At 34.0% G+C, this 71280-nt stretch overlaps 8 protein-coding genes across 12 annotated transcripts; 5 read left to right on the top strand and 3 right to left on the bottom strand.

The window, feature by feature from the left end:
• The first annotated feature begins 20647 nt into the window (after positions 1-20647).
• Positions 20648-26424, top strand: LOC107944557 (sialyltransferase-like protein 2). Its single transcript, XM_041107219.1, has 12 exons — positions 20648-20890; positions 21005-21078; positions 21270-21359; positions 21458-21535; positions 21648-21748; positions 21971-22163; positions 22248-22338; positions 22416-22480; positions 22863-23017; positions 23104-23185; positions 23393-23502; positions 24090-26424. The coding sequence occupies exons 1-12, from the start codon at positions 20803-20805 to the stop codon at positions 24283-24285; spliced, it is 1323 nt and encodes a 440-aa protein (XP_040963153.1). The 5' UTR covers positions 20648-20802; the 3' UTR covers positions 24286-26424.
• On the top strand, positions 25212-26424 carry LOC107944556 (kinase and exchange factor for Rac B). The gene has a single exon (XM_016878372.2). The coding sequence runs from the start codon at positions 25212-25214 to the stop codon at positions 26148-26150; it is 939 nt and encodes a 312-aa protein (XP_016733861.1). The 3' UTR covers positions 26151-26424.
• Positions 26425-28248: 1824 nt separating this feature from the next.
• Positions 28249-32097, bottom strand: LOC107944555 (long chain base biosynthesis protein 2a). 2 transcript variants are annotated; one of them, XM_041107217.1, is made up of 12 exons: positions 31613-32097; positions 31403-31468; positions 31083-31171; positions 30711-30856; positions 30502-30626; positions 30294-30387; positions 30046-30209; positions 29574-29735; positions 29286-29412; positions 29005-29171; positions 28761-28868; positions 28249-28639 (listed from the first exon to the last, which is right to left on the bottom strand). In XM_041107217.1, exons 1-12 carry the CDS (start codon positions 31736-31738, stop codon positions 28523-28525), a joined length of 1491 nt encoding a protein of 496 aa, XP_040963151.1. In that variant the 5' UTR covers positions 31739-32097; the 3' UTR covers positions 28249-28522. The 2 variants fall into 2 exon arrangements, with proteins under 2 accessions (XP_040963151.1, XP_040963152.1); XM_041107218.1 differs by lacking the exon at positions 29005-29171 and having other exon boundaries at positions 28609-28639.
• Positions 32098-40743: 8646 nt separating this feature from the next.
• On the top strand, positions 40744-43410 carry LOC121224279 (ubiquitin-conjugating enzyme E2 27). The gene is made up of 5 exons (XM_041107216.1): positions 40744-41153; positions 41537-41585; positions 42506-42665; positions 42879-42968; positions 43185-43410. The coding sequence occupies exons 1-5, from the start codon at positions 40976-40978 to the stop codon at positions 43290-43292; spliced, it is 585 nt and encodes a 194-aa protein (XP_040963150.1). The 5' UTR covers positions 40744-40975; the 3' UTR covers positions 43293-43410.
• Positions 43411-43725: 315 nt separating this feature from the next.
• On the bottom strand, positions 43726-45098 carry LOC107946873 (uncharacterized). The gene is made up of 3 exons (XM_016881367.2): positions 44334-45098; positions 44152-44240; positions 43726-44079 (listed from the first exon to the last, which is right to left on the bottom strand). The coding sequence occupies exons 1-3, from the start codon at positions 44836-44838 to the stop codon at positions 43903-43905; spliced, it is 771 nt and encodes a 256-aa protein (XP_016736856.2). The 5' UTR covers positions 44839-45098; the 3' UTR covers positions 43726-43902.
• Positions 45099-46511: 1413 nt separating this feature from the next.
• On the top strand, positions 46512-48555 carry LOC107946872 (mitochondrial import inner membrane translocase subunit TIM8). Its single transcript, XM_016881365.2, has 2 exons — positions 46512-46638; positions 48219-48555. Exons 1-2 carry the CDS (start codon positions 46591-46593, stop codon positions 48405-48407), a joined length of 237 nt encoding a protein of 78 aa, XP_016736854.1. The 5' UTR covers positions 46512-46590; the 3' UTR covers positions 48408-48555.
• A 1246-nt stretch (positions 48556-49801) lies between these two features.
• On the bottom strand, positions 49802-52924 carry LOC121224278 (probable protein S-acyltransferase 7). Of its 4 annotated transcripts, none has more exons than XM_041107212.1 (5): positions 52652-52924; positions 51963-52145; positions 51124-51420; positions 50686-50919; positions 49802-50454 (listed from the first exon to the last, which is right to left on the bottom strand). In XM_041107212.1, exons 1-5 carry the CDS (start codon positions 52745-52747, stop codon positions 49906-49908), a joined length of 1359 nt encoding a protein of 452 aa, XP_040963146.1. In that variant the 5' UTR covers positions 52748-52924; the 3' UTR covers positions 49802-49905. The 4 variants fall into 4 exon arrangements, with proteins under 4 accessions (XP_040963146.1, XP_040963147.1, XP_040963149.1 ...); XM_041107213.1 differs by having other exon boundaries at positions 52107-52145; XM_041107215.1 differs by having other exon boundaries at positions 51963-52039; positions 52652-52810.
• Positions 52925-61788: 8864 nt separating this feature from the next.
• On the top strand, positions 61789-69265 carry LOC121224277 (bidirectional sugar transporter SWEET12). Its single transcript, XM_041107211.1, has 6 exons — positions 61789-61936; positions 62082-62118; positions 62219-62429; positions 62530-62691; positions 62925-63044; positions 68669-69265. The coding sequence occupies exons 1-6, from the start codon at positions 61885-61887 to the stop codon at positions 68972-68974; spliced, it is 888 nt and encodes a 295-aa protein (XP_040963145.1). The 5' UTR covers positions 61789-61884; the 3' UTR covers positions 68975-69265.
• Positions 69266-71280: the final 2015 nt, after the last annotated feature.

Raw genomic sequence — 71280 nt, 5'->3', positions numbered from 1 at the left:
AAATCGAGTTGAGTTACAACACTACATGGATGTTGAAGAGATGCTTCAAACCGCACTCACCATTGAAAAGCAATTACGAAATAAAGGGACACCGAGGGGTGCTAGTTCAGTTTCTAATCCTGCTTGAAGAGGAAATTGGCAAAAACAAGATGATAGATTGTGGAATGGGAGAGATGCACGGTTCAAGCCAAATGAGCCTAAAACTTACTCCAAAGATAGAGGTATGCCTAATTCATTTAAAGGTTCTACTTCTACTAATCAAGCTCCATCTTCTTCTTCTACTTCTCCTAGTACCATTAAGCAGCCAAAAGATATTACCTGCTTCAAATGCCAAGGAAGGGGTCACTATGCTCGAAAATGCCCTAATAAAAAGTTATTGGTGATTCGAGAAGATGGCAGGGTTGATTTTGAGTCTGATAACGAAGATGAGATGCCTCCTTTGGAAGATGCTGATGATGTGCATACTCATGATGAGTATGAAGAATACTTGGAGTATGGTGAGAAAGCACTTGTTGCTCGAAGGGCTTTAAATGTCCAGTTTAAAGAGGAAGGGCGCGAACAAAGAGATAACATTTTCCACACGAGATGTTTGATTGGTGGACAACCTAGTTCATTGATCATCGATAGTGGAAGTTGCACCAATGTGGTAAGTTCTTCCCTTGTTGAGAAACTTGGCCTACCTTGTGTGAAGCATCCAAGGCCATACCGCTTGCAATGGCTGAATGATAGTAGGGAGGTAAAAGTATCTAAACAATGCTTAGTTTCATTTTCCATTGGTAGATACTCTGATAAAGTTTTGTGTGATGTTGTTCCAATGCAAGCTGGGCACATATTACTTGGACGACCATGGCAGTTTGATCGACGAGTAAATCATGATGGTTTCCTTAACCAATATACCTTTGTGTTCCTTGGAAAGAAGTTTACTTTGGCTCCACTTCCTCCTCAAGAAGTCTACAATGTTCAACTCAAACTTGCTAGTGAGATGGGTAAGGGAAGTGAGGTAAAATCATTGAAAAAGGCTGAGAGTAAAGAGGCCCTTAGTGTTAAAAGCCAACTTAAAGGCCCAACATTGGTGAGTGATTGCACACACAAGTCACGAGATGAGAAAGTGAGTTTATTCGCTAGGTTTCGAGATATCAAATTTTCTCCTTGTACAAAACAAACATTTGTAATTATTAGGTTTAGGGAAAACTTTGTTTTGACTAACCCTAATACACATTTGCCTAGTTGTTTTGTTGATATTTTGCAGGATTTTGAGGATGTATTTCCTTCTAAGAGAAAGAATAAACTTGATGCACGAGGAGATGGACCATTCCAAGTACTTGAAAAAATAAATGACAATGCTTATCGCATTGATCTTCTTGGTTCAGATTCGAGGACGAATCTTCTTGAAGAGGGGGAGAATGATACGAGCCAAGGAGGTGACACTCAAAGGGTTGTCTTTCCTAGTGGTCCAATCACTCGAAGCAAGGCACGACAATTAAAATCAAAGATGAATGCTTTTGTCCAAGACTTTGTTGCTACAAATTTAATTCATCATGTTCGTGACATTAACAAATACGAGAATGCAATTCACTGGACCAATCTTGGAATAGTGAAAGCCCATAAATTGGTGGATTAATCTTTTATGTATATTATTATTTACTTAATTCTCATTGGTTGGGACACATCATTTATGAGTTAAGTAATTTTATTGGTTAGGTTATTATTTATTTATTTTCTTAGATAATTTTAAAGAGTTTTATTAGGATTCAATTACTCTTTAAAGAGTTTTTATTAGGATTCAATTACTCTTGTAATTTGCCTATAAATAGGCTTGTTTTCTACACATTGGAGAGAGAATGAAAAAAGAGATTATTTATTTTCTTCCAAATTTGTGTGAGGCAAATTTTTGAGAGTAGAGTGATTCTTCTCTTGCTATTTAGTTTGGAGTTTGTTACTTTCGAGGGTATTTCGGAGTTGCAAATATTCAAATTTCATTCCCGTTCATCGGTGTTTCTAGAGGTTCTTCTTCTAGGGGTTTCGTAGGGAGCCGCTCAATCATTGGCGTTTTTGGTTACAAGTTAACCAAGGGTTCCATAGGGCAAATCTATCTTTTTTATTATTTATTTATTTATTATTATTTTAACTAATTTTATTTATTCTCGTTTTATTTCTAATTTGTGTTTCTCTTGTGTCTAGATCCGGGATTCCGCATCACTTGGTATAAGCTGCAGTTAACCAGGCAAGGCTCTAAAAAGCTTCGAGAATAGAAACAGGTTCGGTTTCTGTTAGAATTGTGGCTAACACCTTAGGTTTGAAGATCCCATTCTTGGACCGAGTCTGCATTGAATGAACGTTCATAAGCATAATAGGTTGACTAGGAACAATAGCTGAAGTACCATTTAATGACGCACACCGTGTTTCATTAGATGACATGGACTGCTGAGCAAAAGAAGATGGATGACAAACGACAAATGAAGAACCTGACATTGGAGAACGCCTAGTCTCATGAGATGACGCCGACTGTCTATTAGATGATACCAAAGGAGGAGAAGCACCATGTTCTACAATCGGCGGAATGGATGAAGTGGATCTTGTACCCATCACCATTGGAAGAACAGACTTGTGATATAGAGAAGTAGTCTGCACAGACTTAGAATGAAAGAAATCTCTCTTTTCAAAAGGAAACAATTCTTCATTAAAAACATGTCTGGAGATAAAAATACACCCATCCAGATCTATACACTTGTAAACTTTGTGACTATTGTCAACTCCAAGAAAAACACACTGTCGAGACCGAAAGTTAAGCTTGTGATTCTGATAAAGTCTTAAATTTAGAAAACAGGAACATCCAAAAACTTTAAGATGAGCATACATAGGTTGATTCTTGTACAATACCTCATATGGGCTTTTCTGCTGAAGAACAGGAGTGGGAAGCCTATTTATTAAATGCACTACATGAGCAAACACATAAGTCCAGAAGGTTAACAGTAATGAAGCTTGCGCAACCAAAGTCAGACCCATGTCAACAATGTGTCTGTGCTTCCTTTCGACTACCCCATTCTGCTCAGAGGTATGCAGGCAAGTAACCCGATGTCGGATACTAAGACGAGATAACTCTTTGGAGACCGATCGATACTCACCTCCCCAATTAGTTTGTAGTTGTTTAATAGAGCAACCAAATTGCACTTGAATCATTGAGTGAAACATAAGAAAACACTTGAAAACATCGGATTTGGACTGGACAAAATACACCCAGGTGTATCGACTATGCATATCCACAAAAGAGACATAGTAAGCACAACCATTAGACTTCAAATGAGAAGGACCCCAAACATCTGATTCCACTAACTCAAAAGGGAATGAATACATGGTTGTCGAGGAGGGAAAAGGCAATTTATGATTTTTGCCTAGCTGACAAGCTGAACAACAAGACAACATATCAGTTCTTGGAAAAGAGATATTACAAGTACGTAAGGCATTCACTAGGATAGAATTACAAGGGTGTCCGAGTCGATTGTGCCATATTGTAAACGGAGACACACTTTGAGCAGCATATATCGTCGGCCCACAAGACTGACTATCATTATTTGAGAGCAGCCAAGAAGTATCAAATTTGTAGAGACCATCATGCATGCGGCCCACTAGAAGTGCCCTCCTGGTTCAAATATCCTTCACAAAACAAAACAACGGATGAAACTCAAAATACACAGAATTATCCCGGGCAAACTGACCAATAGACAGTAAGTTTTTGCAAACATTAGGAACATGAAAAACATTCTTTAGGTGCAACAGCCTAGGACCAGCCTTCATACTGGGGGATCCAACATTAGCAATCGAAACAGCCTTATCATCTCCCATAGAGACTCGCCGTGTACCTGTATATGAAGTTACTGTTGAGAGATTACGCACATCAGGAGTGATGTGATTAGTGGCTCTGGAGTCTGGATACCACGAATGGTCGGGAGCAGGAGATGAACACTGATGAGGGCCAGGATGAGAAGAAACAGTAGTTTGACACAAAGAGCTGAAAGGAGAAGACAAATGAGAACAAGGATTAACATGATGAGAATTTCCTTGATCTTGAACCTGATGATAATTCACTGCCATCGACTGACTAGAATTGCCCCCTGAAAAAGTCTCATCAAACCGATGATAACACGTTTGAACCAAGTGACCAATCTTGCCACACAATTGACACTGTGGTCTGGATCGAGACCACTGACGTCCTGCACCACGAGGTTTACCACGCGACCAACCTCGTCCTTGTCCCCGTTGTTCATATCTACATTCTTGATGGCTACATTTAGGAGGATTAGATTGTCTAGACCGTGCACTATTATCCCCATTCTGATGATTTGCCAAATTTGCTTGCAAAGGCACATCAATCAAAGAAGCCAACTGTCGTGCTTCACAATCTAAATGTAACACCCCTTACCCGAGACCGTCTCCGGAATCGAGTACGAGATGTCATCCAATTTAACTTACCGATTCGGAGCATAAAAATTTGCTTTTAAAATTAAATTCATTGTTCATAACAACACTATCCACCTGCGCAACTGTCACTAATTTAATTATAACTTGAGTTACGAAAATCAAAATTTAAATCCGTAAATTTTCCGTGAAACTAGACTCATATTCCTACTTACCATAAAATTTTCAGAATTTTTGACTTAGCACATTAGTACAGTTTATTCATTAAAGTATCCCCTGTTTCACAGCTCGACAGATCTGACCTCTTGGCGCTAAAAATCAAATATCTAATTGTACAGAATTCATATAAGGTTACCATTAATTTATTTTGAAAATAGACTCATTAAGGAATCTAAACATATAAATTATGACCTATAATTATTTCTGTACAATTTATAATGATTTTCTAAAGTTAGAACAGGGGACTTCAAAAACTATTCTGACCCTGTCTCACTAAAATTTAAATATCTCAAAATATAAAATTTCTTTGCCTACACCGTTTCTTTCATGTAAAAATAGACTTGATAAGATTTAATTCTATATATCATTCACCCTCTAATTCCATTTCTACTATTTATGGTGATTTTTCACATTCACGTCACTGCTGCTGTCAAAGAAACTGCTTCTTTGAATTAGTTACCATTTAAACATACATAACTCCAAAACATATTCTTTAATAACTACTTCAATAGCTAACATTAGCCATATCATTTGGACATGCTCAAAATGATTAAGACTCTATACATGCCATAGTTTAAACATTTTGAAAAGCACATAATACCGAGATGGTTATGATAGTGTGATACGAGCTCCGACGGTCCACTATTCGATCAAGTTCAAATCACTATAAAACAAAGGAAAGAAAGAGATGTGTAAGCTATAAATAGCTTAGTAAGTTACATGTAAACAATAATTACTCAATTAATAATTAACACTTTTAACATATAACTAATCAAAACATTTCTTAGCAATTTCAATCACTTACACATACACAATCTTACCAATTCACTTGCATATACATTTTCACACTTAACATTTCATATTCACTTTAATTCATTATTAATCCCGTTGAACACTTGGAATATACACGGATACGTAGAGATTTAGCACATAAGTGCCACACTGATATGTAGCCGAAGCTACCACTGATATGTAGCCGAAGCTACCACTGGATGTAGCCAAAGCTACCACTGAAATGTAGCCGAAGCTACCACTGATCAATAACACTGGAAATGTCCACGGGTCTGCTCACACAAGCTGTCAGGTGTCTGCAACACATGCTAGATCACCCAGCACCCGGGACTCACTGTAACACTGTAACACTGGTCTCTAGTGACATGTCACTTGTATCCAATTCTATTCCTAAGTTCAACCGGGAATTTACACTTAACACTTTATTTTCAACACTTTATCACTTGAATAATTCATGAACAACTTTCCTTCCACATTCAATATTAATTCACATATCAAATATAATTCACAATTTATACAAATATAACTATTATTTACATATAACTTACCTCGGATGCAAAACGACTATTTTTGTAATTTAGTCGATAACTTTCTCTTTTCCCCGATCACTTGCTCTATTTCTTCTTTCTTGATCTATATTAACACAATTTAATACATTTTATCAATATTCCATTCAAATACAATTCATACACAACATTTTGACACATTTACATTTTTCCCCATAACTTTTCAAAAATTCCACTTTTGTCCCTAAGCTCGTAAAAATAAAATTCTCTAAATTCTTAAATTTCAAACTTCACTAAATCATATTTCATGCTCATAACGGGCCTCAATTTCACAAAATCACAACTTTATGCACACTTTACCATCTTTCACAATTTAGCCCTTTTTCAACATTTTTCATTGAAATTCATCTAGTAAAACTTGTAATTAACACTTCAAACATTCATTATCTAACATCACTAATCAATTTACAATTATATCATGAATGGGTCAATTTTTAAACTTTAATTTCATTTCAATTAAATGGTAGAAACATGAAATTCAAGCTTCAATAAGCATAAAAATACGAAAATAATTAAAAACGGGGCAAGAAATCACTTACAATTGAGCTTAGGAAAATCAAAACCCTTAACTATGGTAACCTGAAACTTTCGACAGCAAGCTTCTGATTTTTTTGAAGAAGATGGACACTTATTTTCTCTTTATTTTGTCTTTTACCCAATTTGGACAAAAATGCCCTTGACCCATTACTTAGATATTTTTCTAGAAATACCCTTTTGTGTCCATAACACTAATTTATGGTCTAATTGCCACATAAACACTTCCAATTTCATGCAATAATTCAATTAAGTCATTTAATCACTAATTAGACACACTTTGCATTTTTCTCAATTTAGTCCTAAAAATTCAATTAAGCACTAAAGCATTAAAATTTCCTATCCATATTTTAACACAATATTTCAATCAATCAGTAACTAATAAAAATTTATAAAATTAAACTATTTCACTTCGGATTTGTGGTTACGAAACCACTATTCCGATTAGACCCTATTTCGGGCTATCACAATTCTCCCCCTTAGGGATTTTCGTCCCCGAAAATCTTACCAGTGAATAAGTTGGGATACTGTTTCCTCATAGCCTCCTCGGTTTCCCATGTTGCCTCTTCCACCCCATGTCGTTGCCATAACACTTTCACTAAAGCAATTTCTTTGTTTCTCAACTGTTTCACTTCTCGTGCCAAGATTCGAATCGGTTCTTCTTCGTATGTCATATCCGATCGAATTTCCACTCGGGCACCATAATAGGTTGAAGTAATCCTGAAGGTACTTGGTGTTCAGCTTTTACTTGTTGGCACACTAAACACTTTGTCACATACTCGGAGATATCCTGTTTCATACCCGACCACCAATATAATTTCTTCAAATCATTGTACATTTTTACACTACCGGGGTGAACTGCCAAATGACTATCATGTGCTTCTTGCAAAATTTTCTGAATTAAATCAACATTTTTCGGAACACATATTCTATCACGAAACATTAAACATCCATTTGAATCAATCTGAAAATCAGAATTATTGTCCATTGCACACTGAGTCTTTCTTCTTTGCAATTCATTATCCACTTTCTGAGCCTCACAAATTTCTTGAAGAAACAATGGTCTAGCTTTTAACTCTGCAAACAATGATCCATCTTCAGTCAATGTTAATCTCGTATTCAAAGCTCTCAAAGCAAAGAGAGACTTTCTGCTCAAAGCATCAGCAACTATATTAGCTTTTCCCGGATGATAATCTATCACAAGTTCATAATCTTTCAACAATTCCAACCATCTTCTTTGCCGCAAATTCAGATCTTTTTGTGTCATAACATATTTCAAACTTTTATGATCTGTAAAAACACGACATTTCTCACCATATAAATAATGACGCCAAATCTTCAAAGCAAAGACAATAGCAGCCAACTCTAAATCATGGGTAGGATAATTTCGTTCATGCGGTTTCAATTGTCGAGAAGCATACGCTATCACTTTTCCTTCTTGCATCAATACACATCCAAGCCCATTTAGTGACGCGTCACTATAAACAACAAATTCCTTTCCTGACTCAGGTTGCACTAACACTGGTGCCTCAGTTAAACACTTCTTTAATTTCTCAAAACTTTGTTGACACTCCTCGGTCCATTCGAACTTAACATCTTTTTGCAACAATTTTGTCATCGGTGAAGCTATCATCGAAAAACCTTCTACAAATCGACGATAATATCCGGCTAAGCCCAGAAAACTCCTAACTTCAGATACATTTCTTGGAGGCTTCCACTCAACTATTGCCGATATCTTATTCGGATCCACTCGAATGCCATCTCCCGAGACAATATGCCCCAAAAATCCAACTTCACTAAGCCAAAATTCACTTTTGCTAAATTTAGCAAACAATTTCTTTTCTCGCAGCATTTGTAGCACAATTCTTAAATGTTCAGCATTCTCGGCTTCACTTCGGGAATAAATAAGAATATCATCTATAAACACCACAACAAATTTATCCAAATAGGGCCGAAAAATTCGATTCATCAAATCCATAAAAATAGCTGGAGCATTAGTCAGACCAAAAGGCATTACAAGAAATTCATAGTGGCCATATCGGGTTCTGAAAGCAGTCTTTGGCACATCTGACTCTTTACCCTCAATTGATAATATCCGGATCTCAAATCAATTTTGGAAAACACTGTGGCATCCTTTAACTGATCAAACAAGTCATCTATTCGGGGTAATGGATACTTATTCTTCACTGTCACTTTGTTAAGTTGACGATAATCAATACACAATCTCAATGTCCCATCCTTTTTCTTCACAAATAGCACGGGAGCACCCCACGGAGAGTAACTTGGTCTAACAAATCCTTTATCTGTCAGCTCTTGTAATTGCACTTTTAATTCTTTTAATTCAGTTGGTGCCATTCTGTAGGGAGCAATCGATATTGGAGCAGTACCTGGCATTACTTCAATACCAAACTCTACTTCTCTAATCGGAGGCAAACCTGGCAACTCTTCTGGGAACACATCTACATATTCACATACCACTAGCACTGATTCGATCTTTATTTCAGACACTTTTGTGTTCAACACATAAGCAAGATATGCTTCACAACCATTTTTCAAACATTTCTGAGCAGACATGGCAGAAATCACAATTGGCATCACCTTTGACTTATTTGTTTCAACCCGAAGAACTGTACCACTACCACACTTCAACTCAAGAATTTTCTGACTGCAATCTATCTTGGCCTTATGTAATGTCAACCAATCCATTCCCAAAATAACATCAAATTCATCAAATGGCAACAACATTAAGTTGGCAGGGAAACACTGACCTTGTATAATCAAAGGACAATTTTTGCATATTTTATCAACTATCACATGCTTGCCTAAAAGATTCGACACTTTAACCACATACTCAGTCAATTCAACACACAAATTCTTATCAGACACTAAATTCATGCATACATACGAGTGAGTAGAACCAGGATCAATCAATGCAAGAACATTAGTGTCATAAAGAGAAAATATACCAGTGATCACATCAGGAGAAGATGCTTCCTCTCTAGCTCGGATGGCATAAGCTCTTGCTGGAGCTCCCACTTCAGATCTTACAGTCGTGTCTTTTGTTACGCCTCTACCACTAGTTCCAATCCCCACATTTCTCTGTGGTCTTCCTCTAGTAGTCACACTGCTCGATCTCACATTCTGAAACTTTTCTATCTCTTCTCTTTCCGGACAATCTTTCACAAAATGATCTTGAGATCCACATTTAAAACAAGCTCGGCTGATTAAATAACATTCCCCCAAATGTCGTTTTCCACAATGTTGACATTCCGGTCTAGTAGGTTTAACACTACCTGTACTTGCCATAGAAGTTGCCTGAGCTTTAGAACCTGAATATTGTCTTCCTCGATCTCTTTGAAAATTCACACTAGAAACATTTGATCGAGTATTCATTTCTTTAAACTTCTTCGCTTGAGACTGAAATGGCTTGCCCATTGATCTTTTTTTTTCATCTCTTGCTTCACTTTCCACCTTTCTTTTCTCTTTGCTCAATTCTTCAGCCTTGATAGCTCTTTCAACTAGTACCACTAACTCTTTAATTTCAAGAATTCCCACTAGCAATCGGATATCCTCGTTTAATCCATCTTCAAACCTTTTACACAATGTAGCTTCATTAGATACACACTCTTGGGCATACTTGCTTAATTTGACAAATTCTCGCTCATATTCGGCTACCGTCTGCGCCCTTGTTTCAATTCAAGAAACTCTTTTCTCTTTTGATCAATGAAACGCTGACTCACATACTTCTTCCGGAATTCTTCTTGAAAGAAGTCCCATGTAACTTTCTCTTTAGGCACCACTGACACTAAAGTTTTCCACCAATTATAAGCCGAATCCCTCAGCAATGAGATTGCACATTTGAGACTTTCTTCTGGAGTACAAGATAATTCATCCAACACTCTGATAGTATTATCAAGCCAGAACTCTGCTCTTTCAGGATCATCATTTACATTAGCTCGGAACTCTTCGGCTCCATACTTTCGAATTTTGTCCACTGGAGGCTTTGACAATCTTAACACTTCAGTTTGTTGAGGAGCTATGGGAACAGCTTGAGGAATAGGAGGGGGCGGAGGAGGTTGAGCATTAGGATTAGTTCTAACAAACTCAGTGTACCAATTGTTCATCATTTGGAGAAAAGCTTCTCGAGCCTCATCTCCTTGACCTTGAGTCTCGAATCGACTTTCAACAGGCACATTACTTTGAGCATCATCAGCTGTATCTCGGTTAGAATCCATTACTATAAAAAAACATTTTAAGATGTCAGGAGTCGTCACACTATCATTATTCAATTATGGCATGTATAGATAGTCTATTACACTCGCTACGTTAGTCCGAGAATAGACTAAACCGTAGCTCTGATACCACTAAATGTAACACCCCTTACCCGAGACCGTCTCCGGAATCGAGTACGAGATGTCATCCAATTTAACTTACCGATTCGGAGCATAAAAATTTGCTTTTAAAATTAAATTCACTGTTCATAACAACACTATCCACCTGCGCAACTGTCACTAATTTAATTATAACTTGAGTTACGAAAATCAAAATTTAAATCCGTAAATTTTCCGTGAAACTAGACTCATATTCCTACTTACCATAAAATTTTCAGAATTTTTGACTTAGCACATTAGTACAGTTTATTCATTAAAGTATCCCCTGTTTCACAGCTCGACAGATCTGACCTCTTGGCGCTAAAAATCAAATATCTAATTGTACAGAATTCATATAAGGTTACCATTAATTTATTTTGAAAATAGACTCATTAAGGAATCTAAACATATAAATTATGACCTATAATTATTTCTGTACAATTTATAATGATTTTCTAAAGTTAGAACAGGGGACTTCAAAAACCATTCTGACCCTGTCTCACTAAAATTTAAATATCTCAAAATATAAAATTTCTTTGCCTACACTGTTTCTTTCATGTAAAAATAGACTTGATAAGATTTAATTCTATATATCATTCACCCTCTAATTCCATTTCTACTATTTATGGTGATTTTTCACATTCACGTCACTGCTGCTGTCAAAGAAACTGCTTCTTTGAATTAGTTACCATTTAAACATACATAACTCCAAAACATATTCTTTAATAACTACTTCAATAGCTAACATTAGCCATATCATTTGGACATGCTCAAAATGATTAAGACTCTATACATGCCATAGTTTAAACATTTTGAAAAGCACATAATACCGAGATGGTTATGATAGTGTGATACGAGCTCCGACGGTCCACTATTCGATCAAGTTCAAATCACTATAAAACAAAGGAAAGAAAGAGATGTGTAAGCTATAAATAGCTTAGTAAGTTACATGTAAACAATAATTACTCAATTAATAATTAACACTTTTAACATATAACTAATCAAAACATTTCTTAGCAATTTCAATCACTTACACATACACAATCTTACCAATTCACTTGCATATACATTTTCACACTTAACATTTCATATTCACTTTAATTCATTATTAATCCCGTTGAACACTTGGAATATACACGGATACGTAGAGATTTAGCACATAAGTGCCACACTGATATGTAGCCGAAGCTACCACTGATATGTAGCCGAAGCTACCACTGGATGTAGCCAAAGCTACCACTGAAATGTAGCCGAAGCTACCACTGATCAATAACACTGGAAATGTCCACGGGTCTGCTCACACAAGCTGTCAGGTGTCTGCAACACATGCTAGATCACCCAGCACCCGGGACTCACTGTAACACTGTAACACTGGTCTCTAGTGACATGTCACTTGTATCCAATTCTATTCCTAAGTTCAACCGGGAATTTACACTTAACACTTTATTTTCAACACTTTATCACTTGAATAATTCATGAACAACTTTCCTTCCACATTCAATATTAATTCACATATCAAATATAATTCACAATTTATACAAATATAACTATTATTTACATATAACTTACCTCGGATGCAAAACGACTATTTTTGTAATTTAGTCGATAACTTTCTCTTTTCCCCGATCACTTGCACTATTTCTTCTTTCTTGATCTATATTAACACAATTTAATACATTTTATCAATATTCCATTCAAATACAATTCATACACAACATTTTGACACATTTACATTTTTCCCCATAACTTTTCAAAAATTCCACTTTTGTCCCTAAGCTCGTAAAAATAAAATTCTCTAAATTCTTAAATTTCAAACTTCACTAAATCATATTTCATGCTCATAACGGGCCTCAATTTCACAAAATCACAACTTTATGCACACTTTACCATCTTTCACAATTTAGCCCTTTTTCAACATTTTTCATTGAAATTCATCTAGTAAAACTTGTAATTAACACTTCAAACATTCATTATCTAACATCACTAATCAATTTACAATTATATCATGAATGGGTCAATTTTTAAACTTTAATTTCATTTCAATTAAATGGTAGAAACATGAAATTCAAGCTTCAATAAGCATAAAAATACGAAAATAATTAAAAACGGGGCAAGAAATCACTTACAATTGAGCTTAGGAAAATCAAAACCCTTAACTATGGTAACCTGAAACTTTCGGCAGCAAGCTTCTGATTTTTTTGAAGAAGATGGACACTTATTTTCTCTTTATTTTGTCTTTTACCCAATTTGGACAAAAATGCCCTTGACCCATTACTTAGATATTTTTCTAGAAATACCCTTTTGTGTCCATAACACTAATTTATGGTCTAATTGCCACATAAACACTTCCAATTTCATGCAATAATTCAATTAAGTCATTTAATCACTAATTAGACACACTTTGCATTTTTCTCAATTTAGTCCTAAAAATTCAATTAAGCACTAAAGCATTAAAATTTCCTATCCATATTTTAACACAATATTTCAATCAATCAGTAACTAATAAAAATTTATAAAATTAAACTATTTCACTTCGGATTTGTGGTTACGAAACCACTATTCTGATTAGACCCTATTTCGGGCTATCACACTAAAAGCATCCCAGTCAACAATTCAAGAGACATTGTCGTGGCAGAAGCAACTACCCGAACCGACTCAAACTCTAATGAAAGTCCAGCAAGAACGATACTTACTTGTTCATGCTCACTAACAACATTACCAGCAGCAGTAAGACTATCGCTGAGACTTTTCACCTTGGCCAAATACTCTTTAATAGAAAAACTGCCTTTCTTGAGAGAGTACAACGCATGACGCATACTGGAAAGCTTAACACCGGACTTCACCCCAAATCTTCTCTCGATGCTACTCCAAATATCAGAACTAGTCTTCGCCGTCGGAAGATGCTCCAGAACTTCAGTTGTCACCGTGGAAATCAGCCAGGAGGCTAAAAATTTGTCCTGATTCTTGTGAAGCCGAAAAGATGGATTATCAACATATTGTCCATTAGAATCGGATATATGAGTGGGTGGAACTGGCGTTGTACCAAGAACAAACCCATCAAGATCATAACCTTCAAGAATCAACAAGATTTGATGTTTCCACAACAAGAAATTATGTTCCCCAAGTTTAATCGTATCGTGTTTGGTAAAACAATGAACTGGTTGTGAAGCCATGCTATGAGAGCCTTGTGTATTATCTGCTCCGTCAACATTAGAGGAATGATGTGGTGTACCACCATTGGGCACTGTTTCATCTGCCATGAGAAAAGAAAAGAGAAAGAAAACTTATCAAATAACCCCACGAAAATTTTCTAGCACTAATACCATGTTAATATCATATCAGAAAATAAACCTCTCTTATCATTCATTAGAAAACCAACTAGTATTTAATACAGTGGAGAGATACCAGAAGTCCAGAACTAACAATAATGACTAACTGACTAACTGATTACTAACCCTCTTAACTGACTATTATTACTGACTTATTATTAACCCTAATAGATTGCAACATCAAATATCTTGAGCAGGAGTTCTCGGGCGGGTTCAATATGAAGTTTGGCCAAACATATCGGGAGTTCCTTAATTGAGAAATTATGGCTTTCATAGGGGATTTATATGCAAGTGAGTCCACCACTCTTTTATGATGCTAATCTTGAAGGTCAAGATGCCCATTTCCCTTAATGAATACAACTGGTTGTCTCTGTATAAAATTATTGCAAAAGTTTGTAATGGGCAAAGTCATCAAGGAGACTTTTGGTAGGCAGCTTCTTCATTGCTCATTGATCGCAAATGGAACCATACATTACATGCTACGAAAAAGAGGTTGAAAGGTTCAACATTCAAGACTGACTTTGAGAAGGCCTACGATAATGTTGAGTGGGCCTTTGCATTTTGATTTGATTGCTGAGGCGTTGAGTGTTGTAATTCATAAAGATTAAAGCGGTGTAGATGAAGTTCATTAAGGGTATTAAATTTGAAAACGGGATGCAGATATCTTTCTTTTGTGTGTGTGTGTGAAGTGGAAGAGGAAACTCGTCGTTTATGGGCCATGTCTGGGTTTGATGCAAAAATGGTTAATATATGTGTTGTAAATGTTCAATGTTCGAAGGCTAAGATGTCTTCATTAAGGGGTCTACTGACTATGATTAAGTCGGGGATTGTGAGCTTATCACTATTTTACATGTTATTTAAGATGTCAGAAAGGGTGGAAACTCAATTAGATAAACTCATGAGAGATTTTTTTAGAGAAGGTGTGTGAAATAAGATAAAGTTACTTATAACCAAATTGGAATAAATTTGCAGTGCAAGGACGGCTCAAACTAATTAGACTACATCTCTAGAATCAAACACTACTTACTAAGTGGATCTAACGCTACAACATTGAAGATATTAGTTTTTGGCATGAGTCCCCTTAGCCAACACCAAATACAACCACAATGTCAAAATAATTATTGCCTTCTAGCCCTACTTGTAACTGCCTATAATCGTGATTTGGAGGAACTTTTTGGCATTCATGCTCTTGTTGTTAAGAAATTGAAGAAGATAGAGATTTCAATCTTTTTTTTTGGTAAATAAGGGCAGCGGAAGATCGATTCTAATAGTAGAGTTTTTGACTGGGAATCTGATCAATGAGTGGAGTTCCTTTAGTTATTGCAAGGCCATTCTCTAGACTACTCCAAATCAGATAACCATACTTCGAAAGCTTTCTATTCCACTGTTCTCCAAAACTCCAATCCAAGAGTTCATTATGTGAAATACCTATGGGCTAGCATTGCCTTGCCTTGCCTTGCCTCCCCTTGATGGTTGATGTTTTCGTTTGGCAACCAAGGAAGAATTCTATTAATGCCACTTACAAAATATACAATCTGTTAGGATCGTCCCGAATAAGCAACGAACAAGTAAAAATAGTAGAAGAAATTGAGAAGATGAACACACAAATTTAACGTGGAAAAACCCCTCAAAAGAGGATAAAAAAACCACGGGCAAAGATAATTTTACTATAATGGCAAAAGAATGAAGAGTACAAAAGATGGAGATAAAAATTAAACCCCGAAAACCCGAAAAACAAAGAACCCTCAAACGTAAACACAAAATTCTCTGAATGTGTTATGAGTTCTAATCTAATGGGTGTCTCTTAATTTTAAGATTGTAAAAGAGCCTATTTATAGGCTAAATTAGTAAGTCAAATAAACTATACTAATAAATGCTAAATATATTATACTAATAAATACTAAATCTTCTAGAAAGAAAATATATTTTTGTTTAACTTGACTTGCAAGCAATCTCTTAGAATTTGGGTCACACAATTCTAACAATTTCCACCTTGACACGAATTTTTTCAATGCCATCTTTGCCAAAACCCGCCACGGGCCTATCTTGAACTATGCAGGGAATTAACTGAGTCGAATCTATGCTTAGAAAGTGGAAGACTTCTAGCCTTCGACTTGTGCACTGCCAAATCAAAACTAACCCGGGTCTGATTTTCACGAATACAGTGCCCTAACTTTTCAAAACCTGCATCTAAAAGAGAACCTCTCTTCAACGAAACGGTCATACCTTTTTCCCTCCTATGACCAAGTTGTCTCCGCTTCAAATGAGTTGACTTTGACTCCGTAACGGACGAGGGACGTCCGATTTCACCGGTCACTGTAGAACCTTCCAGAATATAAAGACTGCTAGTTCTTTTACCTTTTAACAAAACGAGAGGTCCACGAGATACTTTAATGTCGCTCGACTCGATGTTGATTCTGCATCCTTTCAAGTCTAAAATACTCAAGGAGATGAGATTCTTTCGTAAATCAGGTACATACCTGACATCTGAGAGTGTCCTAATCGTCCCATCGTGTATCCTAATTTTAACAGTACCAATACCGATTATTTTACTAGATGAATCGTTTCCCATGTGCACAACTCCACCTTCAACTGAACTGTATGTGGAGAACCATTCTCTATTGGGACACATGTGGAAAGAACATCCTGAATCTAGGATCCACTCAGACGTAAGCTTGGAGTTATCGCTCGTTGACACTAACAAGAAATCATCACCGCCTTCATCGACCAAATTAGCACCAGCTACATCTTCCTCGTTACTCTCAGCAGCTCTTTTATTTCGCAGTTTATAACAATCTGCTTTGACGTGACCTAACTTTTTGCAATAGCGACACCTTTTGTCTCGTTTCTTTAATGCTACCAAAACGGAAGCTTGTCTATCTGCTTTGCTATTCAAATCAAACTCATTGTCGAGTTTGTCTCTACTCAACAAATGACCCTTCACATCTTCGAACGAGAGTTTGTCTCTGCCATAAATCAGGGTCTCCTTGAAAGACTTGTATGAAGAGGGTAAAGAGCACAATAATAGCATAGCTTGATCTTCATCGTCAATATGAACCTCAACGTTCTTTAAATCATTTAAAAGAGTAATGAATTGACTGATGTGATCTTTAAGAAGCTCACCTTCGTTCATGCGAAACGTAAATAGACGTTGTTTCAACACTAAACGGTTAGCCAGAGACTTAGTTGCATAAAGAGTTTCTAACCTTTTCCACAAGGCGAATGAGGTCTTCTCCATCAATACCTCCTGCAATACTGTATTCGCGAGGCACAACTGGATTGCAGACAAGGCCTTTTCATCAAGCTCTTCCCATTCTGTTTGATTTAGATTCTCAGGCTTTTTCCCTGTAACAACCTTTTTCAAGCCATTTTGAACTAGAATTGCCATCATTCGAACTTGCCACAGATTGAAATTTGTCTCACCATCGAACTTCTCAATTTCAAACCTTGTTGCTGCCATCTCTGACCGGACTGGTCTATGAAAGTTAAACTAGCTCTGATACCACTTGTTAGGATCATCCCGAATAAGCAACGAACAAGTAAAAATAGTAGAAGAAATTGAGAAGATGAACACACAAATTTAACGTGGAAAAACCCCTCAAAAGAGGATAAAAAACCACGGGCAAAGATAATTTTACTATAATGGCAAAAGAATGAAGAGTACAAAAGATGGAGATAAAAACTAAACCCCGAAAACCCGAAAAATAAAGAACCCTCAAACGTAAACACAAAATTCTCTGAATGTGTTATGAGTTCTAATCTAATGGGTGTCTCTTAATTCTAATATTGTAAAGGAGCCTATTTATAGGCTAAATTAGTAAGTCAAATAAACTATACTAATAAATGCTAAATATATTATACTAATAAATACTAAATCTTCTAGAAAGAAAATATATTTTTGTTTAACTTGACTTGCAAGCAATCTCTTAGAATTTGGGTCACACAATTCTAACACAATCAGTTGCAACTTACGGAATATTTCATCGGCTGTTGTAATTTTCTTAGTTGGAATGTTTTGACCAAATGAAGATTTTAGCAACTCATTATGAATATAATTCCTGCTGGAGTCAAGCTAAGCAATGATGTGAACAAGACTTTCAATGTGATTTAAGTTTTCATAAATAGCTTAATACTGTAAAAATATCCACGTTCTTGAATACGCTCAAAATAAGATGCTATCAATGTCAAATAATCTCCAAAAAATTTTACGCTCATCTTTGCAAATTACTTGTTGAGTAATTTCATCAGTGCATTGGAAAAGTAATAGATAATAAGCAAATGATCTTCATAAAGTAATAAGTTCATTGTCTTTTAAACTAGTTCCAATTATGCATCAATGTAAATAAAATTTTATAGGCTTATAACAGGACTTAAGTTGAAGTTCGGAATTCTCCTTTCCCACTCATCAGGCCGCCTCTGTTCTACTTCATGTAAACTCAAAAATGTTGTTCCTTCACCACTAATCAACGTATAGATCTTGGTTTTGGAAGAGTAAAACGAGTAATATTATAGTACTCAAACATGTTGTTCTACTTCAAAGGTCTTGGGTTTATTCTATCATAAAATATATACATATATGTATATATATGATTGCAAGATCAGCTCCATTTTATTTATTTGCACCATTTATCCATTTAGAAAATAAATTCACATCAACTTTGAAGCAATGAAATTCGAGTAAGGGGTGGATTAAGTTTTTTTCAGGTTAAACTCGGTTTTAGGATTGAAGCATAGTGATCGAGCATTGGGTCGGAGTCAAGGAAATCCGCCCCGCCTTGTTGCTATCACTGTTCATGTGTATGTTCAACAATCTGAGCCACTGTCGGACGTGTCTGAATTCAAAGCAGAAGAAATATCTCTGTAAAACCATATGCATATGAATTATAATATTATATATCATGAAGGTTTTGTTACATTGTAACCATTTAGAAAACAAAAAGCATTTTCTCAGCAAGCTGGCAACACAGCCACGATGTTTTTAGACAGAAATAAGCATAAAAACAGACAATTACCCCACAAAGGGAAGATCAACCTTTACTTACATGATGGGCCTGTTATGGCTCAGCAATGAAATCCAAATCGAAAACGAATGATGATTGAGAGATTCATCCATCAAGGTACAGTGTTTTTGCATGCAACATTCAATGTTAGACATTAATGGGCCACCCCTTCCGAGAGATTTCACATGCAAAGCACATCATGAAATGGGTGAAGACGTCGACCATGCAGTCAAATATTTGACGGGGAACAGCAAAGGATGGTGGTCCAACGTATACCGTGAAAACGAGATTCACTTCGTAGTTGCGGATATGGTAAACACTAGAGAGAACTAAAATTCTAAAATAACGACGGTAATGCCACGTTTTATTTCCGGAGGGGTGGCCGGTGTTTATATAAAGATTTAATGCGAAGGCGACATAGAAGAAGTTGCTTCCTAGGGTTGGTGCCCATGCCTCCATGAAAGAGACTACACTTGTTTGCTCAATAAAACAGTGAAATCGACTTTTGCTTGTGCACTGTTTCATTCGTTTTTTGATTGATATAATATTAATAATTTATGAACTTTTATGTGGTTGATGTTAGAATATAGAACAAATGTATGAGAGACAAACAAATTGAGATTTTTTTTTTTAATCTCTAGATATCAACTTTTATTGCATCATTATATAACTTGTTTTTCAATAATTCATGTATTTGAACACTTGACAATAATTTGACCTATGGTATTGCATCTAATACCAACTTTTTGCATATGGAAAGTGAAAAGTCAAATATAAGATAAAAAGTTTTAAAAAAATCATGAATTATTGAAGTAATATCTACCCATGAAAATATACATTTATATGTATTTAAATTCATATTTCTTAATTATTGTAACATCAATCATACCAATTGATTTAAAATTTAATCGGAAAAATATGTTTAATATTTTTTGTATTAATTCATTTTTATATCAAAATTTTAGATACACATATAATATGTGCATTAAATATATTATTTTCTCATTTATTAAACTTAGTGTCAAAGGGTCGATTGAGTCTTAATTCAATTGGCATGGGTATTGTTGTCAATGTAGGAGGACGTGGGTTTAAGTGTGCTAAAGCGTATTATCTTCCTTTTAATGGGTTGGGTTGAGTTGGAGTAGGGCTATGAATAATTTTAAACATTGTGTAAAAAATAACAGATATGTTTAGAATGAGATTGTTAAAAAAAACCTTAGGACCCAAATAAGTTGATTCTAGGTCCAGGGCTTTACTGTAAGCCCATTTACCATGAATTAGGCTTTTTGCAAAAACCCACTCTGCTCACTTTATGACGGAATTTTGAGCAGTGGCCCAACAACCAAATACCGCCTTATTCCATTTGGGCCTCCATTACGCAGCGTTTAGATTAGATTCGACGACTCATTTTATTTTAATTCAATTATTATGATCACTTTTCACACGCTGTTTGCTGGGGAAAATCGATCTGGGATTTGCTTCTTCAGATTCATTACAGAATCCTTGTTTTCCATTGAATGAACATTGTAAACCCAACAATTATTTCCCATTATTTATCTCTCAAAAGCCCCTTTAAATGAAGATTTTGCAGTTGGGTTTTCTGCTGACTCTAGTCTCTGGTTTCTCAGCCATTATCATCTACATCACTGGACTCTCCACTCATTGTACGTATCTGACACACACACACACACACACACACACACACACACACACACACACACACACACACACACACACATATACTCACTTATTTGTATTTCTGTTTTTATATTTTGTAGATGGGAATTATCAGCTGACAGATGAAGATTGGCAAGCACTGCAGTCTCTGCAAAGCGGTTTTAAGAAGTGTGTGGTCAGTAATATTAATTTGGGTACATTCATTTTTTTAAGAAATGTGTTGATGTGTTGGAATTCTTGTGGAATTGATGTTTTCTTCTTTCTCTCTCTCTCTCTCTCTTTTTATAAATAAAATCGAATTTGATTTTGTGTTGTGCTTTTATGTTCTTTTTAATGGTATATTTTGGTTTATTGCAATTCATACAGACTGAAAATGGATTAGGTTTACAAGCCATAAGTGGTAAAGATTATTGCCAAGTAACACTAACCTATCCTAGCGACACTGACTCCAAATGGGTAGGTTTCTGTTTTAACAATTCTATTAATTTACATTTTACTCGATGGCGATTTTTTTGAGTAGAATTCTTGATTGAAAAATTCATTTATGTAAACAGAAGGATCCTAAAACTGGAGAAGTTGAAGGCTTATCATTTGAGTTTAATCTTTGTGAAGCAGTTGCCACATGGGAACAGGTGATTTCCCTATTTGTTTCTGCATTCGGTTTGGAGTTTTGTTGGTATAATGTGTTGCTTTTTTTTATGGTTCTTTTACTGTTGATTCTTATTTAGCGAGTTTGTTGATCAGGTGAGGAATAGTACTACAATACTCACTAGGGAGTTCATTGATGCTTTACCAAATGGTTGGGAGGAGTACGCATGGCGGAGGATTAATAAAGGAGTGCTTCTGTGAGTATTGGTTTTTGTGAATGTAGCATTTGAAATAGTTGCTTTTATTTACTGTATGCATTTATAACATAAATAAGGTTAAGAAAGGAATTTTGTGAAAATACTGATTATTTTGATATCTTGTCTAAAAAGGATATACTTCATATGCTGGATTATTAGGCCGTGTCACTTAGATACAATGTAGCTGCGCAAAGTTTTATGGAGTTTCTTTCTGTATTATAGGAACAACTGTAAGAATAGAACTTTGTGCATGGAAAAGCTTTCACTTGTCCTCCCTGAAACACCCCCTTATGTTCCAAGGCAGTTTGGCCGGTGTGCTGTTATAGGCAACTCTGGGGATCTTCTCAAAACGAGGTTTGGGAAAGAGATAGATAGCTATGATGTTGTCATTAGAGAGAATGGTGCCCCTATTGAGGTTGAGCTGCAGTCATAAAGCTTTCACTTTTTCCTAATTAATTTCGCTCACAATTTTTTCATATGTTGAAATGTTCAAATGCAGAACTATACAGAATATGTGGGCAAGAAAAGTTCATTTCGGCTTCTTAACAGAGGATCTGCCAAAGCTCTTGATAAAGTTGTAGAGTTAGATGGTATTGACATCATTGCTGTCCTTTACTTTTTATGCTTCCATAATTCTGAAAGTATGCTATGTTTTTGAATTTTATAGAAACAAGGCAGGAGGTCTTGATAGTCAAAACTACAATTCATGACATTATGAACCAGATGATTCTGGTTAGTATATTCCATCTAGTTTCTTTCTTTGATTATGATATTTCTCTTAATATATGTCTATCGACCTGTGATTTAACTTCATTAATGGCTCAGAAATAGTTGTTTCTTAGGGCTATGGGCATGTTGCCTATCATTTTTGTTTCCAAAATGATACAAAAGAATATCTTGTTGTTCCTGCTAAAACTTGTGAAGTTTGTTATGAAATATGGACTGCTTAACCACATCCATTATATTTGAAACATGTGCATGACTGTTGTTGAAAGTATTAATGGCTTAAAACTGACAGATGGAATTTTGGGGGATGTCTTTTATCTTTGTTGCCATGGTTTCCCCCTTCTTCTGAAATAAACTTAAAAGGGCTTCCCTTTTTCTTTTTATGCAGGACATTCCAATAAGAAATCCTGTATATCTCATGCTAGGTGCATCCTTTGGTTCAGCTGCAAAAGGGACAGGGCTTAAGGCTCTTGAATTTGCTCTCTCTATATGTGATTCGGTGGATATGTATGGTTTCACTGTGGATCCGGGTTATAAAGAATGGTACTCTTCCTTTTAACTATTTTTCTTCACAACTTAACAATTTAATTATGTTTATGTGACTGAAAAAAAATTTGATGCTCTCCCAGGACTAGATATTTCTCAGAATCTCGGAAAGGCCACACACCTTTGCATGGAAGGGCTTATTACCAGATGATGGAGTGTTTGGGTGTATGCTCTCTCTCCCTCTCTCACATTGAAATCTTTATGTGGATTTGGTCTTTTGAGTTAATAATCAGAGAAGTTCTGTTTTGTATGACTATTAGTAGGAAGAGACGCAAAATCTCGTTTACTTTTTTTCTGATGTACCTACAATCCTTTCACAATTAGTCTTGAGATATCAATATCTTTGACGAACTTTTATCTGATCTTTTTAAGCTAATCAAAATCCATTCTCCTATGCGGTCGGATCCAAACCGAGCTGTGAAGTGGGTGCCAAGTCAAAGTGCTATTAGAGCTGCTAGAATTGCATCAGAGAAATTGTTGAGGTACTATTTCCTTTGCTTCCGTTTACAGTAATTAATAATGGGTGATAATTCAGAGGCTATGTTGTACGACACATGATTTGCTCATGGTTTTGGGGACTTGCTTGTGATGATAATGGATCTAACCGCTAAACAAATGTTTGAGAATATACTACTAACCTTAAGCTACTATAGAACAAAGATATCATTGCTCCTGTTATGGGTCATTTGCTACTGAATTCAGTTTTTATCATGCAAGCTTCTGAAATCTCATTTTTCAGCTTTTGCAAAAGCTAGATGTTCATCTCTAAAAGCACCTATTTGACTCATCAGTGTTTTTTGAGATTAGAGAAACTGCATAGAAGCTACACAAAACACACTAACAGAGTGTAAAAATGTTAACTCCTGTCTGCATTTGCATATTGTTTCTCAAGAGTCTTTTATGGCGTTTAATGTTAAGAGAGTGCTTAGCACAGTGTGATTAGATAAATTCTGATATAATGACAAGTTGGTAACTAAGTATTCCAGCTTAAGGTTGTGTTCCTGAAAATGTAATAAATGCAAGTTAAAGAAGCAAGTTCCAGTGTAAAACTCTTTAATAAATTCTGCAGGAGGGTTGGAGCTGGATCTGAAGATCTGCTTAGTTCGTGCTCGATATTGAAGAAGCAAGTTAAAAGGAAACATATGTCGATCTCTAGTCTCAGAAAGGCTGCTGTTGACTATCAAAAATTTGTGAAAGGCACAACAATGTATCCATTGGAGCACAATCCTGGACACGGTCAGCTTTGCACAGTTCCTGCTGATTGAATCCAAGCTAAACCTCGCTTGACCGACCTCACCTGGAGGTAATTGGCAAAATCTGTGAAATTATTGCTTGACATAGTTCACAGAGAAATTAAAGGATGAAAAAATCGGGGGTCAATACCGTCTACACTTCAAGCATCTACACCAAGCATACTGATTTAAAAGATTCTTTTAGGGAGTGAATATTCAGGCTGCACTACCTTTTAAGTTCACTTTATTCAAAAAGCAAAGCATAGATTAGGAGGTCAAGTTTACGAAACTTGGTGTCCGCATTCGTTTGTACTTTTCAGTGCTAAGAGAGTCTAACCTGTATTTATGAGATCTTATTGGATTTTGGAAGCTGGCTACATAATTCCCAAGACTTACGGTTGGGTCCTATATCATTCATGGTGTTCCATGAAAATCAAAAGAAGCAAAAGTGTGAACATTCATTTGGAACTCGGAAACTTCTTAGTGAGAATGTAAGCAAAGGAAATTTCATTTCTATTTCTAGCCATTAAAGGGTTTGAAATTGCAAAGAACATTCTCAAGTCATTGTTGCTTTGCATCAAATGACCTTTCTTTTTCCATGAAATTTGTTGAAATCTCATGTGGGCAAAGTGGGTTGATTTCTAGCCATATTACTCTTTTTTTTCCGTATAAATTAATCATAATTGATAATTTTTAGTCAAACGTACATATATAAGATGTTTTTTGAATTTGGATGTGATTTTATAGCAAAAACTGAAACATTTTGAAATTACAAACAAGAAGTGAAGATAAGTAAGATGTAATAGTGATTCAAGCATCATTCAACTTTGTTTCCCTTTGAGTAGGAAAAGAGTGAAACGTGTCAGAAATCCAGGGTCACAATTTCCCACTCTCTCTTTTCACTTCATTTATTTCACTTTCTCTCTCCTCCCGTTACCAATTCGGTGGAGAGAATAAACATGGTGGATATACAGCCATCGGATGCCCCTCTAAACAGCGTCGCGGCGCCCCTCGCGGTTGCTTCATCCGAGACCGTTGGATCCAAACGCCAGAGACGTCCCAGCGTTCGCTTAGGCGACATCGGCGGCGACCAACCTTACGATTCTCATTTCCGACGCTCGTCCTCCTCTTCCTCCGCCGCCGCTTCCAAGCAGTGGAAACACCAACCCCATCTCTCCTTAACTCCCTCAGTCGCCACTGCGACTGCTAAATCGTCCAAGACTCGAGCCCTAACCAACCTCAGCACCGACTTCAACGCCAACCACGAAACCCTCGATAACGAAAGAGAAGCTAACAATAACACCAATTTGGACGCCGTTGCGATTGGTAGTTGGAGAGTCAAGGATCTCAAGAAACGGGGCCCCGCTACGAAACGGGTTCGATCCAATTGGGTTCCTAAATTCGACGATTCCGGCGGCGGAAACGTCAATATCAACGGCAACAACAACAACACTAACAGCAATAATGTGGAAACCGAGGAAAAATACAGTGGCGGCGAAGATAACGATGATTTCGAGTTGGAGAACTCGGAAAGTCCCATGAAAGACCACAGTCCGATACATTCTTTGGATAATTTGCTGGTGGATGGCAATGAAAGGGAAGTTCTTTATCATGGGAGTAATCACAGGAGGCCAATTCGGACTCGGGTTTCTGATGGCGTGGAGTTATCTGGGCCATCAGATACCGAAATGAGACGGTGTGAGGAAGATGCGGTTAGAATATGGTTGAATAGTTTGGGGTTAGGAAGGTATGCCCCGGTTTTCAAAATCCATGAAGTGGACGATGAAATTTTGCCATTGTTGACATTAGAGGATTTGAAGGATATGGGAATAAATGCAGTTGGTTCTCGAAGGAAATTGTTTTGTGCAATCCAGAAGCTTGGCAAAGGCTTTTCCTGACGTTTTTGAATTATGGTTACAGGGTTTCTGAAAGCATAATTTTTATCAGCCATGGAGATGTAAGACTTTGAGCCTTATTAGCTTTTTTATATCTTTTACCTTCTTTTTGTAGTGAAAAGTAGGAGAATCTGTAGGGTTTTTTTTGTTTTGTTAGTGTTGCAAATTCTTTGCAGTGCATTGTGCTAACTATTGTTGAGAACTTTAATGGAAAACAATGAGATAATATCAGCTTTTCTTTTGGTTAAAGGAAAGTGATTGACAAAAGTGATTTCAATCATATGCTTATCGTTTTCTTATTCTTCTTGATAATGCAATCTAATATGTATTTTCGTAATTAGATGCTAAAGATGTATCATGGAATATTTATAGTGAAGATCGATATTTTGTGCTCTTCGGACGTCTTGTTGGGAGTATATTTATTCACTTCTCAAGTACTTTAACCTAGTCTCCCATAACTTCTCTGCAAATTGTGTTTTAGTATAATTAATGATGTTTGAATCTCTGATAGCCTGAAATTCCTTGAGTTATCATGGTTATGTACATCTGTAGTTGGCAAGTGGATAACTACTTTGGCCATAATTCTCATTGGGTTAGGCTTTATCATACGCTATCTCGTATTGATTATGCATAAGATCGCAACTTTATATAGCCTAAAGTTCCATAAGGTATCATAACTTTCTATAGCCTAAAATTCTATGGCATGGATATCTGTTTCTAATTTAACTAACTTATTTCTTTCCCTAGCACACCTTGGTAAAAAAATGTGCTTGTGAAACAGTGATATCTTTGCATTCCCTTAGATTAATTAAGAAAGTAGTTTATGCATTTCCTTAGATTAATTAAGAAAGTAGTTTATGCTTTTGTGAGTACATTCTGGTCTGTAAACATCTTGGTTCAGTGAAGAAAAAACAAGCAAACAAAAAGAATACACTTCCCACTGCTGCCATAGTTGTATTTTTATTTTTTCTTGAATTAATGAATTGATGATAGGTATTACTGAAGAGAGGAGCAACCATGAAAAGCTTAATCTATGTGGTCTTTAAGGAAATCCAAGTTTGTTTTCTGGAGCTTCTATCCTCTTTGTCAGTTTAATATGTGTAGTTGTGTGAAGTATTCACGGGCTTACTCTTTTTCTCTGTCAAGTTCTGTGCCGATTTTTTTGCCAGTCTGACCTAGCTCGTCCTGCTGTGGGAACTGTCGAATGCATTGCTCATAATTTCACCTTCATTTAAAGCAAAGCCAGTTCTAGTGGATCTTTGTTTGAGCATATGCATGAATTTGTTGTATATCGTTCATATCTTCTTGGGAAGAATAGAGCTGGCATTTTTGTAGTATATGTCAAGAAACATGTATGAACAAGGATTTATATGCAGAAAGGAAATTGCTTTCAAATCTGTTTTGGTGAGAACAGTGTTAAAACCGAAGCTGAAATGAGGGAGGCAAGCATCATCAGAATTCCCCAAGTTCCTTACTGGCAAGCTTGCTTGTGCGGGCAATGAAATTTGCTGTGAATATGTTATTGGGATCTAAAATCTTTCTCTGGCAGATGTTAAGATTTATATGATGAAGCAGTCTTTCCCCTAAAATTGTGATCTCACCTTTGGTGCATTTTAGTCAATATCCACCATTTACACATTGTCATATATTGAATTACAGGTTTGATAATAATCAACTACCTTTTTGTTAATAATAAATTTTATTTAAAAATTGTATTTATTTTATTTCTTAGTCCTCAACTGTACAATAAACAAAACATATCAATATAACTCTTCACAGATTTTAATTATTAATGATAACATTACTATAGAATCTGGAGATGAAAAAGTACCAAATGCCATTTAAGTTTTTCTTTTTCCACTAAATAATCATGTCAACGATATTGTCCTTAACAAAAGTTGAGTTCTAAAAATAAAACTGGATTGGATGCAAGTCAGAGATTTAAACCTCGGATTTTGAATCAAACAGTAGCAACTCAAACTTGATTCGATTATACTCCTAATTACAGAAATACGTACCAGCTTCATATATCTGCTCGAGTTTCTAAACTCCACGACAATGTATGAGTAACCTATTGGTTGACCCAAAAAGTCCAATTGAATTAAATTAAATTAGTACCCCTATACATTAATTGAATAAAAATCCAAAGAAGATCATGTCCAAAACACGCAGTGATAAGTACTGCTACAAACACGTAAGAAAATCTTAGAATGCCCAGGCTATTTGGTTCTACAAACAAACTTCCCCCTGATTTTCAGAGAGATTACAACAATCAAACATTGCGGCTGACGAAGAATTCCTATTTAAACATCAATTTTACGGTACCTGCTAGAATCAAAGCAAGCAATTCAACTTCAGCCTGTTTCGAAAACCCTTCAGTCCAACTTGATTGTGTCTTTCCCGGGCTGCTGCTGTTGCTGGTCCTGCTGCTGCTTCTTAGGCTCTGCAGGGAAGTATTTTATGCCCACCATATCACCAACCTGACTAATAACCTGCCATGAAAGATATTATCATTAACAATATCGGATAACACTTTGAAACCCTTACATACTGCACTCTATTTAAGATCTCCGATATACAGTCAGGGAAGAAGGAAGCAGATTGGGTAATTACCTCTAGCGCTTTAAGAAGGTCTTCCTTGGTGTGCGAGGCAGAAATGCAAATACGTGCCCTGGCTAAAAGTAGTGGGGTGGCAGGGAAAGCAACTGTAACAACAGCAACCTGTGACAGCAGGACATTTTCAATAACTGGTCAGAACACCTTGTACAGAGTGATGCATGCGCTGTGAACATGAAAATAATGAATGGCAGATATTACGATGCAATTTCATGTACAGCTCAAATTGGATGCAGCTCACATTTTGTTTAAGGCACTCTCGAGAAAATGCAGGGATTTTTGCCGGATTGTAAAGCATTATAGGCATTATAGGGGAATCATTGTCTCCAAGGACCTCAAAACCCATTTTTTGTAGTTCTGACCTGAAAAAGTTGCTATTCTCACGTATCCTTGCGAGTTTTTGAGCGCCTAAATTAATACAAAAAAGCCTCCTCAAGTCATCACAAAGAGAACTGATGATCCAAATGTGAAAAGCACAACAGAAGTTAAATAGTCTTAGAGAGAGAAAACGTGATATCCTACCTCTGCTAGAACCATCCTCTCCAAGAATAACCTTTATTGAAGATATAATTTGCTGTGCAGCTGGAGGTGATATTGATGTTGCATATAGATGAGCAGGACATGTGTACTTAAGATATTGTATAAGTTCCTGAATCGACATGGGAACGTATTATTTATGAGATTTGTAGGACCAATTCATGCGACCATCCAAATTGAGCTTGACAATTAATGGAACATAACAAAAATGACAACTATCCGAGGTGACTTTTAAAAGATCCAGAGACATTAGCAATTAGCAAAGCAACAAACCTTGGATCCAGCAATATAACCACCACAAGACCCAAAAGATTTTGTAAAAGTTCCCATCATGATATCCACATCAGCAGTGTCCACTCCTAAGAGTTCACATACGCCTCTTCCAGTTTTTCCCACAGCCCCAATGCTATGAGCCTCATCCAAATAAACATAAGCCTGAAACAAAGGGGAGATGAACACACAAGATTTAGGTCTAGAAACAAAATTATGTAAGAAAATGCATTACAAAAGTAGTCGGACAAGTCTATGTAATTGTAGGAAATCATTATAAAACAAGATATATGTAGAATTAGCTGTTTCCATGTGAAGGTAACTCAACCTTGTTTAGTGTCTAACAGCTCTAAATTATTTCATTTTTTTTTCTTTTCCATTTATTAATTGATCTTTAATTGAGCGAAGAAAAGGAAACTAGGACGAGCTAAAAGTATAATCATAAAAAAATGATCGTTATATCAACTGGCATTACCTTGTACTTCTTGCATATGGCAATAATCTCAGGGAGCTTACAAAGTTCGCCTTCCATACTATAAATACCCTCCACGACAACAATTATCTTCTTCCATGGCCTATGTGTCCTGGGCTGTCCGTCAGCAATTTGTTCTCTCAGAACTTTTTCCAAATGAGAAGGAGCTAAATAGAAAGAGTAATTTACTTATATCAGTATCATTATACATCAATAAGTTTATTAAGTTCCAAATACCACATACAACTTACTATTATGTTGAAAAACTCGGATAGTAGCTCCTGAGCCTCGAGCACCATTGACAATAGAGTTGTGGTTTAATGAATCACTAATAATTAATCCTCCCTGTGGGTATATGCAAAGAAAAATAATAATGACAATAATCAGAGAGAAATGACCAGAAGAAAGTTTATATATGAAATTTTCACATGTACACTCAAGCTAACATTGTGTTTATACCCTTCCAATTATGACAGGAAGAATAGCAGAGTTTGTCACATAGCCCATGCCGAAGACTACAGCAGCAGGCTTCCCAACAAAATTCGCAACACATTCCTCCAGTTCTTTATGCAGTGTTGTAGTTCCTGGTAGGAAAAAGGAAAGGCAAAGATTTCAGATAACTGGGTGTGTGACCAAACAGACTACAGCACAAAATTAAAAATGTATACCTCCTTCAACACGGGTACTACAAGTGCTTGCCGAAAATCTACATAATGAATCAATTACACGGGGCGTGCAATATTCATCGGCTGCTGCGAAGCCAAGATAATTGTATGATCCCAAGTTAAGACACCTACTTATCTTGTCAGTTCGCCTGTAAGCAAGAAAACAATAGTCAGCGTAAGCTTATGACATTGATATTTAGCAATCAAACTGTTTATCCCAATCATTCACCTAAGAAGAACAAATTTTAGATTCCATATCTTCTGTGTATTGTACAAATGCGGTAATAAAACAAAGTTATACAACAAATGGCTGTAGAATAAGTTAAAGGGAGCTTCAAATAGGATTGAAAAGTGAAAGCACATCAGAAGCCTCACTTCAATGTTTTATTATTGTCATTGGAGTAGCGCTCCACTACATCAAACCAAGCATCTGGAGCACTTGCTATCGGTCTTCCGAAACAATCCTAAGGAGGCGAAATGTAAGACATGTTAACAGCACAATCATGCGACTGAAAGTCAGCTAAGTTGCAAACAGACTGTTTAAGATCAAAATTGAGCTAACTTAGTCTTCAACGATAATACGAACAAGAATAAGTGCTTCAAGGAAAGAATAGAATAATAAACTAAGATCAGTAACCAAATTTAGATAATAACATTGATTTTCTCGAACGATTTCAAGAAAAGAAAGGAAATACCTGAATACGAAGATACAAGCGCCGAATATAGAAATCTTCAAGTCCTAAACAGATCGGCGCATATCCCTACAGAATTTAAATAAACAAAAAAAATCGTCACGCAACTTCATTTCTATCCACGCAGTTTTTTGAAGCAGCATCTAATCTAATAATGGGGATTCTATTAAGAAAACGATTTAAAAAAAAAAAGCAAAGAAGCGGGAGAAGAACCTCAAGATTGCTGGCGTGCCACCAATCGAAGATGTTCCTGAAGAAATCACGGAATTGGCCAAACGCGAAGAGAAGGCCATAGCTGAAATACGTGGTTAAAGCGGTCAAATACGGAATTGTGATCATTTTTTTTCTCGATTTATCTACCTCTTTTCTCTTTATCTCTCTTCGGATAAGTTACGGGGAAATGAAAAAGTACTTCTATGATTTAGATCTGAAATTTGAGAAAACTTCTGAAGATTTTTATTTATTTATGCATTCAACTGATAGAAAATAAGAGATCGGAGACATTCAAAGAAGAACTCTCTGAAGAGAGAGAGAAAGAGAGCCACAGAATTGGATTGACCAATCTCTTCTACGGTTTTACTTTTCAAATTTTTTAAAACAAAAAAGAAAATTCGCTTGTTTCTGTACAAAACAAGGGAAAAATAGGGTTGGCAACAGGGGTAGTGCAAGCGGTTGTTTTCTTTGACTAACGCCACATTGATTTTTTAGAATAAATACATAGTTATATTTATAGGATTACCGAAAAATTATAATCAATACAGCCTAATAATACTATATCATAGCATACGAGAAAAAATAAAATTATGCCATAAATATATTTGTAAAAAATAAATATAAATAATAATTGAAATTTTAGTTGAATAATCATATAATTAATTTTGAAAATTAAGGATATATATATTTTTTATTGAGTTAATAGCTGCGATGCAAAATCAAAGTGTTTTTTTAGATGTTACTTTCAAACAATAACAATTTTAGGATTCAAAATAAGTTTGGGGTGATACTCTCACAATAATGAGGACTTCAGGATTTGAATTCAATACAAATGCTTGAGAAAGAAGTCTACTACTACTAGGATGGCAATAGAGTATGACGGAGTTGATATTGTTAAATTTACTACCACTCCACAATTGGTACGTTCTGCTTTACCACCCGTCTCGCTCCATTAGACCTGATCATGGGTCGGGCCACCCTACCAGACCTGAAGGCCCACCCGAAATATGGGAGGGTTTGGATAAAAATATAGGTCCGAAAAATAGTTTGGGACAAAAAATAGGGTCCGTTTAAAAAGTTACTAAAAACGGGACAATATTACTTACCCAATTAAGCTTGCTTGAATTTCTTTCTCTTAGCTAGGGTTTCCATAGAAAATTTGGGGATGGTGATGAAAATAAAATTATTTTATTCATTTAATTGACTTATTATCTTTTAATTTTTCAAATTTCCAATTTCATCCTTTTCTTTTCTTGAATTTTCATGGATGAGTCATTATAATTATCTAATAACTCCATTTAATGGTCTAATTCCATATAAGGACCTCAAGTTTTTAATTCCATAGTTATTTAATCCCTTTAGCTATTAGAATTCAACTTTTTGCATTTTATGCAATTTGGTCCTTTCTAACAATTAAACTTGAAATCGGTAAGATTTTCTTAACAAAATTTTCATACGTTATTCCTATCATAATGCAGACCATACAATAATATTAAAATAATTTTTCTTTTTGACTCGGATTTATGTTTCCAAAACTACTATTCCAATTTTACTGAAAATGGGTTGTTACAATTGAGTCTACAATTGAGCTAAAATTTGAAATGGTAAATGGACTTATAAGTGAAATTGGTAAATGAATTATAGGATGTTAGTTTGAGATTTCTCAACAATTATTCTCTATTTAATTTCATTGTATATTATTACAAATTATGTATTTATACATTAACATTGGTTAATTTCAATGGTAAGTATGATTTTTATCATACTTACTAAGTTTTACAAGCTTAAGGCATTATTTTTCCAACACATAAGTAAAGATTGGACTTGAAGCTCTAAAGTGAAGTTACGGTCTCAATTTATCTCGTCATACCTCAAAGCTCGGAAGAGAGTATAGTTTTGATCTATTGAAATTAGATTATGGCATGTACTAGGTTAAATCAAAGTATATGTATAAGATTACTAGTGAAAATACTTGTAAATCTTGAATATTTTGTTTGCTTTTAAAAACTTAGTAAGCTTTGATTGAGATATATATTGAATTAAATGATGTTTTGATGGTGATTTATGTTTCACAATGTTTAGAAGTGTTATAGAATGATTGACGATATTTTAGAGTTGATTTCAGATGTTTCAGACATGCTTTAGACAATTTGCCCTCGAATTTGTAACATTGAATAGCCAATGTTGCAAGATTGGGCAAATTTAAATTTAGTGTTGTGACACCACTGGCCCAATATCACGACATTGACTCTGTTTACTTTGATTTACTTCGAAAGGGTCCCGAATGACCTCTGAATGCAATCAAACTTTGACAATAGCTTGAAAATGACCCAAACCACTCTAAATGAGCTTAATTATGTTCAAATGTAGTTTTGAAATAGATGTTAAGGTTAAGTAGTCTTAGTGTCCTAATGTGACATCCCTTGCTCGTGACATATTGAGTCAATCTAGGTGAGGGGTGTTACAAGAATCCACAGTCAATTAAAAAAATAAATGTTTTAAAAAGAAAGACACATGTCAATTTGTTGAGACTTTTTGTGGAATAAAAAAGTACACAGTCAAAGTACAAAATACTCACCCATAATAAAATGGGTAATTAATTGATACACCTCATGTGAGTTTTTAGACTTCACAAGTAAGTTGAGGTTGGTAAGTGTCATATATATTTAAAGTTTTTTTTTTTACTACACCCAATAATATACTTGTCAAATCCTCAACCTGCTTACTTCTCCGACAATATATTAAATAATTTTTTATAGTAAATAGTAAAAATTTAAAAAATATATTTTAAAAAAGAGACACATTTTGAGATTGATTGTGCATTAAAAAATATTAATATTTTTTTTGTGTTTTACTGGCAAACGAAAATTAAGAATATTGATTTTGGTTCTAAAAATAGGGGGTGGAGAAAACAGATAGTGATTGGCGGCTTGGTGGATGGATAAACATATAAATCAAACACTACATGCCAAAACTTGCATTATTGTAGTCTAAATTCATATGAATTTCGATTTCAATAGGATTGTATTTGTTAATAATTAATTCTTGCTATAAAACCTGCGTTGCTTTCTCCTGCTTAATTGTCTCGGCTAATCAACATTTTCCCAACAAATATTGACCACAAATATATCTTGACAGTAAGGATTAACTCTACAATTATAGATTTCATTTTCCACGTAAATATGAAATTATTAAAAATAAATTATTTTTATAAAACAGTAAATATTATTTTAGAGATATTTTATAGTTTCATATTTTTATATAAAATTTAAAAATATATATTCACATAAAACTATCATAATATTTATTATCACAATTTTACTATTTTAACACTTAAATTTTATACTAATTTTTAATAAATTTGTAATTATATATAATTTTTTATTCATATTATGAGTGTGTAATAGTCTAATATACATAAACATTAAAGAAGGGTTAGACTCCGACTCTATACCAAAATGAGTATATTCAATGTCATTTTAAAATAAAATTATATATTTAATGTGTATATAGAGAGAGAGAGATGGGCTGGAAACGAGTAGGATATTTTACGAAAAATAAAATTCAAGGTAGCACATGCATAGAAAAGTTTACCAAAGCAAAGTTGCTAAGCTTCCCAGTTCATAAACAAGATATTTATTAGTTTACTAAGTTGTATATAAAAATTAATTTTCATAAATTATTAATATTATTATTAATATAACACCATTTTATATTTACATATTACATATACAAATAATTATATTTATCTAATATAAAAATAAATTAATATATTTATTTTTATAATATGTATAATTAAATTAAAATCAAAATTTCATCACTATATATTTCTTATTTCACCCCTTACTGATAATGATAAAAAGTTCAGAATTAGTTTCTTTAGGCTTTGCTTGTAATCCCAAGTTGTAGGTGCCAAAAAGATACCCTTCTTTGGGGGCTCGTTGACCAGTCGACATCTTCAAGCTAAATGCCGATGCTTGCAGTCTTGAATCTTGCCTTCGGCACCGCTTTGGCTTTGAAGCCGATAAAGCAACCAGCTAGGTAAACCAATAAAACAACAATGAGCACGGAAAACTGAGGCCCATGAACCATGAGAAGGACAATTGTGAAAACCAAGATGTTAGGATACAAACGCAAGCATGATGGATGCCATCACCAACTAAATTAAACTTTGAGTTATCATTCCATGTCACTTAGGGTGAGATGGCATCTTAACAAGATCTATAGATAGAACAAGACCTTTTCTTTTTAATTTCAAAATTAAGAAACAAGTAAATCAATGAAAATATTAATGTAAGCTGTTTGAACTAATGCACCTTTTTTTTTGTAAATACCGCCATGACACCCCCTTCATTAAAGCAGTAGGCAATGCATTATTCTTCCTCAACTTTGCCTTCTAGTACATCACTACAAGACTGAATCTTCAGTGCATCGTAACAATGCGAGGGAACGCGCTAGTAATAGTTCTCGAAAAAGAAATTATGTCCCAAAACCGGCCATGGCACAACTCTTTATAGCATCATATACTTTAATCATGTATCACAACATGTTTGAAAAGCTTGTAAGAAAATGGCATTTGGGGGGGGGTTATGAATGGAAGAGATGTAAGTCATGCATGAAAGATAAGAGGCAGTCAGGATAGCCAAAGGAGACTGCCAACAAACCAGTAAAAGGATTATTATATATACATATATAACATTCCTCTAGTTTGGGTTTAGGCAAGTCATCCTTGGCTACCAAACAAGACTCTTAATCTCCATACAAGACCACTCTTCCCTGCCCTAGTATTTTCTACTTTAGTTGTTGGATCTATATGCACAGTCAATCATGGAGAAAAGCTCTATTTAAAGCCATTGACAAATGATAAAGAAGCTGGATTGCAATTGCTGCAAAATAATTAGGTAATTCTTTTGTGCCTTTTTTGCAAAACATTCTATCATCAAAGTGGCTGTAATAGAATATATTCCAGTGAAGTTAAAGGACCAACATATATAGCAGATACTTAATTCCGAAAGTCACTCTTTTTGATGATGCCAACGAAGCAAACCCAGAATTATTTATCATGGTTGACTCAACTTGATTTTCTTGGTTAATTAAAAGAAATTATTATTTCACCTTTCCATAAAATTAATAATTTAGTTTCAAGTTAAACCCTTTTAACTAAAAATATTACATTTTGATCCTTCTTAAAAATCAATAATTCAAGTTAAACCCTATAGCCCGTTATTTAAATGAAAAAAATTGTATTTCCGGTCCATCTAAAAAATTAATAATTTAATTTAAACCCTTTTAACAAAGAATTTTTTAGCTTCAACTTTTCAAAATTTTATAACTTTATCTTGAACTTAAGATAAAGTTTTTGACTTTATCCATATTTATGAAGTCTAAAATTCAAATTTAAAAATCTCAATCTCAGGAATGGTTGTTATAGAAAACATGATAACAGTAACAAAATATTGTAATAAAGAAGGGAAGTGAGAAAGGAAAGGGAAAAATGCTTAGCCCTATTGCAATGTGGGACATGTAGATTAGGCAAGTTGCTGTGAATCAGTTCATTTGACATTTAAAGACATTGCAAAGGGTGAAAATGATGTTATATTAAGGTGCAAGTCTGTGTCTACATTGTTCTTCGTCATCCATGTTTTTAGCCTTGAAGTTGTTCAAATCTAAAAGAAAGGGTACCCAATCAATGATCAATCATCAGCTTTACATTCCTTATTATTTAGAGGAGAATATAATTCTTTTTACTTCAATTCAAGAAAAACAAAACCCTTTCAAGTTTTGATAAGAAGGAAGAAATTTCATTGTAAGGTTTGATTTTTGTGGATCTAAAAAATATTTAAAATAACTAAAGTTTAACTTGATTAGTTAATGTATTTGATAAATATAAGTTAAGGTTTTTGATACCAGTAAAAAATTGCTATTTTGAATGCATGATTGCCACCATCAATTCAAGCATTGATAATTGGTTTTCGTTGACTTAAATCCATGGTCAGAATGATGCCATTTTGACATTTTCAATTGCTTGGATTTGAAAAATGACACGATTCAATTTGGCATATAATTTTTAGTAATTCCTTTTCTATTATTCCAAGCTTCTTGGATTCAAAAGTTTTCCTCCACGAGACTATCTATCTCTCACTTGGATACAGCTTTATACCATTTGCGTGTTCTCCTGTGGAATAATAAAGTATTCTTCACAATGTTTTACATAAAAATTGTCTAGAAATGCTTCTCAAAAGTATTTTTGGGACAAAAATATTTCTAAATAAGTTGATTTTTTTAAATACTTCTTCCAAATTAAAAATTGGCTCAAAAATATATTTTTTTCAAAAACTGAAAATTTTAGTTTCTCCCCAAAAATCGCTTTTGAGAAATATTCCTAAACTAAGTCCAAGTATTGTTTAAAACATGAAATCGTCTTTACAAATTTATTTTTTTTAAAAGATGCCTCATGTTAGGAACATGGCCCTTATTATATGCAGCCACAATGCAATCTTTGGTTAATCGATGTAGAATCATGTTCCTTTCAACACTTCCCTCCTAAATAAGGGTCTAGATGTGTTTTTAAAAATTAGACGGATCCAAAATAGGTTTTCATATATATTGTTTTTGTTGCATTTAAGTTGTTGTGAACTAGAGTATGTATGAATTGCAAGATAAAGAGTAAAATTATGGGATGTCGGATCTTATGTTTTATGATGTTATTCAATGCTTAAGTTAATTAGAGGCTCAATGAATTGTGTTGTTTTGAGTCAATTGAGATGAAAGAGATGAGAATGTCTAGAACTTATTTGAGATCAGGGCATCTTTCTCGCTTTATACCTTAGAATGGTGGTCCAAACTTTATGGGGATTCGTACTTGTGCGTGAACTTGCCTTAGTTCTTAGCTAATACTTTTTTGTTGATCAAGGTGGGTTAGGTTATGCTTAAATATAATATTAACATATTTTATATTTGCTAAAGCTTGATTCAACTTGAAAAATGAGCTCAAAATTTTATTCAAACCCTCTTATATGTTTAAGCAGCTATCCAAAACCCATTTTAAGCTCGTACATACCATTTTAAAAATATATATTATTTAATATTTTATATATTTTTCATTTATTAAAATTTTGTATACAAACTAGTTAACACTTTTTTTTAATATTTATATCATAGTTTTATATATTATTATAAATTTAATTTTTGTGTTATAATATAATATAAATTTTAAAAAATGAGTCAAGATAAATTGGGTTTGAACTCAAACCTTAAATATTTAAATTCAAATTCAATCTAAATTTTAAATAGAACTAATTTTACACTTGAGAACTTCAATCTTATTATCTATCCTTAATAAAAATCTATTTTTTTGGTTCCAATATTTTCACCTGAAACTTATAAGTCTAATCTTAATGTTTGTCCTTTGTCAAAGTCGCGTTGCTTAATTTGACTTTTGACGTAGGTCTCTTGAAGTTTGGGCCATGTGACCCATTGGCTATTTTGAGCTCATGACCCTTCGGCTATGGTATGACAAGACGTTTTAATGAAAGTTGGTGAAGTCTACCGAGACAGAAAATTATTACTTATTAGGGTGTATTGCTCAAAAATATCCTACATCTCTACTCATATTAATTTTTTCATTGAGTTTAGTTTCCGAATAATTAGGCATTAATTGTGAAAATATTTTTATTTTATAAAATAAATTATATCATTTTGAAGATTTTTATATAGAAATTAGAAACATAAATTCATATATTAAGTTTATTAAAATTTTTAATATTTTTATTTTATCATTCAATTAAAATTTCATTTGTTATTTATAATAATTTTCATAATATATTTATTACTTGATTTTATTTTTCGCACTTATAGTGGGTTTGTCTAGCACATCTTTATATATTTCAATCGGTTTAGTGCATCCATAAATCTCATTAATTTAAGTTCCATCATTGTAATGGTATTTAAAAAAAAAAATTTAAAAGAAAAATTTATTAATTCATTTTATAAATGGGATTATACAATTTTGGGGAAAGAAACAACAAACATTCGTTGTAAACTGTGAAGGACAAACTTCATTAATCACAACAAAAGTTTCAACTTCAGCATCAAATGAATATTATGATATGTTGGCAATTGACTCTGTCATAACTCAAGCACGACATATTTGTAGCAAGCACTTAAAACAATAAGGATATCAACCTCGGATGGTCCAAAGTAGTGAGCAAAAATTGACAAAAGAAACAAACATCCACTAAATTGGAGAGGATGTCGACAAAACCATCCCTAAAACTACTTGCAAAAGCAATATTACATACATAAGCAAGACTAAAAAACTTGCTAGAAGAACACACAAAAATTTATAAAAGTGAAGACTTATTAAACAACAAGAAACATATAAAATTTAAGACAACACGGGTCTAAACAGACTCGTGAAATAATTTATTATTCTGAAATATTCTTAAAACAGAAACAAATTAAGAAGTCGATGAAGAACCACCCACTTTTAAAGAAAAACTGTTGGTATCTGGTGGAGTTTTAGCGACAATAGACATCATCATTTGTTCATCACAACTTGTGAATATAACAAAGATACTCACAATATATATATATGCAAATTAAAAAGAAAGAAAACGTGTAAAATGAATAAAGATAGAAAAAGAAGGTTAATAAGAGGAATAAAAAGCGGAACGATAAGCAACCCAAAAACTTACTTATTTATTTTGAAGAAAAAATAAAAAGTAAAGATGTTAAAAATATTAAATTATCATTATTCAACATGTCCTATTATTATAAAATTATTAATTAACAATGTCTTATTTTTTTTATATTGTTGTATAACAATGTCTTATTAATCTCAATTTATTTACTGTTTTCTCCTTTTATATTATTTAAAAGATAAAAATTACCTTATTAATTTTTTTGTTTCATTGTTCATTCTTAGAGAGCTAGAAAATGAAAAATAAGATTTCCAGTAGGGATGACAATAATTATATTGGATTAAGTTTTAAATAAAATTATAAAAATGTTATTAATGTCTAGTATTTTAAAATTTTAAAATTTTAATCAAGTAGTTACTTTTATTTTTCTAAAATAAAATAAAATAAAAATCGAAATAAGAATTAGAATTCGAAATGATTTTTTTTATAAAAAAATTATCCCTAGTTTTTCGGTAACCATTGCGAAAAGAAAAATCAAAATCAGCTGCCGTCAATTATGAATTATCTCACTATTTTATTTTTCCACCAAAGAAAAAAAAAAACTTGTAAAAGAGAGTGGAGGAAAGAGTGAAAAAAAGACTAATAGCGTAAAAAGAGTAAAGGGGAACGCTTTACTTATTGGGGCGTAGGGTTTTGATCCAACAAGGAGAATTGAGAGAAGATGATAGACTTTGCTCGTGTTCAAAAGGAGCTACAAGAATGTAGCAGAGAAAAAGACTCTTCGGGCATTAGCGTCTCTCCAAAATCAGACAATCTTGCTCGCTTGACTGGCATCATCCCTGGTCCCCTTGGCACTCCCTATGAAGGGGGCTCCTTTGAAATCGATATCACATTGCCTGGTATTTCACTATCCATTTCTTCTCTTTCTTTACATTAATTTTCATGGGTTTCTTTTTAAAGTTTAATTCCCCCCTCCCCCCTTTTTAGTTGAGAAATTGGGCTGATGGTAAAGGGTTTTTTTTTTCGTTTTTATAATGGGTAAGTTTTCCTTATTTTTCAGGAAAAGAATGCATCTTTTATCCAGTTTTAGATTTTCGAGTGAGTTTATAATTATAAACTTGGAATTGAGCTTTTCTCCGTAAAGTAATGGAAGATTGCTTTTTGAATGCAATTTTGTTAGATACTACCGATTGGGTGATAGTTTAAGGAAAGTTAGCAGTGTTTGAAATGGTATGGATCATTGATTATTGATGCTTGTTAGTGATTGGTTTCTATTTTGCAGATGGGTATCCATTTGAGCCTCCCAAAATGAAGTTTGTGACGAAAGTTTGGTAGGAAAACTAACAAGCATCATCTTGTTTTATTTGCATATTTAATATTCTTTTGTTAATTGCACCTGATAGTTGAATCGGTTTTCTTGTAATCTAGTACAATGTGGGTGTGATTGATGGAGCAATAATGACTGTACTTAAGATCTTAGGCCTCCCTTGGAAAAAAACAGCCTATGAAGAGTGAAGAAGTTAGTTAATTGCCGTTATGTATGTTTGTGGTCTTAATCTAGTTTCTGAGCTTTTTTTATTATTATTTTTGTGCATTGTTCCTTATATGACTTGGCTGGATAAACTATTGATAATCTTGCACATTTCTTTTAATCCTTTTGCGCTGATGAAAAATCTTGGATTAATAAACTTGACTTGGGCATCTAATCCTGAATTTGCACAACCGTATGGTTTGCTCTTTCTCTCACTCATCGCGTAGCTGAAACTAAATGGTGCCTTTTTAAAAATCATGGTTTTGTTCCTTATAATAGATTAGGTTTGCGTTAAAGTAATTTCTTTTCTCTTTCTTTCCCCATTTCTTGAAAGAATACTCTAATAATATGTATAAACAATTTCCTTTTGTTTACTGCCTGGTTCATATGCACCACTGTTATAATCATTCTTGTACTTGAGGATATTGAAAGGAGAAAAGAAAAAGAGAAATATACTGTTGCCAATGCATGTTAATGCATCTAGTTCAAGTTGGTACAAATGGCTTTTTTCCCCCTTGAATATGTTTTGCATGTGGATTTCAGAAGCAAAACTTTGGTGAATGTGACACCATAAACAAGATGCATCCGAATTTAGGATTAGATTATTGACAAGTTATAGTCTATTGTTCCTGATGCGTAAAGATGAAATGACTAATGATTGATTGAGTTCTGACGGTGGTTAACTCTTGAAACTTCCTTCTGTTCTATTAACCACCCAAGGCACCCAAACATCAGCAGCCAAAGTGGGGCGATATGCCTGGATATATTGAAGGACCAGTGGAGTCCTGCACTCACTCTTAAGACAGCTCTTCTTTCTGTTCAAGCTTTGCTTTCAGCTCCTGAACCTGATGATCCTCAAGATGCTGTAGTAGCACAACAGGTTTGATTTACTCGAGTCCAATCTATCCCATGTTTCTTTATAAAAGGTTCCATTGTCTCTTTCTATTGGCCTTTTTTGAATGTGCAATAGTTTGTAGATTATTAAACCTATGTATGTTGTCAGTCCAGCTTCAATTCTTGGATTTTAATAATTTCCGTTGAAGTTTTTGTCACTCTATCTAGCCATTTAGTTTTCCCCCGTTCTCTAATGCAGTATCTTAGAGAGTATCAGACATTTGTTGGTACAGCTCGTTACTGGACAGAAAGTTTTGCCAAGGCCTCTTCTTTAGGGGTTGAGGAAAAGGTTTGTATTCCTTATTTATCTAGATATTCATACAATCAAGTAAATATTTCTTGCGAAGTATGCACTGAGCAAATCCTTGATGTAGGATCTTTTCTAATAATAGACATTAGCAGTGTATCAGACGCACTCTTTGAATATTTGTTGGTAATGGGTCAATATCGACCACCATATATATTTAATGAACTAAATTTTCTAAGACAAATTGGATGGGTTCAGGTACAACGACTCGTGGAAATGGGTTTTCCTGATGGTTTGGTGAGAAGTACTCTAGAAGCGGTTGGGGGTGATGAAAACCTGGCCCTTGAAAAGCTTTTATCCAGCTGATCTGCGCTGGAGTTGCCAATTGTTCTACATCTTTTAGTAATTCTTCACCTACCTGGTGAATTTGAACACTATACGATGACACAATTATATCTGAATATAAGCTGTTTCTAATTACTGAGTTCTGATTCCATAAATTTCCATTTTTCGTTGACCATGCTTATAACTTTTGATCGATGAAATGTTGTTACTTGCATTTTGTTGAACGGCAGCTTTGAGTTGCCTTTGCCGGTTTTCTTGAATATTATATGTATGCTAATTGCTAAGTCGCCTTTCTGATCAATTAATTACTAATTACTGGAATGATGTAAATTCTGTGGGATTACCAAGCTTCCCTGTTCTTTTGTGTTTCCGGAATTACTGGGCACCTGTGAGCAACCGGTGAGATCTAGGTGGATCTAATCAGGATTGGAATTCAAGACTTTGAGGCATTGAATTATTCAAACATTTTCCCTTCATTGCATTTAGCTATCATATTCTATAATCTATATGACATTTGGTTCATTTAATTTCGTACAGTTCCTATCGGGTACAATTACAGAAGTCGTAACCAAGGATAGAAGAGAATGAAAGACGAAAGAAAGAAAATGCAATGAGCTCGTTTCATTTACATTTATGATTTAACATTGCTGCTGGATTTTGAGTAATGTCGGTTTAACTTCTGGTCGCCACAAGATGGGTAATAACATGATTTAACTTTGAGAAAGTTCTTTACGGGTTTTCCCGTAGGTATCACCCTTCTAAATCTCATCTTTCTTCTTCCTCTCCTCTTTAAGTAGCTGCTCGGTTCCTGTAAGAACAATAAAAACCCATAATTAGTGCATGTAGAGAAATTTGATGCCCTTCGTTTTGATTGAATTACCTCAGTGGATGATACAGATTCAAAAATCTCTTTGGCAGCATCGATATCGGTATCGCTCAACGACCCTTTGATCAGCAAATCATCTTTGCCTGCATACATGAAAACCAGCAAGTTTTACAGCTTTGTTTATAAAGATTGATTTAAAAAAATTCATTCATCAAGAGTTGAGATCAACAACTCACTAGAACAATCATCTTCCTTTTCGTTTTCAGTAAGGTAAAATTTAAGACTTGGTGATACAAGACAAGTAAGGCAAGGACGGCGTTCTTCGTTAGCCCTTCCAATTTCTTCAACAATCTTCTTATGGGCTTCTTTTTCTTCCAAGCTTAGCTTTTCCATGGACCTGGTCTCTTTATTTATCAACTTACGAGCTTCAGCATTATTACCATCTTCTTTGTTTTCCCCTTCGCCTGCAACACTAAGGATATCCTTATCAGAAACCATGGGCTGGGGTGCTATGTTTGCAGGCCCTACGTTATCATTATCAGGCTCCAGAGACAAAACGGCGCTACTTTTTCGGTCACTGCAGGAGCCATCCTCTGGACAATGCTGGAGCAGTATTTGTTTAGAAAGACTTGACCCAAACCTACGTTTCTCAATCTCCTGCAGTTTCCGGGTGAGAAGAGGCGGCACTTTAGGCTGAATCTCATCATTTTCATGGTCTACCTTTGATGTTTGACTCCCCATTGATGGGAAAGAAAGCAGCTTAGACAGAAATGAAGGGAGAGGAAGCCAAATGGATGATAATGGATAATGTTTATATCAAAGCCTATATACATACATACATCTCTTATTTGGGTTATGAACTAGTAATTCAACTGTGGGAAATATAGTTATTTCATAAATCAATATATACCTTTGATTATTTGTTTGGTATACATTTACTATTTTTATCCTGCTGGTTTGCTGAAGATAAGATTGTTCATTTGCTAACAGTAAACAAGTACAAGGGGTCAGCATGTTAGCAGTTGCACATGATAAATATTATTTACTGTTGAATTGATTTTCAGGACTTGGAATGAATACTCACTCAAAATTGGGCGAAAAATAATAATAACTAATAAGTTTTGGAAGACCTAGAAATTTTTTTAAAAATTTTAAGAGTTTAATGAGATTTTTTTAAAAAAAATTGGGTCTAATTAAATTTTATGATTTTTTTTTGAGATTAATGAGATTTTTTTAATATTTTAAGTGAGCTAATTAAAATTATAAAAAAAAAGTATAATGTGAATTTTTAAAAATTTGAAGGGGTCTAATTAAATTTTTTTAAAAGCTTCAAGGAGAAATTTAAAAAAAAAAAGTTGAGAGGTCTAATTATTTTTTTTTAAAATAAAAAAAACCATAATTTCCCAAAATTTTGAAGGGGGAAGGCCGTAAACCCTTTAAGTAGTCCTTTATTGTAAATAAATTCATAAAGGGGATGAGCTGAGCTCCTTTCAATTCTCAAAACCTAAAAGAATAACATGGATGACATTCCGACCCCTAAAAACTTGCATAAAAGCTATAGGGAGTTTTAATTGTTTTATTCAGTGTAATTGAAGCTCTTAGCTCATGTACAAACTTATATGATATAAGTAAAAAAGAAAGCATTGCATCCCCTTTTTACTCTTATATTCTCTTCTCTTCTTTTTTTCTTTTAAAATTTCTTTTTTTATATTCAATAGTTTTTATATGATTTTACCATTTTTAAATAATTTTATTGATTAAAATATTTTTATTTTTGATTTTGCTACATGTCATAAATATAGCGTGGCATGTGCCACATGTGCCAGGGTTAACTCAAAAAACGAAAAAAAGGGATAATTAGCTTTAATAGTCAAAAGAGCTATTTTGATGTATTTTTATAGTTCAAGAACTCAATTGAGTGAAAAAAAAGATAAGAATTTATTTTTTCTTAAAGTCTGAAAGTTTTTTATACCCTTTAAACTTAAATTTTATTTAAATTAATTTTTGTTTGACTTTATATTATTCCCCATATTCATATTTGAATTTTTGGGGATTCGAATACCAAACATATGATAAAAAATGTTAAATTCAAATATGTAGCAAATAATAATATTTAGTTTGGGTTTGGGTAATAATAATAATAAAATTTGTAAATCATGAATTTGAATTTAGATAATTTAAAAAGACGCAAATACCCAATTCACTGCCATCACCCATCCAAATGGGCGATAGTAATTTTAATATTTCAATATTTAGTAAAATTTACACTGTTGGGGCTAATTCGGGAACCAACTTTTGGGGCCTTTAAAAGGAAAAGATTTAACCCATAATAGAATAGTAATGGGCTTACACTGGTCATGTGCTTAGTCCAGCCCATCTACATACAGTATTTCTCTAGGGTTTTGCGAATTTGATGCGTTTGAAAGAGGTTTTTAGGCTAATTTTCCTTTTGGCTGCCATTTCCAACGTAGTGCTAAATTCAGTCTTCTCCAAATGGATGCATCAGCTCTCAATTCTCCTGATTTGCAACGATTCCTCAATGTGTGCTCTCTCTCATTTTTTGTTTCATTGCAGAAATAATCTGTTAACTGCTCTTATTTCTGTTAATTTTATCACCCAAAGTTCAAATCTTCTCTGGTTTGATGATTTGATGGGTTTTACACTGTTGGAGTTTTGATTTCATTTCCTTTTTAAAGATTTTAGTTTCAAATAAAATATAAAGCAAAATCATGGTGGTAAGTCAGGCTAATGTGTTCATGGCATTCCCTTAAGCTACTTTATATGACATATTTTGCATTTTCCTTTTTAGAGTTCGCGTAACTGGTGCCTATGGGCACAGGTTGATAATTGTTACCAGTTCATGAGTTTTTTGTTTTGATTTAGTATTTTACTTTCATTGAATTTAAGAAAAAAATGGTGCTGCTAATTAGACGTTGCTTTCTGTAGTTATCACTTTAACCGGTTCCACTAATCATTATTTGGCACTTTTTTTAAGAGTTTTGCTAACGAGTGTCTTGAGATTACACTTTTAGGTAAGCTAATATACTATTTATCATAAGATTATTATATTAAAGGTAATATTTGCATCTTTATTGATCATTTCAATACATTAGATAGAGATATTACTGTATAGAGTAGCTTTGAAGAGTGCTCTTAAGACACTCTTTAGCAAAATCCTTTAAAAGAAAGATATTTATGTAATATCTTCTTTATCAGAAGTTAATAGTCTGAGGAATTTTGTTTGTTCATTTTTATAAAATAATTTCATCATTTTGCATAAAACTATGTATATTAAGTGGTATATTCTAGGTGGAACCATTAGATTCTGGTTTGCTTTAACTCTCAGTGGCAGATTTTAGTATTGTTTTTTAGTCTAGATTTTTTTAGCGAATGACCTATGCACACTTTGAGGTTAGTATTTGTGGTTATAGTAATTTTCTCTTACAATTGCAGTTGGTGACAGTTTATATACTGGTTTTCAGTCCAGTGGGAGAAAATATTACTTAATATGATAACCTTAGAAAGTTCTCTTAGGCTAGATCCATTTAGTATTTATTGGCATGTTGTGTGTATGATACAATTAGCATATTCTATAGGAAGAACTTTGAAAGGAGTCCACAAAAATAAACATGAGGGACTTCAGTTATAGGTAAACATTATTTCCACATCTGCCCATGCACATCCTTTGTCCATGCTAGGTTGGAAGGAGACAAATGTATCATATTCTTCTGTTGATTTGTTGGCCAACATAGGCTAAGCATGAGTGTGCAAATAACGGGATCCTTGTACAAGTCTTCGGCGCACCTGGTATTTGAAAGTGCAAAATAGAGAGAAGGTAGGATTAGGAGCATGTATAGCTCTGAGAAAATTATGTAGGAATGGAAACTTCTAATTATATGCTGAGTGCTTTTGTCAAACTTTTTGAGTCAATTACACTCATGTCAATAATTCAATAAGGGGATTTATAATTAGTCTAAATCGCTTAATGGTTTTTAATTGTGATGGATTAAAAATTGTTGAAATAGTTTGAAAATCTTTTCTTATGTGGCCTTTCCAGTACATTGAGAAGCTTATGATCTTGCCATTTTAGGTTCTTGATTTATTTTGTTGTGGCTATACAGCAAGAAAAGGAAAAAGCCATGGTCAATGAGATGGTGGCAAAGCTTACAAGTGTGTGCTGGGACAAGTGTATCACAAGTAGTCCTGGGAATAAATTCAGCTCGAGTGAATCTGCTTGTCTTTCTAATTGTGCTCAACGATACATGGACTTGACACTCATCATTATGAAACGCGTTCAGTCAATGCAGTAACCTGGAGGAGACTATGCCTGCAGTCGTGGTTACAAGTTGTGAGCTTTTCTTGCAAAATCTGCTGTATTTTTTAAACCAATACTCGTATTCTGTTAAAATTCCTACAGAAGGACATCCTTTGCAATGGGTTACAAATTAATTATCTCAAGATTCTATGCGGGCTTAAAAGAGTTTGCTTTGGCATCCATTTTGTTTCTTTTTTATTCTTTTGACTTTCTTGGGGACTCACCAACCATCCTATTTGTATTTTATTGTGCCAGTATTTACCACTTTTACGTGTCAAAATGTCATTATCAGAGGAAAGACTCCTGAATCTCACATCGACAGTGTTCTAGAATTAGTCTCGGGATTCAAGTATTCACACCAACTTCAGCGTGTGATATATCTTTTTGGACAAAATATGGGACCTAATAGGTCTAAATGGACGATACTTCACCGATTGGTGTGAGTAGAGCACCTTAGAATCAGTCAATGGTAGGAGCCAAAGGTAATCAGAGGGCTCGTTTGTCCCTAAAGACAAGTCAGGGTTTGGCCCATGCTATGAATGAATCATTAAAGCAGCGTTCAGGCTTTAGAAATGGCTAATTAATTTTTTCTCTCTTTTTTCGCAATCCGACGCCCTTACTGGTGAAGTTTTGTTTACTCCAATTTTAACTTCAAGTTACTGTTTTATTTTGTTCTTTTTGTTGTAGATTGATTTTTTCCGGTATTTTTTATCATAATTAACATTTTAAATAATCGTCATACTGCATTTTTTAATGCTTTTGTAAATGGCCAATTGGTTAGTTGATTGGTTTTCGGTTTAATTGATTGATTTGGTTTTATAAAAATTCATTTAAAAAAATATTAAATAAAATAAAATTTGGTTCAATCAATATATTTTTAATTCAAATTTACTGTCAACTTTTTATTATTCAAACTGGTAGGGTGATAAGTTTCTGGTGTAGTTCCAACTTGGGTATTTCATTGAAACCCATTATTATATCTTCGAGGGTTATGATAAAATGGTGGAACGGTTGAAGTTTAAACACCGAAAAGAACAACTACTGTAGAAGGATGAGATGTTCATCTCACACGATGTAGCAGTAAGTTCCGCAATAGGACGATATAAGCTCTAAATTCTTCATTTTTCTTTAAGCATTCAACACAGCGAGACACGGTCACTATGGTCGATTGCATATATAAGCCTCTGACCGTTTACCGTGGCTTACTGCCATTTAAGTGGAAGCATTTTGAAATGAAGTAAAAAAGCGTAAACCCAGGCCAAAGTATCACTGAAGACTTTTTTTTTTCTCTCTCTCTCTCTTTTGGGGAGGAATAAAACAACCCCAAGGTATCGTTTTAACACAACCCATTACGCTCTGGCCAAATGAAATAACACAACTCATTACACGTTACAAAACATTTTAGCAAGTGAAAAATTAAAGCATTTGGTCCCAATCAAACACCAAACAGAATGCACACCATTTTTTTTTCCTCTTTCATTTTTATTTTCTGTTCATTTTACAGTTGATAACCTCATTTCAAATTGTTGATTCTGGTTTGTAGATTCCCCATTGCTCTTACCATTCATCCCCTTAGATTCTCCAATTCTGGACAAAGGAAGAATCTCGGGTGATATTTCCCATCTTTCACTGTTTCTTCCCCAACTCGAACGTCTAGGATGATGCATGACACCACGCCCCTCTGTGTTATCCGGAGGAAGGATCCTACTTAAATCGGGAGATACATCAGGCAATCTGCTGTCCTTGTTGCTGTAGTCAACACTGTGTTGTCCTTCATAATCGCTTATATCTCCTAAAGCCTCATCCCAAACTGGTTTTCTCCCCATTTCGATGTCACCAATGGCTTTCCCGTTGTTTGGACTGATAAAACCTCCACTCACTGTTCTTGGTGCAATTGCAGGTTCCTTCGGAACCTTTGCCCTGAGGTTTATCTTGGATGAAGGAATACTGGTGCAGAATACCTCCAAGAAGTTCCTGATGACCCCTTTGTTGTATGGATTCTCATGACGATCATACCGGTACCTAAAATTCTCGTATGTAGACTGCCAAAAGCATAAAAAAGAACTTGGTCATTTCCAGCTGAAGATAATGCAAAGCACTAAAAATAGAACACCACAAGATTCAAGCATAATAAACTTATCACTATATGTCGTAGGTTTGGAAGTAGTCCGTGGTTTACAGGAAAAGTGATGTACGTTAAAACAGATTCGAAGTGCTAGAATTTGAAAATTTTGACAGTATGAACGTATAATGAACCGGAATATAAATATTACCTGGTTTGTACTGATTAGATACAAATGAAAGACAGTCAATCCACCAACAAACCAAACTGAAATGAAGGTGTAGATTATTAGCACAATGGAGGCAGGGGTTTTAGTCATCGCTTTCCAGATTGTAGCCTCCTCGCCATTCATGATCCTCCGGATATAAACCCAGCAAAATCCATGCACGTATAAACAAAGTAGAGTTGTAGAGAAGACAAACATGAAGAAGAATCGGTAATTCCGCTGCACCAAAAGGAGAAGAAAACAAAAATCAGAGACACTGTAAAGGGATCGTGCCTATATCAAAATGAGGGGAAAACAAAGGGCTTTAAACAGATGTAAAGGAACTAAAGAAATAGCCAAAAAAAGTTTAAGAAAACATAGTGCTGCTGTTGCCACTAGTTTGGAAGAAGAAAGTAGAGTATCACGTAAAACAATTTGTATTACCAGTCCGATACACTGACCAACCCAAGGGCAGTGGTGGTCGAATCTGTCAACGCAGTTATTGCATATAGAACAGTGAGAACATCGGGGAGGTCTGTACAGCATGCATGTATCACAATATTTGATCTTCACACTTATACCATTGACAATCACATCCTTTGTACGCGGTAATCGTAATGGTGGAGTTTGGCCAGGCCGAGCTTCAGTCATTCCTTCGTAACCTTCAGGTTCGGGCGGGTGCAAGTTTCGTGGAATTACACCGGGATCTCTTCCTGAGGCTAGTAGAAGAAGAGTTATATCCTGAGGAAACATAAGTCAACTGTAACTCATTATATTTGCAGTGATTTTGGAATATCAAACCAATTATCACAAACAAGTTTGAATATCAAAATGTGATTTAAGAATACAAAATGAACTTTTTATTTTTGTGCAAAATTGAGTATTGAATTGATAACTTGAGGAAACACTGGAAATGCATTCAACGATCAATAGCAAATACGATGGTAGAACTTGTATTCAAAGGCAAGCGACCATAGACGTTTAGCATCATATTTAGAGAGTTGTATCCTGTCGTAAAATCACCTTACACAATACCGTTTCCAAGAGTTCGTTATGCCGAACATCAGTGTCACAAAAAAGCACTCTATATGCAGACAATCACTAGCAAAACTAAATGATTCATGACATCTTTCATGCAATAGCAGAAATCCGAGCATCAACATCTAATAACCATACCAGATCATAAAATCAACATAAACAATACATTCAATACGCAGAACATCAGTGACAAAAAGCAGCATACATGAAAAACAATGGTGTTTTAAGGAAGGGAATGAACTAACAGATAAAGTGAGAGCCACAACAACAGCCATTATTGATATTCCGAGGTGATGAGGGAAGTCATCCATTAATTTTCTTGCTACAAAGACACAGAAGACAGCAACAGGAGCAACAATTAAGAAGATAGTGAAGAAAAGGGATCTCACATCAGGTCCAAATATAAATCTTCCTCCCAAAACAAATACCTGCAGAAGAAAAAAAAAAGACCCAGAAACTATTGGCATAAACAATAGTTAAAATAAAAGCATTATATTTATACTCTACAGCTCAATTTTCCCAGAATTATTTTTCGCTAGATTAATTTACAATTGAGACTTAATTGATCTTCCATATGCCTAAAGTTGGTCAGATTGTTCATTAAAAAAAAAGTTGGGTCATATTGCAACATCTCAATTAATTCACAAAAATTCACATCAAGCTTAATCAATTGCCTTTCACTTCCAAATGATCCTTATTCAAATCAACCTCATGAACTACCAAAGAACTAAAACCGAGAAAATTCAATTACCCAAACACCTTTTTGTTTTGTTACCAAACTTTAAACACAAAAAGAACCCTTTCCCATCAATCATATAGCAATAAAAACCCATAAACAGACTTTTGATTCCATCAAATCAACCCTAAATTTCAGATCTTTGATCAACAAACCATCAAAAGAGATATAAAAGAAAGTTCTTTTTTTTTTGCTTACATTGCTGCCTTTCCAAGCTTTATAAGTTCTAATGAAACCATCACCATGATTAGCTTCATCAGCCAAATCTGGTCGAGGAGGCTGCAAACCGTTCATCTTCCAAAAATTCAACCTTTCTCCTTTCCTCTCAATTAAGTAGAGAGAATTGAAGAATAACAGTAGTAAAAGGGGAAAAAAAAAAGCTTCTTTGGCGAAAAGCAGCAAATAGAATAGAAAAGGCGGCTCTTTTTTTAATTTTGGGTTCGCTTTTTTTCAACTTTTTCCCTTATATTGAAGGCAAAATTTTGCATTGACTTTTCTCTACTTTATATAACTTAGCCAATCAGCAACCGCCGTCTAAGGTGGCCATGGTCCAACGTCGAGCTGGTCAACAGTTTCAAAATTGCTCTAAAGATTCCCATTTATGTGGGTATATATTAATTAGTTATTTAATATTTGATTATACTATCAAATAAGATAAAAAAATAATATTAGCCCTTAAGAACAAAACAAGGCCAGGGTAAGAATATGATGTGGATAGACATATATATATAATAAACTGTAGGTAAATTCTCAGTTTCTGACAAGACAGGTATGTATGCATGTATGTATGATAATGTTGACCCTGAATACAGTGGCATTCCCACAAATACATATGATTCTGTCTCTGCGATGCTCGTGTCACTGCCAGCCAATGGTTCATGATGTCCCATTTCATTAATGGAATGGGAACACACTCCGGATCCTTGAAGAATAAGTTTTTTTTATAATACCTCGGATAAATCTAAAAAATACATATAAATTTATATATAAAATTTAATTTTGTGTAAATTTATAAATAAAATTTTAATTTGATCTAATTCTTGCGAATTATTAACACAATTATTAATATAACATCATTTTATATTTATATATTGCATACATAAATAATTATAGTTATCTAGTATAAAAACAAATTGATATATTTATTTCTTTAAATACATATGATTAAATCAAAATTAAAGTTTTAAGTATATATTTGAACCATAATTAGAGTTTTACATATATAATTGCACCAAATTAAAATCTATATATACAATTGTACATTAAATCAAAGTTCATGTATAATTTTGATATTTATAACATCAAATGAAATAAAATATTAACCGGTTATTTTTAAATAATAATTAAGAATCAATATTAAAAAAAAAATCTAGAAATCTAACTTAATGCAATATAAGTAAGGGTAATGTAAAGTTGGAAAAATAATTAAAACGTGGTTGTCATGGGAGTAGACACCTTATTCTTCTCCACTGATGATTAAAAATATGATTGTCGTTGGAGTGGAATCATGCAATAAAAAGACAAAATTAGTAAAAAGTCAAAAGCAATTTTGGTAGAGAGAAAAGACTTGCTTGTAATGTTGGAGCATGCCATGACAAGTATCTAATCTAAAGTTCTTTCGTTGGAGCGCCGGAGGATGCAGTCGAGTGCATAAAATGTTTCTCCTTCAACTTCCAAGATGTTGACCATACTGCTTCTCTAATTCAATTCATCTAACTGATTTGTAACATCAATTAAGTGACTCGTCGACATTTATCATTATCACTAAGTTTAGTATCCAATTTTTATACTATAGTTAGGGGAATTGGCAGAGGTTTCACCCTTAAAATAAAAAATTTTCTATTTAGGCTCTTTAAAAATTTTAATTAGTAAATGTAAAACTGATAAAAATATGATTTAATTCTTTAAAAATTATAAAGATATATAGGCTATTAAAATAATGAAATTACATATTTACTATTGTAAAATTTACAATTTAATTTCGCTGACTTCGCCCCTTACTAGATTGTGTCATCACTTGTGTAAAAATTTTGGATCTTGAAGAAGGTTCATCCTTGAATTTGTAGATGCATCAATAAAAGGGAATATCTCCATGCTTTTGATCAAGATTTTCTTTTGATTTGGTATCTAATAAAAGACTATCATGCACGTTTGGTGTGCTCTAGATTGGAACTTCAACAATAATAATTAACCATGACCATCAACATAGTTAAAAGATGTTTAACAACACGCTCATACCTATGAGGTTGTTTATGTGGTGCATGCTTCTTTTGCAAATTATCGAAGCTTCAATTACTCCTATTCGTAACTTCAATAAATGATGGCATTATTGTAGGATAAATTTTATTAAGGAACGACTGATTTTCTATTATGCGTTGCGGTAAATTAACAATAAATTACCAACGATTAAATTTGAGTTTGGTTGGTATTACTATTGTTGCAACATCTTGAAAGACATTGATTTAATTGTGCTTAAGCACTTAATATCTTTCACTTTAAATATTAAGAGTTATGGATAAGTTAAGGATTAAGTATAAAAACGAAACTCTCAAGGATTGTAAGTACAAAATTGGGTAAGCTTTTTCTTCTCCCTCTCTCTGAACTTTGGTTTCCTTTTTCTTTCACCAGATTTTTTCAGTTGGCTAAAAAAACAAAACAAAAAGAAACACAAACAAAAATGAAAACTAGACTCACAAGTGAAATGAAACCTCTCATACTCCAAAAATGAGAAAGATTATATGATATTATGATTTCATGTCATTCCTATCCATTTCCAATAAGAGAATGACAAATTAGATTTTTCCTTTTAATTTTTAGCATTTTTAGTTAGATTTTAATTTTTTTAAGGAGGAAAAAGTTAAAAATTAGGAAGAAAAATCTAATTTGTCATTCTCCTATTGAGAAGAGATAAAAATGACGTGGAATCACAGTTTCATCCAATCTCTTCTCTTAAAACATAATATTGATTATAAAGAATGAAATATTGATATTATCAAGTGAAATTCACAAGACAAAATGATAAATTTCTCACAAATTTTAATTTAATATTTGAAGTTTTTAGATGGATATATTTAATTATGATTAAAATACGATAATACTATTTTATTTTTCTATACTGGTTAATGTATTAATTAAATTATTTAAGAGTTTACAATAGTTATATATTTATGTAATAAAAATAAATTTTAATATGAATATATATTTATATGAAATTAAATTAGAGATCTTAAAATAAATACATTCTTAAATATTTATTTTTGTCAAAATTAATATCACATATAAAAAATATCATATATGATTTTTATAATCATTATAATATCATAAATAAAGACTAAAAAAAACCAAGCATTCATATTTATATGATTTTTTATTTTTAATCATTTTATTTGTTCAACATTACAAATTTTAAAATTATTTTAAATTAATAATTAATACAATTAAATATATATACATATCACATGAAAATTGAGATAAGAAACTAGGAATATATATAAACAACTAAAATAAAGTTAAAAATGGGTGACCATTTAAAAAAAAAAAAAGGTTAGCATTTATGGGTTGTAAAGAGAAAACAGCTTGGGATAAAATTAATATGGATCACTCAGAAATGCCCATTTAGCCCAAAATTGGTTGGATCGTTAGCTCTTCATACGATATTTATGTACTTTTTGCACTACGTTGATTATTCATTTGTGTTAAATTATAAAATAAAAATTTAAATATTAAAATATATTCTAAGTAAAGTTTTCATAATCAAGTTGATGCTAAATCTGTCAAGTCATTAGTTGTGCAGTTCAATTAAATAATCATTAAAAATATAAAAAATAAAAAATTAGTCCAACCGATTTTTATATTAGTTCATACTGACTCGCAGGTTAATTGATCTAATGCTTCTCCCGGGACCGATACTCAACCTGTCCGATCTAGGTCAAACAACTATGAATCTAAATTTCGTACATTTGAGATTTAGTCATCCTACTTTTGTTTTCAAGATTTAATCCCTCTACTTCTTGGATTTAAAAAGCTGCTTTCAAATTATATACAAACATATAACATTTTAATTTTAAAATTAACTATTTAAACTAATTAATAACATTATAAAAATACAGAGAGCAAAGAGAATTAAATCTAAAATTTAAACACATTAAAGGGACTAAAATTGAAAATTAACCATGTTTAAAAGAGAGAGATGGTGAGTACGTGTTACGTAATTTGGACCTTCCTTTTAATATCAAATTACTAAAGCCCCCCGGTGCTGTGTTTATATATGATTCAGAATTCGAGTAAGTATTGGGAATAGATATATTTTTATTTTTATTTATATAGATAGAGAATTAAAATTTAGATGACATAAAGATCTGTGGTAAAGAGTTTTATGGAAATTACAATTATGTTAAGTGCTAACATCTTGTTAAATTTTTTTGTTGGATTTACTAAAATTTACAGTTTGAGTCTCAATTATTACATTTTCTTCGCTTGTGATGATAAAAATAACATAGCAACACACTTTAGGGGTTCAACACTTCTTTTGGATTCGTGTTGCCTTTTGGATTTTAAGGAGAGCTTAAAGGGTTTACGGAATTTAGAGAGCGTCTCGGTTGATGTAGATACAAACTTATAAGCTCACCGGAGAGGTATCAATATTGATAGAAATATTAATTTTGTAAGTTGCGCTTGTGGGGATCGAACCATTAGTCAAGACTTAAATGCCATTGCGGTATGCTAAAGTAAGACATTTAAGCCTTAGTTGATTGTTTGATCCGTTGAAGTGCAACTTGCATGATTAATATTTTTAGCAATATTAACACCTTTCATGAGTTTGTAAGTTGTATCTACATTAATCGAGATACTCTCTAAATTCCATGAACTACTTTGGACTCCTCAAAGTACAAGAAACAAAGCCTTTGAATGAGACAATGCCTTCCATTAAAGGTTCGAAATCAACTTCCCCTCAAACATGAAAGGTCAATGAGATATTGTATGCATGAGTGATGATATTGTATGTGATTTTTTCCTAAAAGCAACGACATTGTATTCATAAGTAATGATATTGGGTTGGTTTATAAGCTATTACCAAATATACTAAATAATACTCTGAGCGTGGTACCTTCAGGAAGAAAAAAAAGATGACAAAGTTTGAATTTGTATAATTTAAATGTCAAATAAAAATTTTAATCGTTGCTTTAAAATGTATTGACAAGTGGTATCCAAATTAAACATTTGGTATTTGGTCTTATTTAGGGATTCAGATAATTTTCAGGTAAGTTTTATGGTTTCAATATCAATATATTTAAAGACACAACTTAGCCTTTAACATTTATTCATTTGTCATTTTGGTCCTAAAATTTTTTTATCACTTTGGCTTTCAATCTTCAAAATTTAGTCAAAATTACTTTGTTTTGAACAAAAAAATTGACTGAATTTTTAAAATTTTAATAGTATTAACATGGTAGCTCGGCTTGCAATCTACATATACTTCATTGCTAAAATGTCTAATTTTTCTAAAAATTTGTATGAACTTTTTAATATTTTTATTAATTTTTTTAATTTGAACTTGTTATATCCCTCCACCAAGAAGACATGTGTCAGAAGAAGACATGCATAGGGTATGGTTGACAAAATTAAACACTATCCTACTATAAACACACTTCCAAGACAATAATGAGTCTATTTCGGCTTGACTACCCCATACTGATATAATCTCATAATATGTGCCTATGATCATCCATTGCGCATTTAATGAGATTAAACGCTTATCTAGCCAAGGTCATACCAATGGACAAGAGGACTTTTCCTATAAATACCCTAGAAAACTATGAACATTTTGCCCTCTCAATCAGCTTGTCCTCTTGTCCTTGTTCTGCTCTCAGCCTTTACAGGTGAATCGAACTTCATAGCGCCACCTTAACCTCCTCTTTGTGCTCCTCCCTTGTATTCTGTATCAACAAAAGTATACATGGATTGTAATGTGAATTTTCATGTCAATGCTATTAAAAATTTGAGAGTTGATTGCATTGTACACCCTCAAACCATGACCCTCATATTAAACTAGTCACTAAACTTCAAAACATTTCAATTACACCCTCAAATTATTGATGTTATATCAATCAAGTTCTTCTATTATTAAAATCATAATTTAATCGTTAAATGACACATCAAATCTTATATGACATGATTTAAAATGAAAATTTAAAATAAAAGTAAAATGTTGTCACGTAACTTTTAAAAGTAAAAACAAAACAAAACCGAAAAAAGAGAGAGCGAACAATAAAGCTTCTATAAAAATTTCGAAAACCTCAAGACCAAGATTTTTGCAACACTCATTTTCACAATATTTATTTTTCTTTAAAATTTTCATTTTAAATTATATCACATGAGATATGACGTCTAATTTAATGGTTAAATTAACGAATTTAGTAACAAAAAGATCTTATTGACATAACTTCAATAGTTTGAGGGATGTAATTAGAATGTTTTAAAATTTGGGACTAATTTTGAATGAAGGTTATAGTTTGGGGATGTCTAGTGTAATTAACTAAAATTCTAACGGCTTAGTTAACCTTTCCATATAAAAAAAATCAAATGGACTAACTTTTAAAGGTTGAGGGCCAAAGTGATAAAAAAATAGGGCCAAAGTGACAAAAAGGCTAAACAATAAGGGTTAAATTTATCATTATACTTTTAATTTTCTTTATGTATTTTAAAGTGATTTTTATATGACTTGTTTTGGATAATTATATAACTGTCTTTTTTTAAAAAAAATTGTTGATATAAGAAATCAGTAAGAGAGTTTGGGAGAAGAAGGTGGTGGTGACTATAGGTTTGGTTCACCTATGACAGTAAGAGAGCCAAAGATTGAAAGAGGAGGGGAGTGGGAAAAGAAGAAGATAGCTGAGGAATGCTTAAATTTTTTTGGAGAAGAAGAAGGAATCCTTTGCCCCTCGTGCTCCAAGGTATATATAGGGGGTGTCCCTTGTTTGGTAGTGCCATATCACCAACAATACAGATGGTAGGGTTGCCAATGTGGTTGACTAGGTGGTAGGGTCATTACATGTTAGTTGTTGCCATGTGTTTTATTGTGCGATCTTGCTCTGGTATTCTCTTTGTTAAGGTTGTACAAGGTTGTTATGCTTTAATGGTCCTTAATGACCCCGCAGAGGGTCTGTAGTAAATGGTTTCTAAGATGATCCAAAAAGATCTGCGAAGGGTTGGCAACAGATGGCTTTGGATGCAAGGCCACCATAAGAGGTATCAGACAAAGAGCCACTCATTAGGGGAGGAATCCTTACCAGGCCTTCCTAGATTACATCACGTATCATTGCTAAGATAAGGATAACAATCTTTATAAGTACACATACACATGCAACATTCCGATCTTACTTGTAAAATATTATGTTATTTTGTATGTAGAATAATTAATTTTTGAATATTCATATTCAAATGTATTTAAGGTATAAGTTTTTTTGTTTTTCCTTCATAAAAGTATTAATTATGAGTACATAATAGTAATTGAATCCCATTATACAGGGATGAAGTGTCAGCGTATTTAGAGTAGTTGAGATATGAAATTTAGGTAAAGAATTGATGATTACACATTCAAAAGAAATAACTGATCAATCATTGATTTCTTGACTTATTTTACCACCAAAATCTACTAATTAAACACTCCATATATCAGGAAAGTACAGGTTTTAAGACGGTCAAAGGTAAATCAAAGTTATTCATTTAATTAAGTCAGGTAATCTACCACCTTGCAAAGATAATGACCCCTTTTCATCATTTCTTTGCATTATCTTCATTCAACTTTACCCAAATTTATAAAGAGAATTATTGTTTCAGAAGCAAAAAAAAACCTTTTTAAATATTAATCTATAACAGATGTTTCAATAACCCAAAGGTCGTCTCCTAATGAAACAAATCATCTTAACCAAAGCAAAAGGAGGCTTGAAAACTTTCAATGTCCCCATTAAAGACATGCAAAGGGGTTATTGCATGTCCAAGTGCAAAGTTGATGGACAGCTTTCGCCTTCAAAAACTCTGTTCATGAAAGTAACTAACTTGGAACCTCCATTAACATTCACAAGTGCAGAGCCAGCAAGGAAATATCTCAAGTGAAGAAATTGTTTAAAAATGGGCGATGGTGGTGAATGCTGATGATATCTAATCATGCATAGGGTAATCTTATTTATTCTGATGATCATAGTGGGCAAAAAAAAAAAAAACTACATGACATATAATTTTATATATAGTAAAAATCTTATCATTTCAGGTGAGATTTAGTTATTTTAATACCCCACCTAACACTTGAGGGCCTATCTTGGTTTAACATTTCATGCTTTTGTGCTTTTGATTTTCCATTCGTCCAAACACGACCCCTACATTGAAGAAGAAGATGAAGAAACAGAAGGGTAGTTGTGGAAGTTTGATTTTCCTTGTGTAAATGGTGGTAGATACACATAACTGTCAGGGAATGAAGTTTGGCCACTTGGGTGCTTTACGAAGCTGACTTTGAATTCCCTCAGTTTCACGCGTGATACAGTCAAAAAATAAAGGACATATGAGATAGAACGCAATAGCAGCAAGTTTTAACAATTCTTTTTGCTCATCTCATCTTTTAGTTTCATTATCACCATCAACCCCAGAACAACAAAAGCAAAAGTTAGTGAAAAAGCCAAGAGGTTACCAGATTTAGGGATTTTCTACGACAAATAATTGAAGGGAATGGTGCTGATTTAGATGCTGCCTGCACCTGTCTAAAGTTTGGATGCTTTGAAATCCGTACAGTAAAAGTTCATTAAAGTTACGACTTCTCCTTTTGCCGGTTCTACTTTGATGTCTATTACAATGGGATTTCCCAACATTTGATTCAATGATTGAGGCATAAATTCATTTTTTTCCAATATTATTACATATACTTTTTTTTTATATTTTATGTATCATTAAATTTATAAATAATTTATTGTCAATTTAAAAAGTTTCATATATAATTATATTAAAATATTGTCCAATTTAATTTAATTTTTAAATTTAAAAAATATGTTTAAAATGAATTATTTAATTTTTGATCATAATTTTATCAATAATATCAAATATTTTAAATTAACAAACTTCATTTTTTCACATCAATTTTTAAAATATTTTTCAATCGCAATAATATGGATTCGAGTTTAAAATAAAATTAGAATATTAGAGACATGGATTTCTATAGTAAGCACCCACTAGCTCCAAAGTGATAAGTCGAAACATATTAACTAATCAATTTTCATGCAAAGGCAGCAGAGCGCCTTCCCCTATATATACCCCACGACCTTGAACTAAGAATTGCATCCCAGGTCGAGTAAGAGAGATCAAAATCAAAGGGCATTTTCCCTTACAGCCCCAGTTTTTACATTGATCATCTCTTTGGGAATCAGTGAGTATATAGCCAAGAGATGGGCGTGTTTTCAGCTGATAATCCATGGGTTTTTATCTCTGGTCTCCTAGGTATTCATTATTCATTAACACTACTTGTTTCTACTTCACAATGTTTACAATAAAAAACTTTGTTTCAAAAGTTTCAATCTTCTCATTTAATGATAATTGAGCAATACACACACTAAAGAGCTGATTATTTTCACAATGTTTGTAGGTAACATTTCCTCCTTCGTGGTTTTCCTAGCTCCATTGTAAGTCTGTTTACACTTTACATGGTTTGACCTGATAATAATCTTATATATATATATTTAAGACAAAGAACTGAGATACTAAGTAATTGTTTAATTTCAGACCAACTTTTATCCGAATTTGTAAGAAGAAATCAACAGAGGGTTTCCAATCCATTCCATATGTGGTTTCTCTCTTCAGTGCCATGCTTTGGATTTACTATGCCTTTGCTAAATCTGGAGCTTTCCTTCTCATCACCATTAACTCCTTCGGTTGTGTCGTGGAGACCATTTACATTGCTATCTATATCGCTTATGCATCAAAGCAATCCAAGGTATATATATATATAGTTTGTCCTCCCTTTTTTCCTTTGGTTTTAAAGCTAATGAAAATGATCAAAGTTTGCATTACTAATTTGTAAAAATGAATTGCAGATATCTACGTTGAGGATGCTTATATTGCTGGACGGTGTAGTATTTTTTTCGATTCTTCTTCTCATCCAGTTCTTAACCAGAGGATCGAATCGAGTTGAATTTCTTGGATGGATCTGTGTAGTATTTGCTACAAGTGTGTTCGCCGCACCTCTAAGCATCATGGTAAGGACTCTCATCCCATATTCCTTACATATTCCTACACCAACATCAATACTTGATTCATATTCAATATATATATATTCTTGCTTTTTGATGCTTTTCTCCTATTTTAGTTGATTTGATTCCAAAGTTTATGTGACTCCCACTTTCTGAACAAATCATTGTTACTTGGATTAAAATAAATATTCTTTTATAATGTTGACATGACGATGGTAACTTTGTTTAAAATTTTGCAGAGGCAAGTTATAATTACAAAAAGCGTGGAGTTTATGCCATTTCATTTATCATTGATGCTCACCTTTAGTGCTATCGCCTGGCTTTTATATGGCATATTCCTTAAGGATTTACATATTGCGGTAAGTGGAAGTCCAATTTATGCACTAACCAACCACAAAAGCAATCTCCTAAATACTATCATTGTGTTTGATGCATGTGTTGGGAAGAAACCGAACAACCGAAACAAAGCGAAAGCACAACCGGTGTTCTTTCTCTCCTTATAACTCCTGTAAAAATTATGGCAAGCACAATAGTACAAGATATGTTCTCTAGCAACCTTAATCAACCACAAATCAACTAATGCAACCACAACAAAAATAAATAGAGACACCGATATTTTTACGTGGAAAACCCTTCTAAATTAAGGGTAAAAACCACGGGACTTTAGAGTCCGATAAAGAGCTCCACTATCATCAAATGTTCAACTACAAGATCACAATATCAAGCCTACAACAAGCATTCAACACCGACAAGGCTAACAACATGTAATCTTTAGCAAAAGAGAGAAAAATGAGAGAACATCACCAAAAACGTAGCTGCTGAAAAATGGGTATTTCCGACGCTACAAGACTCGGATGAAAAATCCGACCGTACAAAGTCAAGAACACCTTATCACCTAGCTGCTGTCCAAAAATCAGCTCAATCGAACCACGGATGGACCTTCAATCGAAGAGTTGATCACTGCTGCACCAAGCTTGAAAAACTGATTTTTCTATTCTCTTTCTCTCTATTTTTTTTTTTTTTTTTTTTAGCTCTCTGCTAAAATTTTTGCCCAACACCCGTTAAAAGAACCCCAAAGTGGCTTTTGACAAAACCAAAGAAGGGACAAAACATTATAGCATAAAATATGGGTTTCCCACATAGTGGGACCCATACCCAACAAATCTCCCCCTCCAACTATGTGGGGAATGCCTCCATACCGGAGGTCAAACAACATGCTTCAAACTTTCCTCTTGGTAAGGCCTTCGTCAACATATCAGCACCATTATCATTAGTGTGTATCTTCTCAAGCTCTAACAGCTTAGCTTCAAGAACATCTCGTATCCAATGGTACCTCACGTCAATATGCTTAGATCTAGCATGAAAAGTTGAGTTCTTACCAAGATGAATAGCACTCTGGCTATCACAGTACAGGACATACTTCTCCTGAGTAAAACCAAGCTCATGCACAAACTTCTTCATCCAAAGCATCTCCTTACACGCTTCGGTTGCTGCAATGAACTCTGATTCGGTGGTGGACAATGCAACACACTTTTGCAGTCTCGATTGCCATGCCACAGCTCCCCCTGCATAAGTGATTAAGTAACCTGAAGTAGATCTCCTCGAGTCAATGTCTCCGGCCATGTCTGAATCTGTATACCCAACAAGAACAGGTTTCTCATTGCCGAAACAAAGTTTCATGTTGGAAGTGCCACGAAGATATCTCATAATCCACTTCACTGCATTCCAATGCTCTCTGCCTGGATTAGAAAGAAACCGACTAACTGTACCAACGGCATAAGCCAAGTCTGGTCTCGTGCAAACCATTGCGTACATCAAACTACCCACGGCTGAAGAGTAAGGAATTTTCTGCATCTCTTCCTTCTCCTTTTCTGTGGAAGGACTATGCTTAACACTCAATCTAAAGTGCATAGCAAATGGAGTATTCACCGCTTTAGCTTTGTCCATACTAAACCTTTGAAGTACTTTCTCAATGTACCTCTCTTGTGATAACCATAATTTCTTGGCCTTTCTATCACGTGTCAGTCTTATGCCAAGAATTTGCTTTGCTGGCCCCAAATCCTTCATTGCAAAGGATTTACTCAACTCTTGTTTCAACTTCTCAATTCTAGAAGCATTCTGACCAACAATAAGCATATCATCAACATAGAGCAAAAGAATAATAAAATCATCACCAGAGAATCTCTTAACAAACACACAATGATCAGAAGTAGTCTTCTTGTAGCCTTGCTCCCCCATAACAGACTCAAACTTCTTGTACCATTGCCTTGGAGCTTGCTTCAAACCATACAAGCTCTTCTTCAATCTGCACACATAGTCCTCTTTCCCTTGTGCAACAAAACCCTCTGGCTGCTCCATGTAAAGCTCTTCTTCCAAGTCACCATGAAGAAAAGCAGTTTTCACATCCATTTGTTCAACCTCTAGGTCATAACAAGCTGCCAAACTCAGTATAGTTCTGATAGAGGACATCTTCACAACCGGAGAAAATATTTCTTCAAAATCAACCCCCTTTTTCTGAGTATAACCCTTGACGACCAATCTAGCTTTGTATCGTGGAGATGAAGACTTCTCTTCTTGCTTCAACCTGTAAACCCACCGATTCTTCAAAGCTCTTTTGCCCTTAGGCAGTTTCACCAATTCAAAAGTATGGTTCTCATGCAATGATTGAAGTTCGCCTTTCATCGCTTCAACCCACTGATCTTTGCATTCACTCTCCATAGCCTCTTCATAACATTCAGGTTCTCCCCCGTCAGTCAAAAGAACATATTCATCAGGAGAATACCTGACAGAAGATCGTCGATCTCTAGAAGACCTTCGAAGTGGAACTGCTGGTGGAGCTATAGGTGCTTGTTGTTGATCATTCACAACATCATCCATGGGAGTATCAAAGTCACCTATAGTCTGATGGTCACCACTAACATCACCATGCACATCATCCTGGATAGGATCTGGTGAAGAGTCTAGGGGAACCGGATTCACATCGATCAAGTCACCACTACCTTGTGAATCCACTTTCTCCGTCTTATCAATGTCATCAATGGTCTGATCCTCAATGAAGACAACATCTCTGCTTCTCACGAGTTTCTTCTGAACTGGATCATAGAGTCTATAACCAAACTCACCATCTAGACCATAACCAATAAAAATGCATTGTCGAGCCTTGGCATCCAACTTGGATCTTTCATCCTTTGGAACATGAACAAATGCTTTACAACCGAACACACGTAGGTGATCATATGACACGTCTTTACCAAACCAAACTCTATCTGGCACATCACCTTTCAAAGGAACACTAGGAGACAGATTTATCACATGTGTCACTGTATTCAAAGCTTCAGCCCAAAACGGTCTTGGTAACTTTGCATCTGACAACAAACATCTGACTCTCTCAATCAATGTTCGGTTCATTCTTTCAGCTAACCCATTTAACTGTGGAGTCTTTGGTGGTGTTCTCTGATGTCTGATTCCCTGTCGCAGACAATACTCATGAAACGACCCTGTGTACTCGCCACCATTATCAGTACGAATGCACTTCAACTTCTTCCCAGTTTCCCTTTCAACTGATGCTTGAAACTGTTTAAACACCTCAAAGACTTGATTTTTAGACTTCAAAGTGTAAACCCATAGCTTTCTTGAACAATCATCAATGAAAGTCACAAAGTAAAGTGCACCACCATGTGATGTTACTTTTATCGGACCACAAACATCTGAATGGACCAACTCTAGCAACTCTGATTTCCTATGAGGAGGATGGCTTCTAAATGAAACTCTTTTCTGCTTTCCTGCTAGACAATGAGCACAATTCTTCAGTGTAGCATTCTTTAAACCTGAAAGTTGATTCTTCTTCGCTAAACAGTTAAGCCCCTTCTCACTCATGTGACTGAGTCGTTTATGCCACAACTCACTTGAGTTGTCATTCAGTGTCACATTCACCGTCTCTCGAGAAGTCAAAGCTTGCATCAAGTACAAATTTGAGCTCTTCTTTCCTCGAGCCACAACCAATGAGCCTTTAGTCAGCTTCCACTGCCCTTCACTGAAGGTGTTACAGAATCCCTCATCATCAAGCTTTCCTGCAGAAATCAAATTCAAACGGACATCCGGTGCATGTCTGACATCCTTGAGAGTTAACTTTGTTCCGTTGTTACTTACCAAGCTAACATCTCCCATACCAATAACCGAAACCAAACCATCATTACCCATCTTCAATACCCCAAAATCACCAGGAGTATAAGATGTGAAGAATTCCTTCCTCGACGTGACATGAAGTGATGCACCAGTATCAATCACCCAACTAGTCTCGTCGCATGCTAGGTTGACCAAATTCTGATCACAAATAACTAACAAATCTTCACGAGTAACAGTAGCAACACGCTCGGATTTTTCATCGTCATTCCGGTCGTGTTTATCACCACCACTTTTGTTCTCTTTCTTCCACTTGAAGCAATATTTCTTGATATGGCCTTTCTTACCACAATGATGACACTCAAGATTCTTGTATCTCGATCTTGACTTGCTTCGGCTTTTATCTCTACCCTTTCCATCTTTGTCTCTGTTTCTCCCCCTGTTCTCGATAACCAACACCTCGGACTGTGATGTAGAACCCTGAGATCTTCTTCTAACCTCTTCATTCAACACACCACTCTTAGCCAAATCCAAAGTAATAATACCCTGTGGGGCAGAATTAATGAGTGAGACTCGAAAGGTCTCCCAAGAGTCTGGTAGAGTAGCAAGCAACCAAAGTCCTAAAATCTCGTCATCAAATTTGACACCCATACCAAGCAACTGATTCATCATACTCTGAAATTCACTAACATGGTCAGCTATAGACATTCCTTCTTTATATTTCAGCGCCATCATTTTCTTCAGCAAAAATAACTTGTTATTGCCCGACCTCGAAGCATACAAGCTTTCAAGCTTCTCCCACAATGTTCGAGCATGTGTCTCCTGATCAATGTGATTGTAAACATTTTCTTCAACAAATTGCCGAATAAAGCCACACACTTGTTGATGCTCAAATTCCCATTCTTCATCACTTTTCGAATCGGGTTTTTGAGTAGTAAAGACCGGAAGATGCAAAGCCTTCACAAACAACAAGTCCTTCATTTTATTCCGCCAAAGTTGATAATTTGTGCCATTCAACATAATCATCTTGCTCGTATTAATTTCCATAATTATCTGACACAATAACCAAGCTCTGGTACCAGTTTGTTGGGAAGAAACCGAACAACCGAAACAAAGCGAAAGCACAACCGGTGTTCTTTCTCTCCTTATAACTCCTGTAAAAATTATGGCAAGCACAATAGCACAAGATATGTTCTCTAGCAACCTTAATCAACCACAAATCAACTAATGCAACCACAACAAAAATAAATAGAGACACCGATATTTTTACGTGGAAAACCCTTCTAAATTAAGGGTAAAAACCACGGGACTTTAGAGTCCGATAAAGAGCTCCACTATCATCAAATGTTCAACTACAAGATCACAATATCAAGCCTACAACAAGCATTCAACACCGACAAGGCTAACAACATGTAATCTTTAGCAAAAGAGAGAAAAATGAGAGAACATCACCAAAAACGTAGCTGCTGAAAAATGGGTATTTCCGACGCTACAAGACTCGGATGAAAAATCCGACCGTACAAAGTCAAGAACACCTTATCACCTAGCTGCTGTCCAAAAATCAGCTCAATCGAACCACGGATGGACCTTCAATCGAAGAGTTGATCACTGCTGCACCAAGCTTGAAAAACTGATTTTTCTATTCTCTTTCTCTCTATTTTTTTTTTTTTTTTTTTTTAGCTCTCTGCTAAAATTTTTGCCCAACACCCGTTAAAAGAACCCCAAAGTGGCTTTTGACAAAACCAAAGAAGGGACAAAACATTATAGCATAAAATATGGGTTTCCCACATAGTGGGACCCATACCCAACAGCATGTACACATATATTCAGACATAAGTGTATTGTTGGTTTGGCTGTACAGATCCCAAATGTTCTGGGGTTGGTGTTCGGGTTGCTTCAGATGGTGCTGTATGCAATATACAGGAACTACAAGACGGTGGTAGTGGAGGAGGTTAAGTTACCAGAGCATACAATCGATGTGGGTGCGGTTACCACTTCTGAAGTTGAGGAAATTAGTTCATCAGAGCCGGAAACCCATGATGATGATCATCAAATGATTGGAATGAGCTGTAAATTACAAAACCAATATCATGATCATGATCAAAGGGAACCCAAAATCTTGGAGTTGCCCAATTCAAACCAGATGCTGGGAACATGTCAAGCTTGATATAGTTCTGCATAAATCACTACTCTCCATCAATGATCACATGCATATGCATGCATGGAATTCTCTTAATTTCTAGATTGCCGTCTCTGTTACTGTTATATATGTTATGTATGTATATGCCAACATTTTATGATTTTCTATAACTTCTCTAGTAGTACTGTTTATATATATGTGATCACTTGTAAGCTGAATCGAGGGAGCTAAATTATAATAATCATTGATATATACTTCATGCCTCATACCTGCAGAGATCAATATTATTTATTTTAATATATATTTTGCAATTTATTACTATTTTTGAGTAAATATATATATTTTATATTTTAGATGTTTTCACAATGTCAATTCATAACTAAATTAGTACATATATTAACAAAATTATAATGATTATGGAACTATACTTCTTCTCTAGTCGTGGGCTTGATTGTGACCCCAAAAAGCTAAAACAGTTTTTCATATAAAATTTTAATAAGAATATTTCTAGATAAACTTTTTTATTCTTGTATATAATTTTTTATGCCCTACAATAATACCAACTCATTTCTCACTCTCAATATATATAATAACCGTAGTTTTAATACAAATTATATTCTTATTAATAAATTATGCTTATTAAATTAAAAATACCTAAATTATTAATTCAATGTAAATATTTTATTTTATTTTTAAAAGTGTTAATATTACAAATAGATTAAAAACAAAACCAAAAATTGTAGCATAAAAAATCAATACAAAGCACAATAAATAAATAAATCGAGTCCAAAGAGAATCTCATGCATAATAAAATTAGAGATCCATATATTACAATTACACGTGATGAAACTTGAATCTAAATACTTAAATACCCACCAACTCTACCTTATTGCTATAAATAGTTTACAAAAGATATAATATTAAGTTTTTTTTAGAAAAAGTTTAATTGAATAATAAGCCCTCAAGTTATACTTTTATTTAAGTTAGGTATTTAAACTTTTTTCTTTTTGAATTAGATACCTAAACTATAACTCCCTAACTATTATAGGTTGCAACTGTTATCTCCTTAAAAAATAAGCCTTTCAATTAATCAAGAGTTGACATGTGACTTTTTTTAATTAAAAATAAATTTAATGTTAAATAAAAATATGAAATGAAATGAAATGAAATTATTATTTAATATTTAATATTTTCTCTTTCCATCTTCATCCTCCCTCTTGCACGTCATCAACAATAACCAAAAAGGGCTTTGTGATTTTATGTATCTTAGCAGTTGTGCAAATAATACCATACAAAAGGTTACAACCTTAGTTCAAGATTCCATAAAAAAAGGACAAATAATCCATCATGTTCAAGATGAGGGAGGAGCAGTCCACGGAGAAGAGGAAGGCGACGGCGTTGACATTGTATGGTGGTGGTGTGGGCAGCATAACGGGCACACAGGCAGATCAGATGGCAACGAGGGTCAAAGCAAATGAGACATTTGGTGCCGCCATTTTTGGGAGAGGGAACAACGGATGCAATAAGGAAAGTGGGCTTTGGATCGGGTGTATCAGAAAAGGAAGAAAAATGAGAGGTTTTGATAATTTTTAAAAAATCTTCAAAATTTTAAAACCATTTATTAATTTTTTTTAAAGAATAATTTAATCAATTATACATTTACACATAACCAAGTTTTTCCCTCCTTAAGGCTATGTTCACTGAAATGATTAACATGACTCCCTGTAAGCACTAAATTGTTTTGTCTATTTTATAGGCACAAAATTGCTTCATACCTTGTAATTTATTAACCGGTATAGTTAATGTCTTAATTCTCCTTATTAAATTCTAAAGAAATTAAAATTTTTCATTAATTTTGAGAATTACACCTAATCAATAGTATAAATATTTGTTGATAACAATTATTGCACTAATTTTATTCAGTGATCAAATTATTTATACGATTTAATAGAGTTGAGCATACAAACAAAACTTTGTAAGAATTTTGTAGGTTTAAATTATTATTTAATAACTCAGTTTGAGGTCTTAAAATTATAAACATAAATAGTAAAAATATCAAATATATAAATTGATGCGACTGAAATTAATTTTTGCAATAAATGTATCAAACATCTATTAAACGTGATATCTATGTCTCATTCATCAAAAGAGATGATTGGTGACATCATTTTATTGTGAAAGCGGGGTCGATTTGAATTTTTTTTTTAAAAAATACGAATACGGGAGTCGCCACCAATTCTTTTTGAAGAGGCGTGATCGGGTCACTTCGAAAAGTGGTTGTTTTTAATAAACAATTTAGATTTATTAAAACAATACTTTTGGTCTGCGAAATT

This window comes from Gossypium hirsutum, chromosome D12 (assembly GCF_007990345.1).
Source record: "Gossypium hirsutum isolate 1008001.06 chromosome D12, Gossypium_hirsutum_v2.1, whole genome shotgun sequence".
Lineage (NCBI taxonomy): Eukaryota > Viridiplantae > Streptophyta > Magnoliopsida > Malvales > Malvaceae > Gossypium > Gossypium hirsutum.
This window is presented reverse-complemented; position numbering and strand designations above follow the sequence as displayed.

Bases quoted from the DNA above. Each gene is read 5' to 3' on its own strand.
- LOC107946873 (XM_016881367.2), bottom strand. From the start codon at position 44,838: ATGGGGAGTCAAACATCAAAGGTAGACCATGAAAATGATGAGATTCAG. The intron at 44,241-44,333 runs GTGAGTTGTTGA...TCATGTATGCAG, and splicing joins AAAGGAAGATGATTGTTCTA to GCAAAGATGATTTGCTGATC. The intron at 44,080-44,151 runs GTAATTCAATCA...TTGTTCTTACAG, and splicing joins AATCTGTATCATCCACTGAG to GAACCGAGCAGCTACTTAAA.
- LOC121224277 (XM_041107211.1), top strand. From the start codon at position 61,885: ATGGGCGTGTTTTCAGCTGATAATCCATGGGTTTTTATCTCTGGTCTC. The intron at 61,937-62,081 runs GTATTCATTATT...CAATGTTTGTAG, and splicing joins TTTTATCTCTGGTCTCCTAG to GTAACATTTCCTCCTTCGTG. The intron at 63,045-68,668 runs GTAAGTGGAAGT...TTGGCTGTACAG, and splicing joins TTAAGGATTTACATATTGCG to ATCCCAAATGTTCTGGGGTT.
- LOC107944555 (XM_041107217.1), bottom strand. From the start codon at position 31,738: ATGATCACAATTCCGTATTTGACCGCTTTAACCACGTATTTCAGCTAT. The intron at 30,627-30,710 runs GTATACATTTTT...TTTTCCTACCAG, and splicing joins TAGTACCCGTGTTGAAGGAG to GAACTACAACACTGCATAAA. The intron at 30,210-30,293 runs GTAAGTTGTATG...CTTTCTATTTAG, and splicing joins CCGAGTTTTTCAACATAATA to CTCCTTCTCATTTGGAAAAA.
- LOC107944556 (XM_016878372.2), top strand. From the start codon at position 25,212: ATGGTGGATATACAGCCATCGGATGCCCCTCTAAACAGCGTCGCGGCG.
- LOC107944557 (XM_041107219.1), top strand. From the start codon at position 20,803: ATGAAGATTTTGCAGTTGGGTTTTCTGCTGACTCTAGTCTCTGGTTTC. The intron at 21,536-21,647 runs GTGATTTCCCTA...TTTGTTGATCAG, and splicing joins CAGTTGCCACATGGGAACAG to GTGAGGAATAGTACTACAAT. The intron at 21,749-21,970 runs GTGAGTATTGGT...TCTGTATTATAG, and splicing joins ATTAATAAAGGAGTGCTTCT to GAACAACTGTAAGAATAGAA.
- LOC121224279 (XM_041107216.1), top strand. From the start codon at position 40,976: ATGATAGACTTTGCTCGTGTTCAAAAGGAGCTACAAGAATGTAGCAGA. The intron at 41,154-41,536 runs GTATTTCACTAT...TCTATTTTGCAG, and splicing joins AATCGATATCACATTGCCTG to ATGGGTATCCATTTGAGCCT. The intron at 42,666-42,878 runs GTTTGATTTACT...TCTCTAATGCAG, and splicing joins ATGCTGTAGTAGCACAACAG to TATCTTAGAGAGTATCAGAC.
- LOC121224278 (XM_041107212.1), bottom strand. From the start codon at position 52,747: ATGAACGGTTTGCAGCCTCCTCGACCAGATTTGGCTGATGAAGCTAAT. The intron at 51,421-51,962 runs GTTAGTTCATTC...ATGTTTCCTCAG, and splicing joins TTGTGGCTCTCACTTTATCT to GATATAACTCTTCTTCTACT. The intron at 50,920-51,123 runs GTAATACAAATT...CTTTTGGTGCAG, and splicing joins TTGGTCAGTGTATCGGACTG to CGGAATTACCGATTCTTCTT.
- LOC107946872 (XM_016881365.2), top strand. From the start codon at position 46,591: ATGGATGCATCAGCTCTCAATTCTCCTGATTTGCAACGATTCCTCAAT. The intron at 46,639-48,218 runs GTGTGCTCTCTC...GTGGCTATACAG, and splicing joins ATTTGCAACGATTCCTCAAT to CAAGAAAAGGAAAAAGCCAT.